The 72,089-nt window shown below is 34.7% G+C and overlaps 1 protein-coding gene across 1 annotated transcript; it reads left to right on the plus strand.

The window, feature by feature from the left end:
- Positions 1–20,208: 20,208 nt before the first annotated feature.
- Positions 20,209–50,944, plus strand: LOC124362420. Its single transcript, XM_046816900.1, has 3 exons — positions 20,209–20,361; positions 48,231–48,467; positions 50,363–50,944. Exons 1-3 carry the CDS (start codon positions 20,310–20,312, stop codon positions 50,572–50,574), a joined length of 501 nt encoding a protein of 166 aa, XP_046672856.1. The 5' UTR covers positions 20,209–20,309; the 3' UTR covers positions 50,575–50,944.
- Positions 50,945–72,089: the final 21,145 nt, after the last annotated feature.

The following is a 72,089-nucleotide window of genomic DNA, read 5'->3' on the forward strand; positions in this document are numbered from 1 at the left end:
TATTAGCTGAATTTGAAGCACAAACCCCAGCTTCACCACGTGACGGCTAATGTAGTATAAGATTTAAAGTATCGTTATACTCATTCTATTAGCTGAATTTGAAGCACAAACCCCAGCTTCACCACGTGACGGCTAATGTAGTATAAGATTTAAAGTATCGTTATACTCATTCTATTAGCTGAATTTGAAGCACAAACCCCAGCTTCACCACGTGACTGCTAATGTAGTATAAGATTTAAAGTATCGTTATACTCATTCTATTAGCTGAATTTGAAGCACAACCCCCAGCTTCACCACGTGACGGCTAATGTAGTATAAGATTTAAAGTATCGTTATACTCATTCTATTAGCTGAATTTAAAGCGCAAACCCCAGCTTCACCACGTGACTGCTAATGTAGTATAAGATTTAAAGTATCGTTATACTCATTCTATTAGCTGGTTTTAAGTACAAATCCCAGCTTCACCACTTCATGGTTCCCAGCTTCCCAGCTTATGGTTTGAAATATACATCCCAGTTTCTTCTTATGAATGATAATATAGCATAATATACACCGTTTCATTATAAAATTAACTGATTTGAAGTACTATATAACGCAAGTTTACAATTGATAATGATTATTTTAGGATAATATTCTCCGTTTCGTAATAAAATTAACTAGTTTGAAGAACATATTCCAGATTCATGATATGATTGCCAATATACGAGCACATTATTAAAAGGTTTGTAATAAAAAACTGGTTTAAAGTTGATAACCCATGGTTTTTTTATAGCATTATATTCACAATTCCGTTACAAAAAAACTGGTTTTAACATTTATCCCAGCTTCACTGCTTGATTGCAAATATAGCATAAGATTCTCCGTGTCGTTACAAAAACTCTAGTTTGATGTACATAACCCACCTTCACCACATGGTTGCTAATATTGCATGAATATTGCATAACATTCACAATGTCGTTTTAAAATTAACTTATTTGAAGAATATATTTCACAGTTATCCACATTGTTGCTAATATCGCATACGATTCACCGTATCGGTATACTGTTACAATTAGTTGGTTTGAACTACACATCCCACCTTCACACCTGATTGCTAATATAGCCTAATATTTACCGTGTCGTTATACTCCTACAATCAGTTGGTTTAAAGTACACATCCCACCTTCACACCTGATTGCTAATATAGCCTAATATTTACCGTGTCGTTATACTCCTACAATCAGTTGGTTTAAAGTACACATCCCACCTTCACACCTGATTGCTAATATAGCCTAAGATTAACCGTCTCGTTATACTCCTACAATCAGCTGGTTTAAAGTACACATCCCACCTTCACACCTGATTGCTAATATAGCCTAATATTTACCGTCTCGTTATACTCCTACAATCAGTTGGTTTAAAGTACACATCCCACCTTCACACCTGATTGCTAATATAGCCTAAGATTTACCGTGTCGTTATACTCCTACAATCAGCTGGTTTAAAGTACACATTCCACCTTCACACCTGATTGCTAATATAGCCTAAGATTTACCGTGTCGTTATACTCGTACAATCAGCTAGTTTAAAGTACACATCCCACCTTCACACCTGATTGCTAATATAGCCTAAGATTTACCGTGTCGTTATACTCGTACAATCAGCTAGTTTAAAGTACACATTCCACCTTCACACCTGATTGCTAATATAGCCTAATATTTACCGTGTCGTTATAGTCGTACAATCAGCTAGTTTATACTCCTACAATAGCCTAAGTTACCGTGTCGTTATTACAAGTACACATTCCCACCTTCACACCTGATTGCTAATATATCCTAATATTTACCGTGTCGTTATACTCCTACAATCAGCTGGTTTAAAGTACACATTCCACCTTCACACCTGATTGCTAATATAGCCTAAGATTTACCGTGTCGTTATACTCGTACAATCAGCTGGTTTAAAGTACATATCCCACCTTCACACCTGATTGCTGATATAGCCTAATATTTACCGTCTCGTTATACTCCTACAATCAGTTGGTTTAAAGTACACATCCCACCTTCACACCTGATTGCTAATATAGCCTAAGATTTACCGTGTCGTTATACTCCTACAATCAGCTGGTTTAAAGTACACATTCCACCTTCACACCTGATTGCTAATATAGCCTAAGATTTACCGTGTCGTTATACTCGTACAATCAGCTAGTTTAAAGTACACATTCCACCTTCACACCTGATTGCTAATATAGCCTAATATTTACCGTGTCGTTATACTCGTACAATCAGCTAGTTTAAAGTACACATCCCACCTTCACACCTTATTGCTAATATAGCCTAAGATTTACCGTTTCGTTATACAATGGTTGTATCATACAATTTCCCAGCATTTTTAAATATGTCACAATTATATTAAATCTTAAAGGGTCGTTGTACTCGAGCCCATATTGATGCACTAGCGAATGGTTTTAAATAATGATTTAATTTCCAACATGTATTTCTTCTCTTTTGGCATATTTTAATAGTAGTTTCTTGTACAAAGGTAGTATAGCATATTCGATAGTAGTTTTCCTATTTATTTCTTCTTCAAGGTAAACAAACATATATATTAAGTTCTTCATAATACTGAATTGTTTTTAATGCGGAATACGTGGTGGTATTAAATAGAGTTATTCAATACGATGTTTCAATTACACATTCAGACTAAGTTAACTTCAACTGAAACCCGTACTTATCTTAAATCTATAAACCCCAAATCTCTTATCAAAGCCGAATCTAACACATGCCATCGATATGTGACCGCGTAGTGGCACTGGAACCGTTGTTAAGATAACTTAAATGTAGTTTTGCAATGTTTCAACAAAAAGTTTAAATAGACACGAGAGATGAGTAGTAAAAATCTGATTCCGTAAGCATATCTAAAACATATCCTAACATATAGGTATGTTATAGATATGGTTAACATATAGATATGGTATGTTATGAATCTTTAAAAATTACTCCAAAAGAAAATAAAGCACCATTTTCGAACAATACGCCCACATACATTAATCAACATAGGTCAAAAAATGTTAAGATCTAATTAGCAACTAGATCTAATAGTTTTATTATTTTTGCTTTTTTATCCTTAATGGATGACCAAGATTTCACTTTCTTTTTACATACGTTCTGTGCGCTCGGTCCCTGGTTCTTGTTATTCAATTAAAAATCGGAAATCATCGACATTTTGAGAAGGAAAACTTTGTCGGAATAAATCACAGTAGAATCACGTTCTCGTTCTATCACAGCAAAATTGTTGTCAACGACTCTATTCGCTGTTTTCGGCCAGTGCTTCAGCCAAGGTTTATCGAAATACTCTATAAATTAGGAGAAATTCTCCTACCAGAACCTTCAATACAAAAATGTAATGTATATCTCAAGCAACCCAGTTGATATACAACTTTTTATTCAATGTATTATAGTTATATTGTGGTTGATATGAGAACTTTAGGAATCTGTCATCCTTCCTAAATTAATTGGCCGTTTTAATCCACTTAGTATTTTAAATACGGTGTAATCAAAAATTGTACAACTGTTATAATAATTATATTGGCAAAGCGTTCATTCCATATTCTCTGACTGACAGTTTTTCTAAATGAAAACTGAATGCATTTACATTTGTTAAATGCAAATTTTTTAGTTCTCATTGTGTTCCCATGTGATTGGTCGAACCAGTGTTCAAAATTATCTAGGTCGGTTGTTTTCTTCACCAAACGACTTCACTTAGCTAACTTTGACAGGCATTGACATCATTAAAACACGCCATAGTCTGTTTCCACATTTAGGCCTCAATTTGTATAAAAGAAAGTACACTGACGCTTGCTCATGACCAAACTATTGGCCGGGCAGCACAATTGTTGTGTAGGTGCCAATACTTACTTTTACGCTTCAGTATGCAAGATAAATATATACTGATAAATAGTGACACACCGACATAGTTTATATACACGGCTGCCATTCTGGAGATAACATATATATATATATATATATATATATATATATATATATATATATATATGTTATGTTACGTGTGTGTATATATATATATATATATATATATATATATATATATATATATGTGTGTGTGTGTGTGTGTGTGTGTGTATACACACACACACGTTTTCTAGTGTATATACATGTAAATATTACCAATAATAACCTAGGAGCACCACGAGTCGTGTAACAGGCTTTACTGAAGGGGGGGATTATCCTGTACAGTCAACTCAAAAGTGAGTCCATCCAAGGCAGGGACGTCTACCAACATGCGACTAGATGAAGAGACAACATTCGGACCGATCAACAAAAATCAACAGCATCTGAACACTCACCGTCTCAATTTGACGTAAACATAATTGGCTGAGCGTTAGTGAATGTCCATCTATGGAATTTGGCTGAATGTTGGCGAACCATAACTATCAACTGGGTATCTCAAGAACTGTGTGAGCTATAGAATTGGATTTTGAATTTTTTTGCTATTCAGTATTCTGAAACAACTCTTCTTATGCCTGTCTGTGTTTTTCGTCTTCCGCAGGACATCTCAAGGAGGGATTGATCTGTGCCTTATTTATAAATATTTGTTATTAAAATTTACTTCAAATTGGCAAGAAAAATCTAGTTCAATAACGGTAATGCATTCCCAGTGGATTTGGCTGAGAGTTAGTGAGGTCTATTTATTACTCAAGGGGTTATCCCAATACCGAGTTGTGTTACAGGCCTGAGATTTGAATGAAACTTCAGCCAACAACGGATTGACTTAAATATTCAGCATGAATATTATTATTCCACATTGAAATACATGTAGCTTTGCTACGAGTTTTGAATGGAATGGCGGGGGCTAGTCATATGCACTTCCTGGGTATCGAGAATGGATATGATCGTCTATTCCGTTTAGTAGTTCATTCTGAGCAACATGGACTTATGTGTAAATTACTAGCAAAGGAAAGAAAAATCAAGTTCTTAAATACTATACAAAACCTGCTTCTGATCCTCGTTTAATACCATCGTTATATATTACAAAACTAGAACGCTGCGTTCGATTACTGGAATGTAACCCCATTTCTGGTGTTAAAGCCCCTGACAATATAGCAAGCATTAAAATTGGGTTTAACTCTTGAATACGAGGATCGATCGTGGTGTTCTGATTTTCTAACGATGTAAGTAAAATAATCCTTGAAACAATCTGCATCATCAGTGTGATAGTTTTTAATTACAGTCTTACATGTAATCGTTAGCAAAGCTTGTGACTCCTGGGACTGAAAATATGTCATTTTTGTATATTGGGTGTCGTCCTTGTATCTACTACGTTAATATAAAGTATTTACTAGCCAAGATAACAATGATCGGCAATGATATATCAATTTCCAAATACATAAAAAAATGTGTGGGAGGGGCTTAAACCTGATTATGTTAGTGTGTGTGAGTGTAAATACGTTTAGAGCTAATGTTACAATCCGACAATTAATTGTCTTTTAAAACGTATGCAGTTTCAATTTCCAAAGATATATGTAGGAGGGAGGTTTGAACCTCGCTCACTATGTTAGTGTATGTGTGACTACATACAGTAGTAAAAGATATACAGTAAATTACAAAGGTTTGCTCTGGCCTCATAACACAAAACGTAGGATGTTCAATTCTGCTACATATTAAGTTACTGCATTGTCTATGTAAATTCAAGGTCAAGCAGACAACTGGGCAGCTTGATGGCACAGTCACGGAGCTTCTAGATCATAATTGTATTTCTCACACTTGACTACAAATTAACCGGCTCACGTGGCTTGGAATCTGTACGTGTAAGGTGGGATATGTAATAATCTCGAGCATATCTTTGATTACTTTGGGAAATTAAAGTTTAAGCTTACCTATTCACCCATACGATCTGTATCAGTTGGAGCGAACAGAGTTGAAGAGTGAAGGATTTCTTTACACAGCTGAATTGTTTAGCTTTTAAACCAAATAAGTCACCATAAATGGTGGTGCGTAGGTCTGGCCGTAAGATGGCGCTGTGAACTATGTTTAATCGAGTCTTCTTTTCTTTGTTTAACGTTTGTTATAGGCAATGAGTGGTTTGAAAGAATACTCTTTTGGACATTACAAATTATAGATTACAAAATAAGGACCTATGTTTCGAGGATTGGAATATATCCTCTTCTCCAGGTGTAAAAGGTCTACAGCTAAAAGGTTAAGTATACAAAAAATTCAAGATAAAAATTCATTTATAACTTTTATGCCTAATGATTAAGTACTGCTATAACACTCATTACCAATGTCTGATGGTTTTCTGGAGAGATGTAGTAATTCATACCAGTGAATGAGGACATACATCACTGGGATAATTTCTATCCCAGTTACAAATTTAAAATTAATGTAAGTAAAAAACATGATGGAAGATATGTAATTATCTTACAAATGTTCTAAATGGTTTCGGTTACGTAATAAATTAGGACCTTAGATTAACCTATAGGACTCAATCGACGGTTCTTATTTTATTTGAGATCTGTACTATGTAACGGTACCTGCAATCAGTACAATTTTGAAATCCATTTGTCACAGTTTCGTTTTGGCATATTAATTATTTGTTCATTTAAATAATTTACGACTGCGACTTCTTGTATCAAAAGATTTCAGGAGTCGTCTGTGACAGATTCAATTTCAGACGCTGAACTATGAGGAGGATGAACTGGAGCTAACCTCAACATTCACATCAAAATAAGGTAGTGAATAGTTTTGTTTAGTAAATTAATGTCTCTTTTCCATAACTTTAATAACAAAATCGCCACTAATTCTAATCACAAAAAATATCTTGTAGTTAATAGTTTGAAATATTTTATCGCAAATGTCACAAAAAATATATAAGGTTGCTTCTGCTTGTTCTTTTCTTGGAGACGAGTAAGGATGTTGTGAGTGTATATGATTTATATAAGGCATAGAAAAGGATGTAAAGTAATGGAATTACTGTAAGGAAATATGAAGAGAAACAACATTTTGAGGAATGATACTGTTTATTAAAACGTCTAATTAAATATTTATTGAACTTTATTTATACACGTATCAGTCCGTAACAGTAAGCTTAAACACAAAATCACGAGGCTTTCTTGAATGCTTAACCTATAAGTTAGCTTCGTGATGAAGACAGCAAATGCCATTTCTCTAAACATCAAGTCGTGTTTAGGTTTTTACCGATGCAACAGAGTATCGAAACACGCTTGGCCAAAGATTTATGCACGGGTGGACGGGCGGACTGCACCTTTACGTTTCAACCCCAAAACCAAATAGGGTGTACCAAAAGAAACGTATATACTATGTCTCAAGTCCCTATTATATTTCTATTGATAGTTATCACAAAAACACAGTCAGGAAAATGGATAACGATTAGATTTTAGGAAGACCCTGTTGGGTCTTTGATAAATATATAATAAATACCTGTATATACAATAAATACACAATATTGTAATTTATATATTCAGAAACAGAACCAATGCACTATACACAGACAACCTAGCTTCTGTGAAATCTATAAAGGAATTTCCCCTATGAAGAAAGCAAACTACCAGTCTTCAGTCACGAAAGTTTTGTTGGAGATTAAAAATGGGAAAGGATACTGTTCATAATCAAAACATTTCTATTTTAATTCACTAAGAACAATGTTATAATTCAATTTGTGCACTTCGTTTTTGGTTATAGAAGTATCTCATTTCAAATAATGATTATCACGCATCCATTTTGATGTTAGTAAGTCAGAAACAATCTCAAACCTGTTTTATTTTATCGTTTGAATACTAAAGGAATATGTACACTGTGCGTATTATTCATCTTATAATGAGACTCCTCCTATATCCTATGATATAGAGCGTTTGGAATTTAACGTTGCTCTAATAATCTAATATAAACAAATGGTTGGTTCTTTGTGTAAAACTTAATGTAGTTAATTATAGTCAACTCTCTTTAAGTTCTACCTGGATATGAATAAACCAGCCAAATCTAAAACCTTATGGGTTTGACCGGGTTGGCAGCATAAAAGTAATATCGTACTGACGAATGTTCTAGAAAATTTCGTTTTCTCTCTATCTGTATTGAATTATTTTAATATAAAACATGTAATTTACATACCTGCTCTAAAATTTATTTTTACTAAATATTACCATCTATAAGTAAATAATGTACTCCAATAATCTTAATAAACAAAATTAGTACCCTAGGTGATTTTCCTCCTCTAATCTTGAGTCTATTTTATTTTTATTTTATTATAAAATTTGATATTTTAATTTGTTAGCACAGCTCAAAAAGGACTAAATGTAAAGGAACGTAATGGAAGAATATCTAATGATAAACACCAACCAGTACAAATCTTCATTTTCGTATCGCAAAATACAAGACTGAATGTCAATATTTTTTATCTATGTTTAGCGCCTACAAAAAAATGTTGCAATATACACTAACTATTGAAACTGGTAGCGGTAAAGATAATATTGAAGGCACTATCCAAAAGTGACTACAATGTGTTGTTTGTTGATATATTATGTAGAGTGTATAATGAAGTTATCATGTATATACTCGTGAATATACAAGTATATATAAAACTAGCAGTTGCCCGTGGTTTCGCATACATTGTACTTGTTGAAAAACAGTACAATATATTCAAGTATTCTTTTTCTATCACATTCTAAACATTCTTGATATAACTGATAGTTTTTCCTTCGTGAGCCTCTTGAGCGCATTATTAAGTTATGTACCATATTTCCTGACTCTATCTTTCGTGGTTTTTACTTGGTGTTGATAAGTTATTCAGTACAATTAATTAAATGGATGAATCTCGATAAACTAATTAGGTTATAAAGAATCAAATTCGTTCTGTTAAAAGTAATTTTCTGTCTAACATATTTTCATTATTATTGTGAAGTTTACCTTGTACTCCCATCAAGAAAATGTATAAACGAAAACCTATTTCGATCATAAAGCGTCTTCTTTCAGGAAACGACTTCAAATGGATCGATTTTTACAATTTTCATTTTCAATATAGATGGAGTTTCAAACCACATTTCAGCCCTCTAAATTAATTAATTCAATGGTTTTACAGATGGACATACATAAACACAGAATTCTGTTTCGTCATTAACTGGTGAGAGAGGTTGCTCTAATGTAAAGTAGTAAATTACATATTATCGCTCTGTTATCTAGGTCAGAGCTATGATCCAAATTTTAAGGCTCTAGGTCTTTGCAAAGTGTCATAAAAGTCGATAAAACGTTGTACTAACAGAAAAACAAGAAATTGGGTTAATAGATAAATTTTAAATGCCCTACATACGACCATTACATGCTCCAACCCATCCCGTTTTTTTTAACTCCATAGTAAACAATATTATACCATTTAGCTTGTTGTGAAAATTATATTTCAAGTTAAGCTAATTAATTCAAGCTTTGAATGAAACCAACCAATCAAAAAAGTAACTTCATCACAGCTGTTCATTGATGAAACGTTACTGAATTGTGTCACATGAGTTAATCTTCACAATGTACTATGTTTACTAATTTGTTTATCCATGGTGTCAACATCGTTGTTGTGCTGCGTTGCTAAGATTGAATAATTGAGTGTTATTCAAGAATATCATCATTTGAGTTAAAAATACGTCGAATTGTGTGTTTGTAGATAAAATCTTGAGATTTTAGATTTTATAACTGTGATTGCCTTTTTAAAACTTACCTAAATATCATTTTCCATTTGACTAACCTCAAACAATTATGGTTTAACTGAGGTGTGTGTTGTGTCTGTGCCACTATTGGCAAAGTTAGACGTTTATTAGGCATCAAATTTCTATCCTTTGAAATTTTGTGAAATTATACGTCACATTTACGCACATTTTATTTATTCCGGTAGGTTGGTCCTGACAAAATGTCAGGTTCAGCAAACTCTCCTCCAGGAGATATTGAATCACAGAAATTGGAAATGGAAACTCAACTGGCGGTTGCTTCGATTATAGGTCTAGAAATAGAAAATACAAACTTCAATCATGATTTTGCAGAAAATGTTACAGTGCAATCAGACCATAACACTACTAATGTAGGCCAACAGAAAAGAAAGTTCAGTGAAGGTGATAATTGTATTAATCCAACAGAACAAAATCCTAGACCCAATGCCTCCAGTTTGGACACAAATCATGTGGCAAAAAGAACTAACATTAGACGGTTAAGATTATACAACGAATCAAACAAAGGACCGTATGAAGTAATCATACAAAGTAGGGACGGGAAAAAAATCAACCCATTTTTGGTAGGCAAAATATTTAAAAATGGAGACTGTAAAATTGACCATATTAAACGAGTAGGCAGAAATCTAATTGTGATTTGTGAAGATGCTTTTTCGGCAAATGAGTTAGTAAATTGTGTTCATTTAAAGAATTTTAATGTTTTTATACCAGCCAGTAAGGTGGAAATCACTGGGGTTGCGTATATCGAACCTGAAATTACTGAACAAGAAGTGATAAGTGAGAGTAAGTCCCCCTATCCCATAGTTCATGCCAAAAGAATTACAAAGTATGTAAACCGACAAGTAACAGACACACATTTCATGACTTTAACATTTGAATCAGACCAGCTTCCAGATTTTGTGTATCTAAATTATGTGCGAATACCCATTGAACGGTACATGTTGCCTATCAAGCAATGCTATAACTGTTTTCAATATGGCCATGTAGCTAAATCCCCTTGCAAATTTGAAAAGATATGCAGAGACTGCGGACTGAAGTTTCACAATGGTGAATGTACACAGTCAAAAAAATGTGTCAACTGCCATGGTAACCACAGTAGCAACAGTAAGTCGTGCAAAGAATATGAGAGACAAAAAAACATTATGCAAAGGATGTCTATCCATAGAGAAGATTTTTTGACGGCAAGTAAACACTTCCCAACAAATAACCTAAAACATAATCCATACAGCATCCAGAGGAAATCATATGCAACTATAACAAAGCAGACTGCATTCTACAGTCAACCTCCATCAATTACCGGCAGTGATCATTCCCTTCTGCTCTCAAGTAATAGATTTCTAGGACTCAGTGATATAATAGAACCCAGCAATACAACACTTGACAAACCTATCAATACCAAACCAAGATTTGTCAAACCAAAAGAAAACTTATCTGAAAAATCATATAGTAGGACCTCCAGTTCAAGTATCGACAATATATCTTACCAACCTGCTAACAAAAATCCGAAAATCGAACGCTCAACGCCTGCGAATAGCGGACATTAAAAAAAATTATTAAATGACAAAATTAAAGAATTGAGAACCAAAATACAAGGCGAAGGGGTCATTAATAAACAAATGGTAGATGACTTACTGGCACAACTTCTTAAAGATTTATTAGAGTCTCAAAAACCTCGAAATACAATCCAGACATATAATAAAAACACATCAAATAAATCAGGAAACAAACAAATATACCCCAAAGACAGTGTTGTTTGGTCCTAATCCACGAAACTTCTGCAATGAACAGAAAAGAAAATAATCAATTAAATTTGATTCAATGGAACTTAAGGTCTATCAAACAAAAATGGGCAGAACTTATTCAATATATGACAAAAAACAAGATTCATATTGCAATCCTACAAGAAACATGGCTTTGTTCACATGATACGATCAGAGATAACAATTTCAGAATATTACGACTTGATAGAGAAGATGGTTATGGAGGTGTAGCTTTCGTTATTCATAACTCTCTGACCGCCAAAATAATCAAAGAACATAATAAGAATAATATCCAAATCCTAGGCATAACAATAACAAACTCTTTTATATCATTAAATATATACAACATATATTGTACCAATAAACCAATAAATTGCTCCTTCTGGCAAGAGTATATATTTTTAGCTTAGATCAAGGTAATACAATGGTTTGTGGAGATTTTAATGCTCACCATCAGTTCTGGAACTGCAAAAAACCTGACAAAAGAGGTAATGACATCTTTAGGAATTTCAGTAACTCAAATTTTATACTGGCTAACGACCATTCCTTCACTACCATTCCGAGCTTATTTCATAATCAGTCAACCATAGACCTAACATTCTTAACCCCTGAACTTTACACACATCTTGATAACTGGGAAGTCCTATCTGATGCGATGGGGAGCAACCACTTTCCAATAGTAATGACTCTAAATTCGGTTGAACATTCAACATCCAAGGTAGAAACACCAAGAAGGAACTTTCAGAAAGCAAATTGGCAAAAATATTCAAAATTAGTGGAAGAAAATATGAAAAAAATTGTCGATGAGTCCCTAAACATCCAAATAGAAATGTTGGAAAAAATTATGAACAATGCAGCAGATAAATCAATACCCGAATGGAACAGACCTAGTTTAAGTAACCAAAAAGGATTTACACCAAAATCATGGTGGACTGCTGAATGTTCTCATGCAATTGCTCAACGAAGGCTTAGTTTTAAGAAATTCAAGATGGATATGGACCCTGTTAGTTACCAAAAATATCAAGAAGCTCAGTTAAAAGCTAAAGAAACAATCGAAAAGGCAAAAAAGAATGAATGGCATAAATTATGTGCAAACATAGGTGAGAAAAAAAATAGCAAATTTGCGTGGAAGGTCATAAGAAAACTGAAAACAAACAAAAGCAATAATGAAATATCACTTATCAAAGAAGACCAGCACCTAGCAGAGAATTTTATGAAACACATTGTCCCAGATCACGTTCCACAAGCTGAAGAAATCTCCACACCAAAAATAAAGGATACAGATCACATACTTGAAGAAAACTTCACAATGACAGAGTTAATTGCAATTCTTAAAACAAAGAAAAAAGACACTGCTCCAGGAAATGACCTCATTTCCTATAGTATGATAACTCACCTACCTGAGGAGGCCTTAAACGTACTACTGAATATATATAATAATATTTGGAATGACAACCTAAACTTACCACAAAAATGGAAAGATATAAAAGTCATAGCTCTACTTAAACCAGGTAAAGAGAAAGATCATGAGGAATCGTACCGCCCGATTTCTTTGATTTCTGTTTTTATTAAGGTGATGAATGGTATGATAAAGAAAAGACTAGAATGGTATGTAGAGAAACACAATCTGATTCCCTCAACTCAGTATGGATTTAGAAGAAACAAAGGATGCGCCGACTATCTACTAAACCTAATACTGGATATGGAAACTGCTCGAACTTTTAACGAAACATTAATATTAACAAGTCTAGACATATCATGTGCATATGATAGTGTAAATTTACCCTATCTGTTTAGAAAAATGTACATTTATGGTGTTCCCAAAAAGTTTATCATTCATTGTCAAAAGTGGCTTGTGGGTAGATCACTTAATTTGGTTTCAAACCAAGGTATCATATCTAGAGTGACCTGTAAAGGTCTGCCTCAGGGAAGTACCTTGAGCCCATTGCTATTCTCATTATATTTGGCAGAAATAAATAATTGTTTGCCTGAAGGAGTCTTATCTCTACAATATGCTGATGATGTGGCTTTGTACTCAAGTAATAAGAAAATTGATCAAGTAATGGTTAAAATGCAGACCGCACTCACAAATATTGATAACCTTTTCAATAATATGAGCTTTAGTTTAAGTGTGAGTAAATGCAAAGCTATGGTTGTATCTAGAAAGAAGAGGATAAACAATGTTATAAATCTTAAAGTTGAAGGTCAACAACTCCCAATTGAGTCAAGAGTTAAAATCCTCGGTATAACGATCGATAATCAATTAAAATTTGATGAACACATAAACAACTTAATAAATCAATGCAGTAAAGATCTGAATATCATCAAAATGATTACCTGTGGAAGAAACGGTGTTAATCCTCATTTCGCACTTACAGTTTATAAAAGCTTAATTAGATCTAAACTTGATTACTGCTCGTTTCTGTTTGGGAACTGTTCAGAACACAGATTGTTAGAAATAGAAAAAATTCAAAACCAAGCTCTAAGGATAGCTTTAGGAGCCCTCAAATCATCTCCTATAATCGCCTTACAATCTGAATCAGCTGTAGAGTCTTTAAACCTGCGAAGAAAAGTTTTAACGGAAAGACTTGTGTATAAAACTATCACAGATATTGATAACCAAAATCGATACAGATGCCTATACCTACAACTACTGATCAACATCAACCCTTACTGGAAATGTAAAAAGACTCCACTATATATTGAGGCCATAGATTCCATGGTTAACTTCATCCCAGACTTTCCTGAAATGAATAAGAAAAAATTCAGATCTACTGATTGGGAATTTCCCCCTCAACTAGCAAACATTTCTGTACAGATTAATGATACAATAGATGATAAAATTTTAACTAAGAAAGATAATTCTCCGGAAGTTTTCCAACAGATAGTAAACCAAATGATCAACTTAACCTATAGAGACAGGATCAAAATATTTACAGACGGTTCTAAAACAGGCGAAGGTACAGGAGCAGCAATTTTGATACCACAAATGAATGTGGAAAAGAAATATAAACTTTCACCAAACGCATCGATTTTTACAGCTGAGCTTTTTGCTCTATACATGTGTTCTCAGCTTATGAATAACCTCCCTAACTGTGACATATTAATCTGCACTGATTCTCTTTCTGCCATCAAATCACTTCAAAGTATATGTGATGGCATAATAGAAGATAACATGTCTCTTGAAATAATAAAAAACTGTGTAGACTCCAAGAATAGAATAACCTTTCAGTGGATACCTAGCCACGTGGGTTTGAAATATAATGAAATGGTTGACAAGCTCGCAAAAGAGGCAGTGGTGAATGGAATATCTGTTCAAGACATCGCCCTTCCATTAACTGACCTCAAATCTTTTCAAAAGAGGAAGATACTTGAAGAAAAAAACAACTTGTTGCTATATACAACAAAGGCCAGGTGGTATAGGAGTGTACAACCTATCAGTCCTTTACTACCATGGTACCAAGATATGAGACTTAGCAGAAGGGAAATAGTAAATATAATCAGACTAAGAATAGGACATGTCACAGTTAACAAAGACTCTTCATCTAATGAAACTTTATTTCACTCCTCTGTGCTTAAATTGCACTGCAGGAGTAAATGAGACAGCGGATCATCTTCTAATGAAATGTCCACAATTTGAATATGCAAGAAACTCATGTTTCCAACAAATTAGAAGAATACCTGACGATGATACCTCAGAAAAACTCAAAAAAATTTTATCTAGTTTTGATGAAAGATTATATAAGGAAATAAATCGATTTCTGACAACCATAAAAAGAAACATCTAGCATAATAGTGAAATAATTATCGAAAGCAATCGCAGATGAAACCAGTGCAAAACATTATTTTAAGTGAAAATTGACTTCATGGCTTAATGCCAAGTCAGCCGTAAGGCATTTAGATAATAAAAAAAAAATAATTTGTTTATCTTATACATAACGCATAGCAATGGTGGAAAGGGTTGATTCAATAAGAATCAGCTCCAGTTCACCTTCCACTTATTGCAGCGAAGTCTGAAGTCTCTAACGCTGTGACAGATTTGACTCCTGGAATCTAGAATCAACATCCATCCGAAGTGATCCAAAACAGTCGGCGGCGAAAAAGCTCAAAACGAACTCTCTACATCGTTTTGACATCAGAGACACCTGGAGAACAAACAAATGTAATCAAGATGAAGTGATGTTCTCATTGTCTCATCAGGTACACAACTGAGTGCACTATGATGTTTCTGAGACGATCACATATACATATCACGATGGAGCAACCGAGTGTTCTACACATAACGTAGAGCAATGGTGGGAAGGATTGATTAAATAGGAATGTTTAAGTTCAGCTCCAGTTCACCTTCCACTTATTGCAGCTTCTGAAGGCTGACGCTGTAACAGATTTGACTATTTGAATCTGGAATCAACATCTATCTGGAATATTTAATTTCATCGTGTTGGACGGAAATTTTCCTGACTAAATTCTTTTATCAATGCCGGATTTTCCGTTTGTTCCTGATAAAAGTTATATATATCTTATAACCTCGGAGTTTTTACATTAGTCGTATTCACGAAATTGTTGGCCATATTTTCTTTTTAATGAAACCCAAAGGTATGTCCAATTCCGTCCAGCTGTACACTCATTATACAGATGCGTACCTACTACTATCCTGGCTGTCCTAAACTCGGTACACGTCTGTCTCGTGTTGGATTGAAGGTGTTAATACCTTTGTGTAAAATACCAACTAATCACCGCAGCGTGTTAAAGGAAGAGCCATTACTCGGAATTTGAGTTTCCAGCGGAAGAAAATACAACAGCTCAAATTTATTTTTGTGGGTTGGTGAATATTGATAGCGTCTAGGCTACTAGTATTTTAATTTTATGTGATTATTTATGCCGTATGATTGGATAGTGGTTAAAATAGAATTTATTGAATTCGTTATGTACTTGAAACTCCGTCCCTCTCTACCAAGTTATGCACGATAACATCAACTAAGGAATATATTTATCTTCTTCTATAATCTTATATGAATAATGCTTCTATCTGTGTACTCTCTAAACCAGATTCACGACAAAAGTCTCTAAATTGCAATTATGCATGGTAATTAATATTGATCAAGTTCAAGATTTAATTAAATTTATGTCTAATAGTACATCTTCAGCGTCCTATGATATCCATACAAACTTTAATAGCAAAAGGGTGTTGCAATAAATAAATATACGAGTCTATATTACGATTATCCTTATCATTATGCAGCTTCCAAGTATGATAATTACTAGCTCACCATTCACACCGTGCGCGTATCATTGCTCAGCTATTCTGTACCAGGGTTCCCAAGAACTGTGACAAACATAAAAAATTCCAAGTTTAAGGATATTTTATTTTTAGGTGAAGTTAAGGTGAAAAGAAGCCCTCTCTAACACAACGGCTTGAAGGAGAAGCTTCCGGATCATGTTCTTACCACTGGCTCGGCCATGTTGGAATTTAATTATACCACGATGTAACTGTGTAATTATTTTTACAGCATTATCACCATTTGTATCTAACACAGTAAAATGTTATAAACAAAACCGTAGTGGCAGGGCCAGAGACATGTCCGCCCGGTCGTCATGGAAATTCATGCCACGGAGGGATTTTCTGAAAACAGGTATGCCACGCTTTAGTACTAGTTTTTTCTAGCTTGTGCACTAGTCTCAGAATTTGTACACAACGCAGTATAAAGTTATAAAGGAACAGGTAGTGGCTGGCCCAGTGACATGACAACCCGTTCATCGTGGAGTTTCTTCAAAAAGATTACAACCTCGTATACTTGCCATTTGGTTATATTTTGTACAGCACTGTCAGAATTTATACCAAACGCAGAATTACCTTTATGAAGAAGGGGGAAACAGGTCAAACTTTCATATCAACCACAAGGAGTTCTGGGCCCTTAAAATATAAGGCTGTTTTTCTACAAGTATTTACATCAACCATTTCTGGATGGAATTGCATCTTCTTATTTATTTTTAAAATTCTTGAATAAGATTTAATGGAAAACATCATTTTCTTAAATTATAATTCACTAAAATACATGTCACTCCTTAAACTTATCTTCCGATTTTCTTATTTGTCCTTTGTTAGAAAATTGCCCGAATTCCCTACTTTAAATTTCTTAAACGTCTTCGTGAAGAGATATTGTTTCTTTTTGTCTTCTGAGAAACATATTAGAACTGTATGTAGAATTGGAAATCAAATTATCCTAACCAAAAGCGATTGAACCATCTTAAATTATTTTTAAATGTTATTTTGGGGTGCCAACCCCCACCCAACATTATCCGTGGATACGGCCCTGCAGCCGGGAATGCAGTTCCGTGGTCTGTTTACCGGAATGTTGATGTATACTCGTACATGTGCCATCATGAGCGATCGTTCATGCTGTGCGGCCCACCGTTCAATATGATAAGCCGTTATCTTTTTGCAAACTTATAAAAAAATTATTAAATTTAAGTCAGCTAAAAAATGTGGGGAGCTACAGGTGTGCAACTCTTGCTGATGTGAACGGTTTTAAAATATGTGTACATGTGTAACTGTGACATTTATTGAATAAATTGTATATTTTTGTACTTTTATCATTAATTTATTACTTAATTCTTTTTAATTATAAATGTTTTATACATCACGAAGCTTATTGGCATAAAGACAGGATCAGTGGCTCATGCTACACAATTTTGTTTAATTGTTAAATTAATGACAATTAAGAATTATTTAACTAAATCGACAACGTTTTTAAATTCTATAACAATGTTTTTAAACATGCAGTGCATTATACTGAATCAATATTTAAATTTTTACCCGTGTACCAAATTGGTAAAAGGCATAAGTCTGAATTCTCTGAAAGAAATCTGGATCGAAACTCTATTTTTCTAATCAATTTTGAAATGTCTGGCCCATCGATGTTCGATACGTCGATGGTCTGGCCTTGAGTTTGTTCCTATTGTTATGCAGACTTTATAACGTTCATTACCAAATCACAATACAGCTGTTTTGGTTTATGACAAGTAAAACATGATTGGTTTAACTTGAATTAGTTTTAATTGGAAATCTAGCATATATGCCTAACCTACATTTGATTTGCAAAGTAGGTTATTTACATATGTTATAATTTATTTTATATTAATTTATATTATTCAAAATTTGAGTTACTTTAATATTCCTACTTAACTTTAACAAATAGATTTTCAAAAAATGTATTTATTTCGGGTTGGTCATTGTGATATGATTGTCATGAGGGGGAGGATGGCGGTGAAGGTGCCTGAGACTCGAGAAACCTAGATACGGCACTGGTTTACCTTCTCGAAGAGTGTGTTCGCTCGTATGCGTTTGTACATACATGTACGCCAAGATGGACATGTCAAGATGTGTTTATTTGTTGGCATATGTACGTCAAGATACGTTTTTAGACGCCAAGATGTAACATACCAGAAAACATATAACAATAAGAACGTGTTACTGGTATCCTTGTAATAACAGCTAAGTTACGAGTGCAGGCATTAGTGACCAACGCGTGCACACCTTTAAAATAAAGTACAACCTACAAAAATTACAGCAGAACCTCATGTAACCTCTGTTCGCTGAGTTTAATTAAAAACGTTTCCTGGACTGGTGAGGTACGAGTGTTACGTGTTTGTCAGATCACATCCTGAACTATTTCTGAAGAATGGAGTTTTTCATTTTTACTCTAAAAGAGGGAAAGGATATCTTGCAGTGCCGTTTAACTACTCACGTATTGAATTAAATGTTTCCTATGACATACACATTTAATGCTATACACATCTTCCTAGATTATTTAGTTTTACGTTTTATTATTTCTGTTTACTGACTTTTATTTAAAGTTATGTGAATTTTATTTTACAAAATGACAGTTCACATGTTCATACTGTACGTACTGTTCACATGTTCTGTCTGATTGTGGAATGTTTTACCTGTAAACATCAGAACCTTCGATAAGCGCGCTCGCTTCAGGGCGGAGGTCAGAGCCTTGTTGCTAGGGCCTCAGAGGGTATAGCGGTTTGCGGCTTTGGAGTGTGGTACTTGGGGCAATGAAATGCAAGTTGAATGAACGCGAATGTGTCTTGTAATAGTAGTGTAAATATGTATAAAGTTACATAATTATGGATGCTTGTTTGTTTAAACTAAGGTTCATTTAATATTATAATTTTAATAAATGTATTTATTTTTAGTTATAAATGTATATATGTTAGTTTAATTTTTTATGAAGTTAAGTGGTACAGAAGACTTTATAGTCCCAACTTCACTTCTAATAAAGACATTTTTAATTTCATTTTACTTACATTTGCAATGAACGAATACGAGATTATTAATTATTATTATTACTTACTTGTAAAATAACATTTGACACTATGCAATTTTTTTCTTTGTAATAATTCATAATGTATCATAAGTTCAAAAACAAACAGAACAATTACCGTATCAGTGGATTTGTTTGTGTGTTCATCCTCTTATTCTTAAAACTTCAAAATGAAACCGATTCCAACTGTGAGGATTTTCGCAGGTGTACTCTTGTTCACAAATTACACGGATTGAGGAAGCAGTTGTATCATCATTCGTCTTCCTAATACAAATGTTATTTCCGGAGGTGATTCACGATAATAGGGGGTTACTCTCACACCACCCCCGGGTCGAGTGGGAGTGAGGGGGGGAGGTAAGTCGACCCACAATTTACTCGGCTTTCTCCCGCTCTCACAACACCGCCTCACCGCCACTGTCAGTCGAGTGTTGTCAGTGCAGAGGGACAGTAGTGTTTCTAGTCGCTTCGCTTCCCTTCACTCTACCTTATACCAACATGTTGTGTAAAGTTGTCGTACTGGCTGTTGTCGCCTCGTGCTTCCAGCAAGGTTAGTGAGCTAATTACTAGATGATAATCGAACCGAGTAATGTAACAATTGTTCAATGCCCGGATGTGTTACAGAGCCGCGCTGAGTGCCAGTACTTGTATCCATTCCGCTCTACAATAGAATAATTAATTATATTACATGGCGTGTACAGTACGTAATTCGGCTAGTCTTCTAATGCGTTACATTCAAGTATACCTTTTGAATTTCAAAATCTTATATGCAAAAACTATAATATCAATATGCACATTAAAAAGTCCTTATTTTAATGTAAGAAAGTACGTGTAATAGAAGATCTCTGAAGAGATGGAATGTCAGTAATAAGGCCAAACTATTACTGGAAATAATGAAGAATAATCTTAAATGTTAGATTGGAAATAGATAAACAGATTTGAATGTTAATTTCATTCATCAAGTAACCGTGGTGTCTGAAACTTAGGCGTTTCTAAATCCATCTTTAAACTAAAAACATATTGAAATATAGGAAAGCACAAAAGTGTTATTGAAACAATTTAGAAAAGTTGTTATCTGTGGCCCGCGTGAGTTTGCTCTCATATTATCTCTAGGAAGGTTTGACGTGCAGTGGCGAGATTTAGTACCAGTTTTTCTATTGCACATTGTTCTAAGCGAAAAGTGGGATATTTCATCCCATTCTCTACTTGGATGAGATTAACTTACATGGGTCAGAAGTAGACGCGTTTCGACCAAAGTAGGTTTTTCAGACTGTCTACCTATGTATATATATTATTATCTTCATCGGTGAACAAGGCAAAACTCAACTGCGGCATCAAACATGGCAAGAGTCGACTTAAGTGAAAAGACCCTAAGTTTCACCCCCAGAACAAAGTTCAAATAATGTTGCGTTTTTATTTGTTTTGTTTTTTATTTTTATAGTAGAATTGTTGGAGATGACTCATTTTAAATATATGGTTAATATGCACCCAAAGGCGTTTTTCTTGTAAAGCTTTTTCTTTCACAATATTTAAACGATGAAGTACAAAACGTTTCTGATTTTTTTCTGTATTACAATTTAAAATGTTGACAAAAATAAGGTCGTAAAAATGTATTCAGTTTGGAATTTTTCCGATGGTGCTAAACCCAAGATGGCCGCCTGTACAGCCGACTGGCTCACAATCGAGCCAGAAGTGCACCGCAAAACCGGTTGAACTCGCCATGTGCGGACCTCCGCGGAAGTCTGTTACGACAAGAATGAACGTAATATCCAAGTAACCTAATTGAAATTGTGCCGTTGTCCATTCGTCTACGCGAAACTCTACATAACGTGGTCTAGGTATATGGTCTAAGAAATAACGCGTCCGTTCATCTATCCGTTTACCCTTACTTGCGATAGATCTTGATATAAACTTCTGAGCGACGTCAAATTTGGTAGAGAGGTTTCTTTTGTTTCAAGCAATAGCCCTATTCAATTTTGGGTTAAAATTTCAATAGGTAGTCGCATTTTAGGTCAAAATGTTAAAGTACAGTCCGTCTGTGTGATAAATCTTGATAGAAAGGTCTTTAAAACTTAAAAGTTACTACAGAAATTCAACTTGGCATAAGGAAGAGCTCTATTGCATTTTAGGTCAAAATCTAAAATGACAGTCCGTCTGTGTGATAAATCTTGATAGAAAGGTCTTAAAAACTTAAAAGTTGCTACAGAAATTCAACTTGGCATAAGGAAGAGCTCTATTGCATTGTAGGTCAAAATCTAAAATGACAGCCTGTCTGTGTGATAAATATTGATAGAAAGGTCCTAAAGACTTAAAACTTTATACAAAAATTCATTTTGGTCTAAGGAAGAGCTCTATTGCATGGGTATTGACTTTGGGTTCAAACGGTATATGGGCAGTTAATCTTAAGCAAGATGAGTGCACGGCTGAATTATATGTGGAACATTTCGTGTACAATCTCACACGTATACTCTGAAGACAATAGAGCAACAACTTTACAGTAATCTGCCCATGTCTCTTGCAACTCGAACTTTGTAGAATTACACCAGAGTTCCGGGAACATTGTGTAGGTCCGGGTCATGGTGACTTAGGATCAGGGACAGTTGGAATGTGCATATTGCCTATGACAACAATGCTTGGATCCCCCTCACTACATTGAAGTTAGTACGATCTGTCAGTGGCGGATTTCACTTTCTTGAGGCCCTAGTGTCGAAAATATTTGCACCCTTCTCCGAACATTTTATGTGAGTTTTGTGACGAAGATAATAAATTCATAATTCTGATGAAACAGGCTTATTTCAACTAAATTTAAACCACTTGAAAAAGGATATTTGTAACTGTTTTGAATGTTCAAACGATGAGAAAATCATTAGTACGTATTTGTGACAATAGTAATAACAAGGCTCTAGGACTCCCATACTTTCAACGACTCTTTCTATTCATGAAAGGCACCTGGAATGGCTACACCCCTAACCACTCACCGCACCTCAAGGGACCCCCACCGCAGCATATGTTGTATGTTCCGGTACAAGGCACAACACGATGTGGCGGAAGAGCACCGCGAGTCGAGGTATAATTATGGCTTTGTCTATGTAAACCAAGGTCGCCTGACTGCTGCAGTGCCTGATGGCTCCTATCACGAAATACCAGTTTATAACTGGAACATCCACACAAGAGTACATGCTGTTATACTACATGTTACAGAATAACACGTACTAATTGTTACTGACGTATCAAATTTTATCCATAGTGAAAAGTTTTCATCATCATCTTCTAGGAATATCGTAATAATAATCATTATTTTTTAAGATTTTATTTTTATGTACAACGTTGTATTACGGGTTTATATGAAATTGTAATTTTTCATGTATATATATATATATATATATATATATATATATATATATATATATATATAAATATAAATAAAACAAATTGAGGAATAAATATTATAATTATTATTACTATTATGTGATTTACATTTCTTAATAAATTTATAAATACAAATTTCTAATATAAATTTAAACTCTGAATATTGTTCATTTTAATTAATCGTCCCATAAAATCACATTCTTATTCAAACCTTACCAAGCTGAAATTTATCACTGTTTGACAGTGTTTTAAATATCCCAAAAACTGTTGGGAACCAAATTAATTAATTTCCAGTTAGATTTTTTTAATAATTTCACAAAAAGCAAAGTAGATTGTAACAGTGGTCGATGCACGTTTTCCGGTCGATTGGTTTGTTTTTACAGGTTTGCTGGGCAAACTTAAATGTTCCCTACTGACGTCATGGCCCAATAAACACTCGGTCAGTCTAAACAATCAAGGTGTAACAGTGTTTAGACTGCCCTGAAATGGCGGAAATGGGAATCGCACACTATCAACTCGAGGAGAAAGCTGATTTTCTGGCCATCCTCAATATCCTAGATTAGAGTGTTACTGTACATAATCTTATACAGTTACAAATTAATAACAAGGTGAGGTAAATTTTTGCGTTCGAGTTAGTGGATGATTCTTTCGATTTCTAACAGCTAGGTATAAATAACAGGTATAACATTTTTGATATATACTGTTTTTTGACTTGTTTGATATGCCATTATTTTCAGCATAGAACGTAGAAAACACAGATCTCTGTTCCCAACACGATCCGACGGATAGACATAGTGTTACAAGCACATAACAGTGCATTCTGTTGACTCGTCCTAGTTACCGTCCTTTGTGAGACGTCTAGGTTTATCTTGAGCTTCGAACGCCAAGTAACGTTAGTGTAATATAACTGGGGATATGCACACGATTCATGGAAGCATTTGTGTGGAGAACTAAGTACTAGTTCTGAGGTGCAGCCTAGTGCATTTTTCCGCGAACTGACTGGCTAGTTACGGACGGATAGTCACGGCTTCCAGTCACGTGTTCGAGACCGTGTTCATTTTGCAACACATGCACAAACTCAGCTAGTTGTATAAAAACTGACATCACCCTTTCCGCATTTACTACCTTCTTAAGAAATTCTGTACTAGATGTTTATTCTACTTTAATCTAAGTATCGTTGTAGGGACCCAACGATCGGATATAATATAACTGTAAAGATTAAAATAATGTTTCTAAATCCCATTATTTGATCTTCACGTAAGATCTATAGCGCACCCTGTATCGTGCAACTTTAAAAACTGTATTTCGGGTTGTAAGTAACTAGCAGTTAGGAATCTCAATTAGGTACTAAAAGTAACTAAAAAGATGCAGCACTTGTGTGTGTGTGTGTGTGTGTGTGTGTGTGTGTGTGTGTGTGTGTGTGTGTGTGTGTGTGTGTGTGTGTGTGTGTGTGTGTGTGTGTGTGTGTGTGTGTGTGTGTGTGTGTGTGTGTGTGTGTGTGTGTGTGTGTGTGTGTGTGTGTGTGTGTGTGTGTGTCATCGTTTGCAACGATACAACGGCGAGACCTAAAATATATTTATGCGTTGTAAGGTGGAGAGGTCTAGGGCATTATTTGCGAATTCTTTTAGGAATGTGGAATCTCTCCACTGATTTTAGTTCTCGACCCAAGTTAGAATCCTCGGTTTTGATTGTCTTTGTCAACTACTGGACAGTAACAAAAGGAAAGTGTACCTCTTCCTTCGAATCTACGGTGATGATAGATCGTCATAGAAAATATTGTTGGAAACATGTCCTAAGAGCCGGTTGCAGTAAAATGACCTTGAGTTATTTCCTTTAAGAACAATGTTATACCTCATGCAGCTTTACGGCCTTATTTATCATCGTAGTCATAGGGGATGTCTCATACTAAAGAAATAATAGGCATCAGTTTTCTTTTTTTTTTGTAAATTGAATACTTTTGAATATTAAAACGATTAAATTAAAAAAAAGCTTAAGAGGTTTTCTGGATAACTCCATAAAAATACCGGAAAATATAAAAAGCGTTTGGATGCGTATTAATTGTATGTGTAAAATGATACATCTTCCATAATTCTGTGACTAAACGTAAGGGCGTAAATATGCAAGATGTTTAACATTGCTCTTGTGGGAAAAGTTTGAGGTAATTTTACCACAGCCGGTCTACCCAGTCAGAGAAAGCGGGTTATACAGTGCCCGGTAGACTCCTTACAATGTCATGTTGTGTTTATGTCGATTCTATTTACAGCATTTCACAACAGCTGTTCGTGACTCTATTTTATAAATAGTTTTCAATCATCTGGTCGGTTTCATTTTCGAGTAGGCGAGGCGTCTAGTTCAAGCAGGTCTGTTATTTGGCTGTTTTAGGACAATGCTGCGGTACAGGTCAATAACTTCAACTTTACATTAATGGTCGTTTATAATATAATTGATTTCATATTAATACATATATTATTATTTGTTTTTTTTATAACAAGTTTTTCTCAAACACGTTTTCGAGTAAATTTTCTTTGTTTATTAGTAAAACTTTTCCAACGGTTAGAACAAACTGCTTTCTTATAAAAATTGTTGTGGAAACTTTGTAAAATATTATAGGTTATTTCGTAAGCATATTATAAATACAACCGCGACATAGAGGAATTAATGATTTTTTTAATAAATACTATTTGTAAAAGATATGTTTATATAAATAAATAATACTTAGAGCGTTAGAGACTATTGTCACTATAATCAACTTTCTAATTCTCTTAATTGATTACTGTGCAGTGGATAAATGATAAAAATAAGTCCGTCCAAGGTTTTGGATTATTTATTAAACACGTCATTGTTCCAAATGTAGCTCAAACCATATACATAACAGCGAGATTACTGGCTTTTAAATAAACTTACTGCTGAAGACTAACAGTTGCAACTCGCGATTCTTGGAAATGTGTCAGAAAGAATTTATTAGTTACAAAAGTGCAACTCGTACATTTCCTACATGAGTTTACTCGCCAGTTACTTATTAGTTCTTCACTGCTTGCAGTCACGCGTTGTAACTCGCTACATTCCGTAGTAATTTATGTACAACTTCTAGTTAGCTTTGCGTCACCCCCTCACAGTACTAATAATGTTTAAGAAAAACGGCAGTATAGGTGGATTAACTAGACGTGAAACGAGCCTCGGTTGCGCAGTGGACAAATATCGTTGCGCGCATGCGAGCGGTCCGCTCAGTTGATCAGCGCAGGCTCCACTAGTAAAGTGCGTATTAGCATGGCTAAAAACATAAATATCGGTGCTTAAAATGGACACCACAAGTGCTCTGGTTTCGAAAATTGTACAAAAACTGATGAAATAATATGCAACGTTTATAAATATATGGAAAGTAGTACCCCGGAGTGTTATTTTAACGAAGTTCAATGAAAGCCTAGACGCGCATCAGACCGATATCTGCAATAGTGCTAGTAGTCTACTGGCTGCACCTGCCATCCCTCCCCTCTTAACCCAGCTAGCCCACACTTCCCCTCAAACCCATCATCACTACTGTACGTGCGCGAACCGTTTCATGTCTAAAATAATCGATCTATAGGAATCGTTTGTACTGGCATTGCTCTGACACTTCTACAGTAAATGGCTATCATAAGTTCTCATATAAAACTTATTTGATAACCAATCCGGTTAGGCAATAAAACATTTAGAAATCAGCCAAAACTTATATCGTTTCAATATGAAATAACAAGTGGAAAGTATAATCAACATTGTCATGAAAAACAAAAATGTTGAGCATTATAATATTTAAGTTTAAACACGTTTTTCAATTTGCATAGCTATTTTTATGTCGGTTCAAAGAGCACAATATTTCTTTTATTGTTTTTTTGCCTAGATCCGGGAATCAAACCAGTACATTCTCGCATAGTGAGCTCTTATGTCATACTTATTGCCTCGGAGGGTGTCACACTGATTTTCCTTCTCAACACAATTTGAGAAAATCATAGTAAGAAATCAATATCAAAATAAAAGATTCATTTGTCAAAAGCAATCTTAAGTACGGTCAATTGTGCTTATATTACATATAACAAATATCATAAGTTCAGTTTATCTAATAACTGACGAAATTATCCTTAGATATTTAAACACGAAATAGCTCATTTTGTTTATGAAGAATAGATAAATGATACAATCTGTTAACTAGTTATTATTTAATAACAAACAAACATTATATCTTGTGCGCTCAATTACGATTATAACAAGCAGATCACTGTTTCAGAACGTTTTGTTGCAGACACACTACTCATATATCAAGGTCTACGATAACAGAGTAAGCGAGTATTTAGTGTCCAGCAGAAATCCAACAATTTAGTATTGTGTTGAACTCCAGCAGTTACCCTACAATATAGTGTCGTGTTACAATCCAGCAAAGAAATCTATTATGTAGTGTCATGTTATACTTCAGCAGAAATCCTACGGTGTAGGGTCGTGTTATATTTTGACAGTTATCCTACAATGTAGTGTCACATTTAAAGCCTAAAATGAAGTGCCGTGTGCGTGTGGTAATCAGCAGGTACCCTGTAATATAGTCGTGTTACAATCCAGCAGCTATTGTTCAATGTAATGTCGTGTTATATTCCAGCAGTTATAGTATAATGTAGTGTCGTGTTATACCCCACCATAATGCTTACTAGGTAGGGTCGTATTTCAAAAAAATCTCGTAACATTTTTCAATTTCAATTTGTCGTGTTATATTCCAGCAGTTATCGTATAATGTAGTATCGTGTTATACCCCACCATAATGCTTACTAGGTAGGGTCGTATTTCAAAAAAACCTCGTAACATTTTTCAATTTCAATTTGTCGTGTTATATTCGAGCAGTTACCGTATAATGTAGTATCGTGTTATACCCCACCATAATGCTTACTAGGTAGGGTCGTATTTCAAAAAAACCTCGTAACATTTTTCAATTTCAATTTGTCGTGTTATATTCCAGCATTTATCGTACAATGTAGTGTCATGTTATACCCCACCATAATGCTTACTAGATAGGGTCGTATTTCAAAAAAACTTCGTAACATTTTTCAATTTCAATTTGTCGTGTTATATTCCAGCAGTTATCGTACAATGTAGTGTCATGTTATACCCCACCATAATGCTTACTAGATAGGGTCGTATTTCAAAAAAACTTCGTAACATTTTTCAATTTCAATTTGTCGTGTTATATTCCAGCAGTTATCGTATAATGTAGTATCGTGTTATACCCCACCATAATGCTTACTAGATAGGGTCGTATTTCAAAAAAACTTCGTAACATTTTTCAATTTCAATTTGTCGTGTTATATTCCAGCAGTTATCGTACAATGTAGTGTCATGTAAATCCCCACCATAAATCTTACTAGATAATGTCATATGTACGAAATAAGGTCGTGTATAAGCTGAATCAATTCGGTGCCGTGTTATACAGATGGTCTTGGCTATTTTCGTTCCAGACGCTCTATTCCATCATTCAGCTGTTACTGACGGAATCCGTAAGTTTTCTATCATCCAGATTATTTGGTATTCTGGTAACCTTTCTAATTCAATTATTGCAGATTTTTAAATATCATGTCGGTTGAAGGCAAAGCACATATTTTCCTTGCGTTTTAATTTAAAGGCGATTTGAATTTTTTCCTTGTACGATTTTGTTGCATAATTTCATCGTCTTCCATATATTTTCGTATATTTTGGTGACAAATCGTACATTTGAGAATGGATAATATAGTACATAATATATATATATATATATATATATATATATAATGTACTTATTTTATAATATATATATATATATATATATATATATATATATATATAAAATATATACTTATGGAAGCTATATTACTTTGATGTACCGTCGATAGTAATACGCAGCTGGAAGTACTGACAAGTAGTTACTATTCAAGTACTGGCTGCAAGTGACTAAATAGTACACAGTAGTTTGTACCTATCATTCATTACTAATAAAAGCCAGTCACTAATACCAACTCCAATGTTATTTTTCTTTCTGGGATGAGACCTTCGAAACCAATGCTTGCATCGTCAGATGATTCCAAAAATTAATATTTACATAGTTTTTATTATAATTAATATTTTTTTACAATATGGCGTTAATACACGGATTTTGGAATATATATTTGAGCCGGTATAAAAATTCCAACGACACTATAGTTTTTTAATAAATTGTGTAGAAAATATAATGGAATTTTCAATAGAAATTTTTTCATAATTAATTGAAATATTGAAAAGGAGTTGTTAACTGGTTTTAGCCAATTTAATTTTTAATTGCTCCAAGAGTCTTCAATAGCATTACTAATGTTGATTCAACCAACAACTCAACTTACTTCGCTGGTATTTAACTCTTATAAGGAAATTAATAAAGAAAACATTTTTGTTGACAATTTTGTTATTCCCTTATCTCAGGTCGGCACCGATTAATATTGTTAAACTTAATCTTGTCCTATTTAAAGCTGACTGCAGCTGGCGCCAAGGTGTTTGCAACTGCGCCAAAACACTCAGTGTGCAGCCGCAGTGAAGGTAGACTATATTGAAGCTTGACAGTTATTGTAAATACTTTAAAACTCATTGAACGTTCTGTGGCTTAATATGTCACTATTTCAATAAGCAGTAAAAGGAGTTTTAAGTTCCAAGTTTATGCGACTCCTTTCTGGATTAAGGATGAGTGAACTTTTCAAAAAAATTCAACGTTGAAGGTGTTCTCAAACAAAATAAATGACATTGCATAAACGTTGATGAGTAGTTACCGAATAAACCTTAGCACTTGTGTTTTCTCTGCCACACATAAGAATAGTTTATTCACACAATATAACTCAAAGGTTTTCTGTGCAAGTCAAATCATCACTATCAAAAGTAATTATAAAAAAGCAACTGTTTACAATAGAGCACACAATTTAAAGGTAAAAAACAATAAATTCTTGTAACAATTTTAAGTTATTCCTACTACAAAAAAAAATCGGTCTAATCAAGACATGGGTATCACGAGAGCCTCGCGGAACCTGTAGAAAGCCTTCCCGATCAAGTAAGCCTTTAAATAATTACACTTATATTTGTTTGAATTTTGATTACATTTCCAAGAAAATTGTAGAGTTTGGGACAAAACAATTGAGTTTTTGAAAACGTTGAGTCTGAAACGGTATGAAATCAGGTAATTCGTATGCCGTGTGTCATTATTATGATTTAAATGTAGGGACAGATTTTTATTTTGAATAAAAAACATTGTCGAATGAAAAATGAGAAGGGAGGACAAGGTAAGGATCCCACTAGATCAGAAACGCTCTCTACAGCTCTCATCTGGTCTCATTCCCCGGACGACCCTCAACGCCTCTTTTGAAAAGTGGAATACTCTATTAAAATTGACGACACTAGAAAATCCCCAAAATAAAAAAAAATTAACCCGGTTTAAGAACTTGTTCTGAGGCAAATGTAGAAAGGCGCCTTATTTATTTTATTAAAGGAATTATTTTATTTACCGGTGTGACAACAGTAGATGTGCTTATTTGCTCACGAATTTTCCTTTGATCTTAATACAATCGCAATACTAACTCCTATCAACTTCTGCGAAGACTAACTTCCTACTAGCAAGTCACGGAGTTAACTCCACAAGAATCATGACCGCCACAATAATAGCCGGTTTCAACATCACGCTAAACCGACATTTGTTAGTGTTCAAGTTCTAACCTAATTTACGAAAGAACTTAGAACTACATTATTCTTTCTTACTGATAAATAAAATAACTATAATGCAAATTTTATTGAAGTGTTTAAAACGCTTCGAACTGGCTTTTGATAACTTTGATAATCGTGCAGTTCAAGGCCGAAGGCCAATGGACGGTACTCGTACTGCAATGGACCAGTCAGCTATTTCCGTTACAGTGCGATTTATTTTTAACATGTACATCCATTCGGCCGTCCTATAAAACAGTTTTAGTCCCAGCATGTTTGTGTTTATACCAGATTGAGTTATTGCACACGTCATGGATAAACTTTTGATTTTACGCTCATTTAAAATTAACTATTTAATCTGAAAGAATGACACGATTACTTCAATACGGTTGCTGCTTATATATTTCTAAAATCAAAAAAGTACCGTTTTGCATCTTATTAAATTATTTTCTTCGTATGGAGGAAATAGATTTGAAATTGCTTTATAACAAGGAACGTTCTGGTGGAAAGTGCAAGTTTTAACTGCCAGTAAGCTTACTACTCTTCTTGTGCAGATAAAAGACGATTTCCCGCGAAATATTAAGTCGGAATGTTTACAATCTAAACCCCCTCTTGAAGACTAAGGTTCAAATGAAATTTTGACAAAGATAAATAAATTTAACCCCTATTCACCCATCCGTAATACACCTATAGTAGAAGTAAAAAAACAAGTTTTTTACACAAGTATATGTAATAATAATAGGCGGTTGCCGAAAAAACACCCACAGGTAAGTGTATACACTTTTATTGTACCCGTAAAATATGAACAAAGAAGAAAACGCTTGCACTATTATTGTCTGAGCTCAAGTCAAAAAAAATGATATTTTGCCCAACCCCGATTTTCTGTAAAAAAGGACAAAAATACAAAAAGCGCCGAATCAGAATGCAAGAAAACTGAAGCACGCCGTCCACCTATGGGCTCGGGTAACCCCCACACAACCATCACATGTCTTTGAAGTTGAGTGAATCAGGTCTAAATAATTGTGATAAGCTTCATAAAGATCATCTCCTAATCTAATCTTTTCTCCTTTGTTTATGTTTGTGTACTGTGAAGTACAAAAACCTTTAGCGCAAAACACAAAAGATTATGAAAAAGAAAATTATGAATAGATTTATTTTGCATCTGAACCGGTTAAACTTGTATTTCAAAGCGTGAGAATCATTTTATACAGATCAGAAATCAATACGACCATATCGATGACGTTATGATTAGCCAAGAGGCAGTATGATATGACCGTGCTAGTGCCTTATAGGTTTTTTTATTTACTACTGTCCAGGTGATAACGTTGGGGTTTAATACAACACTTATTTTTTCTGATTTTGGTTAATTTGATTTCACTACTTCTCAGTTCATTTCAATTTGTTACTCAGTTTCATATATCAAAAGAAGCGCAACTAACAGTGACGAACAGTTATTTAATCGTGGTTTGGTGAGGACAGTATATTACTTGTGGAGCTTCCATTTCTTTATGTTTTTCTGAAGGTCCAATAATACTACCGATTACTAACATCTAAATTTTCCTGTTCACGCCACGTCGAAATGTTTGACGCGTTGTGAACGTGACAAGTAGGAAGGTAGTAAGCTACACCGGCCGTGTAGGCCTTCAAGATCAGAATACTGATTACAAATACTATTTCGTTTTAAACAATTATGCAGTCACTTGAGGTTCAAAATATAGGATTCAGCTTAAAAATCCTTAATAAGATTACGAATAAGATAAAAAAACTATTAATATACTAAAAGAACTAAACGTAGGTGTACTATTATCGATAAATCAGCGTTAAGTTTTAAACTACTCTTTATTGTTATACGAAAAAACTAGTCACGTGATGTATAGTGTAATATTACCTATTTTTCAAAGATTGGTGGAATTAAACGTTCAAAAGCCTGTACTATTTTCGTGAAATAAGCAGGTTTGAGGTCTATATGTGGTAACGTTGAAAATGAAAGAAACCTACCATGCGACATTATGTTTTAATATTTTCTTTTTTCGAAAACTATAGGTGCAACAGCAAATAAAATTCCTGTCAACATTTTGATGCACGACTTGACAAAAGTTTATAGATTCGTGTTACTTCAAAATTAACGTCACTACGTGTTTACATATTTTTACGTTTTTTGCAAGCTTAAACTCGTATATTTGTATCTGAAAAAGCGAGAAGATGTCAGTTATCGAAACGTCGTGTTTCAGTTGTCATAACGTAGAATGATGTCAAATGATCGTAATCCTATTAATGTCATCTTCAATAATGAACTTCAGTCATTGATTTTCGTTGTTAGAGAATCGCCAACCATAGGTTATGAAGTATTATTGATTTTTTTTAGTACTTAAAGAATGTTTTCTAATTCAAAGGTTGGTGTAAGATATCGATTAACAAAATAGAGGACTCGACTACTCGATTGTCAAAACTGATTGATCGTTGTCAGAACACAGCTGTCTGCTGACAGTATCGATGTCGGGGGCTTGTCAGTAGCCTAGCTCTCGTGTTCTAATTATTCAGTTATTCATCTCTCATGTCACGTCATCGCTCACCACAGTGTCAATCATCCCTGTGAGTCATACATCACGAGTCATTATCTTGCGTTGCAGCGTGATGTTCAAACCGCAATGTTCTCTGGAAAGTTATTTTTCTACTGAAACACAAACATTATGATGCCTTTTTAATAACATTTAAAAGCCTTGTGTGAAATGATCCTCCACAATATGTCATGCCAACTTTGCAAACTGCGATTTCAACCCACTTTTAAATTGTACATGATTATTTTATACAAAACGTTTTGGTAATTCCATTAACTGTTGAATTTCGAAGGAGAATTGCGTTTTTCGGAATTTAATTTATAAATAATGCAGTTTGGAGTAAAGATTTTTCGTTGTAAGTAATGTTCCTCTAAGAGACAAATATCACTTTCCGTATGGAATAAAATTCATTCCTGGTTTTGTAAGTAGTAACTTACTTGTAGGCTTCAGCAGTTGGGCCATTTTCCCGTGTCCTTAAACTACTTAAAAACAAAACCAGGCGTTGTAGAAGTAGAGAATTAACTCCAAGACATCTTGAATCCACTTCTGTCGCACAGTGCAACACAGAAAAGGATCGCGCTGTAAACAGATATCACTGTGTGAGTTTTTTGTTGTATGATTTCTGTGTTTTGGGAGTCCTCTCCTATCAGTTAGAGTACTAAGAACTGCGAGTCGAATTAGTTACTCCACAATGATAAAGAACTGTCTCTGTCGTAGAGAATATAAAACACAGAAGCGTCACTGAGAGAACATTCACAGCATAATCTATAAACTACAATTTACAGAATGTGGCGCAGCACTAGCCAACTCTGTTGACTGGCCCTAGCTACCAGACGTCTAGGTTTGGGTTGTGTTTGGCCACTTAATTGCACAACATTATTAAGAGCATATTGCATATAATTGTTCATAATTTTCTAAATCTTTAAAGCACATCTGCCTGTGTGTAGGCTATTGTTGCCAAAATGTAAGACGCGAATAATTCTCATACTTAAACGCACCTGAGAGTGGTATAATACTTGATCTTATCGTGACTCACAATTTATTAGTTGATGAAAACGGAATGAGTATAGAAACTGTGATATTTCTTTGTGGTTCATTACTCATAATTATTCTTCTGTTCACAAACGCTAATTTTTCTTTGAAGAAACTTATCCAGTAAATAAAATCTATATAGTTATATGTGGTATGTGGATTTATTATTATTTTTCTACATTTTAATTATTTAAGCATTTACATTGAACGATTTACCTCATTGTACATTTTCTGAACCCTAGTGCTAAAGTAAAATAGCATTATTTTAATAGCCATACTTAAATACTACGGCGTATTTAACCATCATGTGACCATTAAAAACTGCAGTAGGCGCATTTTGTAATTTTAAACTTTTGGCTTTCTAAAAATATTGTACAAAAATACTCACTTAATTCATTTCTAAATGTCATATAAGTGTACTTGTAATTTAAAATTAAATCATTCATTTATAATATAAAATGTTACATTATTTTGTAGTGTACAGTAGATGGGTTTACTTTGACTACAGACGGGTAGTTTAGTGGTTGGCCAGCTCGCCAGCCGCCATCTTGTAATCTTGTTATACCCCATTTGTGAGAGTGCCGGCAGGTAATGACCTGCCTGGCTCAGATGGGGTGTGGTTTTTATAATAACACTCCTACCATTTTTCTGCCGTCGTTAACTTTGATGTGCTCAGTGGTGGCACGAACATTACATATCCTGAATTAATCCAAAAAGAAATCGTAATGTGATTAATTACGGTCCTTTTGGGTATCGACTAATTACACTAACCTACCTAATAAAAATTGATTATTATATAAACATCCGTACCGTATTATTTTATGAGAATTTGGAATATAAATGAGATCCTGAGCCTTTTTTGTAAAAAAGTACATAATAAATACAGCAACTGCAGTTAAGATGTAAATCTGGTTTTAAGTAAGAACTTCTGGTCTTGCCTAGGGTACAATTTTAGACTTAATAATTACTCCAAATATAATCCAACCTTGGACGCTCACTGACGTTAGTAATTAGGACCAGCCAACAGAATGGGCTAGTGTGTAGCTAGATCTCCTCAATGGTAGTACATGTCTGGTCGAGACTTCTTTTGCGTTTTCTGTGTATATAATTCTATAATATAGTTCTATATAATAATTCACATGTTTGCTGAAGGTGGCTTTCTAAAGCGAAACATAAATATCTTGAGAATTAAATTGTGTCACCGGAACACCGGTAAGGAACCGTTTAAACCGGAAACTTATATGACCGCTTATACCTAGAAATTAACAATTAATCTTAAATGTAAACTGTCGAAGGGAAGAGCATATACACAACAAACGATGCAATCAAATAAGAATTGTCTATTAATACAATGCCTTTTATTTATACACCGATTGATTTTCTTTTGTTGTAATTTATTTAGCCATCTAGTAAATCTTATATTTCGACATCTCAGTTTACAGTTACAGTTTACACGTACGCTTTTCTCGTGTGGAATACGTTTTCTCGTTAACTATTACAATTAGAAACATCAATAAAGAACGAAATTCTAAGCCATAAGATTGCAGGAAGGCATAAATGACTCCTTTATATTCTGGCTGAGTAGGTCAAATCGACTTCCGATCGATACCTTCCATCGATTGTTGACATGGTTGTCATTGTTGCGGTTATGTTGCAGTCGGTCGTTTGTTAACTTCATGCCTCAGTGATGGCCTCGACCTGCCAAACTGTCACCACTCACTTGTTCTTGAAGCTGATTTCAACCTCTGCAATAACCGGTCTTTGAACCTCAAGTATGACTCGAGTTTTAGATTTGAAAATTCAAATACAGATCTGCATGTTCTGGCATTTTTATATAACTTGGAGACTGGTGTCGGAAGCCGCAGGGGGAAATGTTTTGATAAGAATTAAGTTGAGCGTTTTAGTTCAGTTATAACAAGAAGAGAGGGTTAGTCGGCACTATTTAGGTCATACTAACTCTATAAAAGTGGATGTGCAAGTTCTGCTCCTGTCTTTTCCAGTCACGGCCTCATATTTAGACTTGAAAACCCCTCAACGCTAGAGGGCCCACCTATTTTATGCTTTTAGCCAAACATCTCGACATTTCGGATGTTGATGTGCCGTTACAGGGCATCCATTTTTGTTTACCAAATATTGATATAAGTGACAACGGGGGTTTCTCTACCCAGCGTTTGGTTTTCTTGAAGATAAAAACCAGCTAAAAGTGTACCCTTCAGTAGTTCTATTCAGCATTATAGCGTGTTTAATTTATCCTTTCTTGAAAACGAAATTGAAAAATGTTATGTTGTGATTAGTAATATTGTACGTTCTTCATTTTGAAACATCCTTTATAAAAATCAAGACGGGAGTCAGTGCCATTCTATAAGAGCATTCTAGAAAGTGTGCCTGAGTTAAACAAAAAAATGTCTTGAAAGTTTTTTCTTACATTGAGTAATAAGCAAAACAGGTTCCTAACTTCAAATTATTAAAATATTTCGATCCTCACTAATTCCCCGCTTTTCTGTCTTTTTCTTAAAGTATTACTTAAGTATAACTTACAGTTTATGGTGCATGTCAGTTAGTGTGATGGTCGTTTGGCTTATTGAGCGTTAAAAGTGAAAAACAACAAAATATTTTACAAATTTCTCAACATCTATCATTTTAACGCCTTTATAACAAATTACACGAACAGTATACAAAATAATTGAGAGTCGTGAAACATTGCTTTCAAAAAGATAACAAGATGAGAGAATTGTTTATCTCTCATTTTTTGATATCAGACAAAAAAGTCTGTGAATATGATTTTTCTGTGTAAAAGAATTTAATATAATCTACTTAACATTTATTTCTGCTTAAACAATAAACTGTAATTGGTTTGTCGTGTTTCATACGTTTTAACAAAACCGACAGGTTTTATCGAACACTTTTTCTATAACGTGCAAGTTTTAATTGTGTTGTTTTTTATATGTATCACTTTTTATACCCTTGGTGTCAGAACTTTAAAATATAGTTTTATAATATAACTATAGTAATTCTGTGTGTTAAATTATGATGCTATACTTAAACGTACTGCTACTGCTGTAGTGTATATGTTATGAATATTCAAAAACACAATAGATATATACAAAAATCAAATTGGGATACGACACGTTTATGGATACCATTTATTTATTTGGATTTAAGGAACTTGCTTACAGAATCTGTTGATTCGGTCCATGGACCTACCTTCTCATAGATAGGGATAAAGCTACTTACGAGTTTAAGATTATTAACAATGTAGTTCCATGTGTTGTACGATGGATATTACGTTTGACTCACCGACATGTATCTCGAAGAACAAGTATTCCCAACAAAAATATTTGAGAGCCCATAAATGCCCGCCATTATAATATTTTTTTCTAAGTTTCTGGTACCTAAATAATTAAGAATATTTAAAAACAATGATGAGTGAACCTTGAAGTTAGTCGTGAATGTTAACAGTAGTGAGGTGTGTTCCTGAAGTGTATTACGTACGACACATGTTTACCGACAATTTCCACCTGCCTTGACGTATCGTGCAAATGTGTCACGGCATTCCCAACGCTTCGTGTGCAAAGAAACCTGGTAAACAAACAGCTGACTCAGTGTGGGCACATTGTCGCTCAAACGCGGTGACGTAACACTAACCACACACACGTAGGCTGTTGTGTGAATAATTTGCATAACCAGCGTTGAGACAAAGGCGTTCATTACTGCCCACTTGCTCATGTTCGCTTTCTTCCGCCAGTAAAACAACTTTTGTACTTCCACTTTCAGAAACGTACGTTGCAAGAGTCTAACTTTAAGATCACAAAGTATGAAAGGAATTACGGATACGGTTTGGAATTGTTTTCACGATTGCAAGTGAAGTGTGATTTCGAATTGTAAATAAGGTCTCTTAAGTACCTTCCAGGACAAATATTTTACCATAGAAGATTTTTTTTATTGTTACCGAATAAAGTATCCTATATTTATTTGTGTTTGACCGGCTTCATTTACTTTACAGTTTTGGTCATTGACACTTGTACAATAAATAAGAACTACGCTAGTCTTGGCAATGCAATTAAAGGTCGTTAGGTTCTGGAAGGTGAATTTTTTTAATTGAAGTGTAAATAATATAATGTATAAAAATTAACAGGTTGTAAAACACCACAAGATTTAAAAGATTTCATTACAAATTTTGTTTTTTTTTTTACTCATAACTAGGTTTTGGGATGTGTATACGCCATCGGTATTATATTATTATAATCGAGTTCGTAATACACTTTAAGGTCGATAGAGCAACTTTTTGAAGTGCCATTAACAGCTGAGAAAAAACAGTCCTATTTTTATAACTGAACCTTATGAATTTGAAGGTACTCCGCAGATAATAAAATCAATTCCAACACTTTGCCAATTTTACGTGTACGGAAAACTACTGAAATACCTCACATCTGTTGTAATAATTACCGTAAACAAAATATGTACGTGCATTTCGTTCGTCTGTTAAGCAGACAAGACGTACATCAAACAGACAGTATGTGAACATAGCTACGTCAGCGGGGACAGCTGGTAGTCAGCAGAGATATGGCAACACTGTCACAACTGTAAACGGGCTTTTTCGTGCAGTATATACAGGCATAATACAGTAAACATGACAGTTAAGTAAGTTTAGGAATGGCATGATCTTCATGCATCAAGCTATTTTTTTGTAATATTAATTACAAATGGCATTCACAGATTTTATACTCCTCGTATAATCCAAAGTTAACCTTTTTACTCATATAGCACGATCACTGATAACTGTTTGTTTTGTGTCCTTAAGAAACTCGTACAGACATGCAAACAGTTTTTTTTATTTCTTAATGTCAATAAATAGTTTTATTTATTAGCCTTACAAAACTGCCTTTTGTTTAAAAATCATCTTTTTGCTCGAATGGAAGTAGACGATCAAGGAAACAAGGGTCATACGCTGAAAATATTTATACACTTCTCTACAAACATGCAAAATGTAATACATTTTGTGTAACTTGTTTTTAAGATGCCATCTGGTAACATGTATTAACAACCTCATCTAGAGTTCAAAGATAAGGTAAGATCGCGATAGAGAGAGACCTTTGTCCTCCTTCGATTCAGCTTTATCTTCAGTATACTATCTTGCTACATACATTGCCATAGTTTACCTTACATCAACAATTTAGTTTATCCAGGTAAAAAAGATAAACCGGACATCAATATTATATACAATATACATTTGTTCAATATTATACATTTCGGCTCCCAGATCAGCTACTACCTTATATTTGAAAGAACTAATCACAATTATGATTTACAGCAAAACAGTATGAAAGTAATTCATATTTTCTACTGTTAAGATTTCAATTAGTGACTATTACCAGACAGTAGCAATATATAGTATTTACGTAAATGCCCATTGGTACGGAAAAGACGATCAGTGACTCATTTCACTTTGGGCTGAACGTAGAACGTAAGTCAAATAATTAGTTTTTACGAATTCCGTCTTAGTAAAGCCTTATCGAAAACATTAACAATTTCTGCGAAACTCTCATGGTATTTGATATGCCCACATAACCAGGCGTATAAAGCGTTGATTTATTGTTATTATAACTGCAGCTGATAAGAAATGTTACTGCTTCATTAAAAGTATCAATCCATCTTATATATGTATACTTTTGCTATCTTGTCCGTTCTTAATGTTTGTAGACGTTATTAAACATAAATATTTTGTCATGCAATTTTAAAGAATTAACTTTTCTTAGTTAGGTTGTAATTAAATGCGATAGTTTTCCAGTGTACAAATAACTGAGTCAGTTGACATATTCTTATAATTCAGTTTATTTTTCGACTTAGACTTTATACTGAACTTTAGTTAATAATTATTTAAATTAAATAATTACCATTTTCATACTGGTAGGCAACGCGTTCTTATTTGGGGATGGTAATTTCCGGTTATATTTGCAGTTTTTGACAAACCATATGGGCAAATTAAAACAATGTACCATATTTTGTTTATGATGGGTTGGATATTATTATAAGATACAATTCATGTTGTTGCCAAGGAATTGACCATGCAGTCACAAAGTTTTCACATTCAAAGACTTGTCTACAAAACAACAATAGCAAGAATAGCAAGCACTCTATTCTATTTTCGCCTCAGACTCAAGTAACGATATTTTGGGATCAGTCAATAAATCAATCAGTGACTCAATTGTGTCAGAAAATTACCTAAACTCTAACCTTGTATTTGCGTATTGATTGGTGTTACAAGACAGTGCAGAGTCACCTGCCAATCACTTAGATGCTTCATTTGTTTGCTTTATTTAATCACTGCTTTTTAATTAGATGTTCTTTTGGAGTTTAATGTCCTTATTATTAAGTATACCTTTGCACAGTTTCGCTCAGTTTCTCCAAAAGAGAAACTTCTTGAATGATAAACACAGCAAAAACACTAGATAATAATGTTTACCGAAAACTGTGTACGTGGTTTGTTAAACTTCCATCAAGATCTAATATATTCCTGAAAAGTTGACTATTGTACTAAATAAAATATCTTCTACTCGGTACAATAAACAATTTATTATTATTATTCAATTTATTCTTCCTTAAACGTGTACATTATAAGTTTAATCTTCTAAATTTTACAAAATCCTAATGTAAAATATTTTAGACGTTATTACTATTGAGAAACCCATGAGAGTTTCGTGAAGTCACTATCCAATCATAAGATGGTAAATAATACATATTGTTATATACAATAATATTATATGTTGCAGTTTAGATCAAATTTAGAAATACTCGTAGTTCAACAGTTACAAAGTGATTTCTTGTTGTTATCAATAATTTTATACAATACAACGGAATATTTGGTTTTAAATCACTACAACAGTATTTAGAAATAAAAAATAATTCGATTATTAACAAAACATTTACTGCCGAAACAAAATATCGTAAAACAGTATTTTGAATGATATTACTCCCAGGCAAGCATGACTGTGGTTAGTTTCTCTCATTTAGAAACGTTGCATAAACTCGTTTTGGAGTTTGGGAACTATTTGACATTGGAAAGGTATGTTTCAGAAACATGATCACTATCCATAATTTAGAGAGGTATTGTGTCACCATAACGCTGCTCTACAGCTGAATCTATTTTCTCACATTTATGTTGGTTTTTTCCAAGGTTTTCGTAAAATCTAGTTCTTTCTATTTGGTGACCTGAAATCATAACGAGAATTTCTCACCAATTGGAACCAATAGAGAAGGTTCCTTCCTCAAAAGAGGCGTCAATTGACTGTAACAATTGAGGTAAGCGTCGGAACATCCGTCGGGCTTGAATACTGTTCCCATATTGCGTCGTAGAATGGCTATTATACATGACATTTTCTATGGACGCTTTTTTAGCTAATATAATAAGTAGGCCTATTTCCATTCGTTAATATTAACATACTGCACATGTTTGGGCATTTTCATTCAATACTACCGTAATACAAATATCAGTTTGTGACTTCACATTAAATTTCGAACGTGGCAAATTAGATTGTTTGGTCTCTGGAATCTGATATAATCAAGTATTCTTGATGAGTGTGTAGACTACACATTGCACTCACGCTCATTTTTGAAAATTTACATTGTTGACAACAATAAATAATGTTGAGTTTGTGTTTAAGTTTGACGTCTTATGAGAAAACAAATTTTAAAAATTGCGAATCTAAAGAGAACCGAATAACAAACAAGAACTGCTGTGCTAGAACATTAATAATAAAATGTACCATGAAAAGCTTATCTGCTATTTTCCTATGTGAATAGACTAAAGCAGCATAGTGTGTTAGACTCGTCACTACGTCAATTGCATTGTTCAGGTTGGCGTGTGTAGGTAATGTGATTTTATTTCTAGAATACTTCTGGAGATCGCTAACCAGGGGTGGTTGCAATGGGTACGAACGAAGAACTTTCTAGATATATTCTACGAGGGCATCCTTGTCTTGTTGAAATCTGTGACGATTTGAAAGTATGATTTTGTTTATTCTTTGTATAGTAGGATTTTCTAGACGTTTGTATCTATTGTATCTACCATCTTAATGTAGTAAAATATTTTTTCACCAGTATCGTAATTGCAGCCATAGGGCCTGACATACTCTGGCAAAAAGCACTAGTCCGGCATGAATAGTAATTCTTTTATCTTTCTTCTATAGGACACAAAGTTCTAATCGACGCGACTTCTATATAAAAGTTACGTCGATCAAATTTTGCAGAAGTCAGGCTTTAAAGATGCCGTTAATTTTTGAGTGCATTAAATATTATAGTTCTTTGTAATAAGTTAACCCGAAAATAAATGTAATGTGGTGCAACATATATGGTTATATTTTACATATTATTTTATATTCCTTGGATAATTGAGGAAATAAATTTAAAAGTTAAAAGAGGAATTTAAATGTTGGGAATGTTGCAACAACAAATATCCTTCTTTCTCTTAATAGCAAACTATAATAGCTAGAAGGAGTAGAGAGATTACTAAAAGAACTTTGGATAAATAAGGAAATCCATTAAAAGCTAAAAGAGGAATTTAAAATGTTGAAAATGTTGCAACAATAAACATCCTTTTTTTCTTAATAGCAAACTATATAGGCTAGAAGGAGTAGAGAGATTACTAGAAGAACCTTGGATAATTGAGGAAATCGATTAAAAAGGTAAAAGAGGAATTTAAAATGTTGAGAATGTTGCAACAACAAATATTCTTTTTTTCTTAATAGCAAACTATATAGGCAATAATGAGTAGAGAGATTATGCAACTAGAAGAAACTTTGATAGTTGAGGAAATACCTTAACAAGCTAAAAGAAGAATTTGAAATGTTGAGAATGTTGCAACAACAAACACCCTTTCTTTTTCTTAATAGCAAACTGTAAAGGCTAGAAGGAGTAGAGAGATTACTAGAAGAACCTTGGATAATTGAGGAAATCAATTAAAAAGCTAAAAAAGAAATTTTAAATGTTGGGAATTTTGCACAACAAATATTCTTCTTTCTCCTGACAGCGAACTGTAAAAGCTAGAAGAGGTGCTGTCTCAAGGTTGATCATACATCTAGACGGCGGGTGCAGATGGCAATATGCTACTCAGTATGGTTTGTCTCGTATTCGAATCACCGAAACCTTGGCTACATGAAAGGATGCCATTGAAATCTGAGTCGTGTCGTGTGAAGCCATGAATGCTCTGGACACAGACGCGAGCTGAGCTGATGGTCGCAGCTGTGGGTCGAGAGTGCCTGTCTGATGACGTCACGACCTGGCCCTGAGGTGACGTCATTTAATGGCCCGGCCACTGCCACCGGCGCAAATGGCTTTGTCTGTGACCTGCACGGAATACTGCGAGCTGCCGCGAGGAACCGCTCTGGCCACATTTGTAAGAGATTACAGTTCGGAAAGTTGAGGATGATTTCATCACTTCACTCGGTCACGTCATTCTAAAATTAGGTTCCCTGGACCTCTTCCTGAAGTGGTTCCAACAGAGTTCTCCGACGCCGCCTAACCTATGTTATTAGTTTTATATAAGTTGTTGAAAACATCTTAAGGCGTTCAACTGGATGATTCATCATTGACTCTGAAAACGTGCCGAAGACGTCTGAATTGTTTTCAGGTCCATTACAGTTTAGCCGAAGTTAAATCAAATCACATTTTCTTTAACTGGCTTTTTAATCGGTTTGAGAAGCAAAGTGGTATTCACAAATCTTGTTTATGTAAAAATACGATACTTTTTTGTGAGCGTTGAAAACTCCTTTTCTATAATCATCTACAATTAATATTGGTAAAACTTCAAAAATTTGTCCCTTTTGTCAAATTCTAAATGCACATAAATTGTTGATTTTTATCAAAATTAGATAGCCTACAACTTGCAATCTGAATAGATAAAATAAGCTTCGAAATTTTAACTCCAGTTAAATTTATAGTGCTGTACAGGACAACTGTATCAAATTAAAAATAAAGAATTTAATACCACGAAAAGAAATAAACTTGGCTAATTACTAAGCGACCTGCATGATCACACTTCAATGCCAACCCACACCAAGACGTCTCCCTGTAGTAAGTAGGAGTACTCGATAGGATTCCCTAGTGTTCATCTACGTTCAGTTATGAGTAGTACTAGGTCTGGCCGTGAAATCGTCCGTGGAAAGTTATTCCATTGTCAATTTGTATTTCACCGACTATTTATAGAAATATCATTTGATTAAGTTTTGATTTCGTTTATTTTAAATGTGATAAAAATAAATATTGATAAATCGCTCATAAAAATATAATCTATTTTTAAATTCGTTAGATGTTACACTTGCAGTGACTGGGGAAATAAATAGGAATAGGGACTTACAAGAATAGACAGGACAATGTGCAATTCCTTAATGTCTTTAAACTTTAAAGATATATATTTAATATTATATCTAAGACAGGATATGGAGAAGAGTTTTGACACACCTCTTCCAGTCGAGTGAATTTTTATTCAAAATTCAAGGTCACAATGCTATCTGCCAAATACAGATTGCTAGCTTAGCAGTTTCGTTCTGGATATAGAAACTGATTTTGTATAGTATGGAATCAGGAAATGTATTAGGATATCATGGAGGCTTTTGCCTATTTTTAAAATAAAATTATTACCTTATGCAATATATTCAACGCCCAAACTTCATGAAATGTTTTAATTTTAAAATATTTTTCGATAAGTATATTGCTGAGTTTGGCAATCCATAAGTTTATGTAGTTACTTGTTTATTTTAATAACTCAAAATTTCGTCACGTTTTGTTATTTATTAACCTTAGTGATTACCGTAAAGTACTAGTTACCGTGGTTATCTTTACGGTAATCGTGTTTCTTCCACCTCGTAATCTATCCTACAAGACGTATACGAAGGCACAGAACTGTAAAACTCAAATAGGCGTTTGTAATCTAATAGGACATTGAGGGACGAAGTGAAAAGATACTGGAGCCACCAGTAATATAATTGTTAGTGGCGGGTAGGCAGAGTATCGATTGAGCGTCGCGGCGCTGTAGGGCGGCGTCCCTGTGACGACTTGTCCCGACACACCCTCCCTATCGACGTCCCGACTTCCTGTCTCTCTTTCTCTCATCCCCCGTGATAGCTCAGTCGATCGCTTACTTAGGGAACGTCAACCTATTTTGAAAACATCAGAATTCTATCGTAATATCGATCAATCAATCGGTATCTATCAATTGGAAATGATAGTAGAAATTAATATGTCTGCATCTGAGGTGAGTTAATTTTTAATATATTCAAACACAATTACTTATTATTTTGAATTTGAGAAGATTGCCTGAGTGATTACACAATACTATGTGGATGTCTTGTTCTGATACAATTTCACATTGTCCCCTCTGATAAATCATGTATATCATCAAGTGACACCAAAAAAGTCCTTTCAGTAATAGCCAATCGCAGAGTAACACATGGTTGCCACATAATATGAAAACAATATTTGGACACAATTAGAATATAAGGTTTAAGTGCTCAACTTAGCTAAGCTCGAGCGGTGTTTTGGCGAACACAGGACAGTGTATTTCATTCGTTTTATTTTAATCTTGCTCGATAGTATAGAACTTTTACAGCTCTAAAGCATTGCTAACTCATTTAAATGTTGATATATTTTACTTTCGTTAGCTATCTTACAATCCCTGGTGGGAACTGGAAAAAATACATCATGATAGTTATGACAACGCCCATGTAAGCCAGAGTCCTTGGGCATCATACTAAAGTTTAGTGAAGGTTGATTACCAGTTTCCTTAGTTACAACTTCATGTACCGGCTGACCAGTTCCAAGTTTGTTATTTTTATAGCGATGAAGCAATTGACAGTTTCTCTGATAAGGGTGCTTTCACAAAGAAAACTGATTACAAGCGCTTGTTGGCAAGTGCTTGCAAGCTCCAACCGGCGCGGCGTGAGAAAAGTCTACATTATATCAAGCGTGTGCGTTCACAGACAAGGCCTGTCTCTTCTAGCAAGCGCTTGCTACAAGTTCTGACAAGCATGCAAGAACGTTTTGTACTTGTTTTCCGGCTCTTGTTGACAAAACCAGTCAGAGACAAACAACTTTGCAGTATGATGTCGATGAACTGATAACTCAAGTCTTTAGAAGAGGGGCTATATGGGACAAACGCCTCAAACTACATCGTAATAGAGTTCAAAAGAGTAAAGAGAGATCAAAAAGAAGTAAACTACACACTGTGGCGAGAGTCAAACGAGTGAGACGTGATGACTATACGGCTTCAATATAGGGTGTTTCAAAACTCCCTTCGACTATTTTTAAGGTATTGTCCCTGGGAACTTTATTATTGCTCAAAAATCTCTTTTTCAATCCTACAGCCACCATTTTGTTTGAGTTTTTAATCCAAATACCACTTCATTTATGAACTTGAGATGTTGCAAATATATGGATTTAGTTAGTCCTAGAGACAATACCTTAAAACACTCTACAGGTAATTTGAAACACTCTGTATACTATTAGATGTGTTATATTGTATAACTACTTGTAAGATATATTCTAGAAATAAATGTTTTGATAAGTATTTATTACAAAAATCAAAGACACTATAAACTCACCTCAAACAAATAACTAGTCGTACTTCGGCATTGATAGTTACCTATGTCAATTTCCCCAAAACTTTACAGAAACGCTTTCAATTTTTTGGAGGATGTAACTAAACGTGGTTAACACCATTCTCATATACCTCACTTTGTCAAATTTTAATTGAGGAAATAGATGGTGGTATTCCACAAACCTACCTCTTCCGCGCTTAATTGCTTGAACACCGACTTTCCTTCTACGAATTTTTAATTCGACATTTTCAAGTAAAAATAACTCTTCATCACTTGATGAAGACAATGTCTCAACGAGAGCTGAGAAAACACTAAGCTTGAAATGCAAGCGTTTGTAGTGTACACACAACATTCTCAAGCGCTTGGAGCAAGCGCTGAAAATAAGTACTTGTAACCAGCTTTCTTTGTGAACGCACCCTTATGGAGCTTTCTGATTTTACTTTAAAAAACACACAAATAACTGTTATTTTCTTTGATATATTGATATATTATGTCGCTTGTTTAGCATTACGACTATCCTTAAGAGTAGTTTATAACATGATTTTATGGATGGTAAATAAAAAGTCTCCAAAGGAATTATTTGTGTATTGACTCTTCATAATGGTTAAAGAGTCTTCAACATCATAGTAAAATGTGACTTGTATGAAATAAGTCATACTCTTTGCTAATGCAAGTTCTATATTTATTCCTTTTTGTCGTACCCAAGTACTTAGACATAATCTGTTGCTCAATGTCAATTCTACATGGTTCTTATATTGTGTGTTTACATTTGTTAGAGATTTTTTCAAAATATTTATGAATGAAATTCTATGACTGTTAAAAGTGAAAACCACGCGTTATTTTCAACGAAGTCTTGTCGAAGTGCCAAATATAAGAATGTTGTTTGGCTACTTTTTTTTTTTTTTCTTTTATACTCTTTGCCTATATTCTACTAAAATCGGACACTCAGGCTTTAAATTCTAGTTGGTATTGGCTATGCCTCCCAGCTAGGAAACAACTTGGCAACACCGCATGATGCTTATTGGCTAGTTGAAGAACACGTTATCGAGAGGCTCCTCCTTTAATGGACTTCTTTACTGCCGCGTTCTGTAATAATACTTGTGTTTATCACATTATGGTATTGTACAGTACATTCCCCACCTTAACCGAGGACCCCGATGTTGCAGGAGATGCCCTCAAGTGCCACTCCTGCACCTCCATGACAGACCCCAAGTGCGGAGACCCCATCGACAGCAGCGTGGGTCTCACCGAGTGTACCCCAGACTTCATGAAGGACGCCACCAAATTGCTACAGGGTGCTGCAGACGCCATCTCCGGGCTCGCTGGCAAATTGGGAATCGACACCAACCTCGATGTGCCCGACGCTAATGCTGCCTTCGCCTGCGTCAAGGCCGTCAGACAAGGTCAGTGTTCCAGTAAAAGAAAATTGTTTAACGAAAATAAAACGATAGTTCAGGAGCTGGGCCCAAACTTGTATTGTATAAGCCCACTCATGAGTATTTCGTGGAATCAGTAGTAGAATCTTTCTTAAGAAAGTAATCGAACATAAAATCAAATCAAAATCAAATTGATTTCTAATCTTACAAAAACGCATAAGTCCTACACTAGCCACAGAGGCTTGCGCGGGGTGGCAGTCTATTCCTTGTCGATGAACACGCATGGAGTTATAGAAATTATTACATTGATCACAATAACAAAATGTTATAAATATTATAACCGTACCTTAAAACTAAAATAAAAATAAACTACAGTGATTATTGGCTACAGATCTCTTGAATTCATTCCACAAATAATTTATAATCTAATGATATTTTATCAACCCCTATCAAACAAACAAAATAAGGCATAACGTTATTTTATTTGAGAATTAAGTATAATTCTATTCATAATTTGGGTTATTTTAGAGATACTAAGTATAATTGCGAGACGGCCATAGCAAAGCAGTAGAGCAGTTTGGTTATGTGTAGTATAATAAGTAACTGGTAGAAATATTAGTTTATAAAATAAATGGGATCATAAATATTCAGCGCCGACCTCCAGCAGCCAGACAGACAAGAAGTTTGTATGCGACCAGCGGGACTTGTAATTCTATTATTTGTTGCAAAATACCTCTGAGGAAGAAATATGCAATACAATAGGGAATGCAATAGTTATACGATTTTACTACTTTGGGAGCCTGCATGCCTACGCTGACTACATTCCTTGGTCTTTCATATCAAACTTCCACCATGTTCAACAAAATGTCTGTACATATTTTTTTTCTGTTTTTATTTCTTTAAGATATTTTACTTGAGACTCTTAATTGTTTTACTAAGAAGTTGTTCCCAAGTCTCGTAAATAATCGTTTTTCACAAATTCAAGTCACGCCGCTAGAGCAATTTCAAATACTCTCTTTTCTAATGAATGACCCATCCTAGTATGCTGTGGTTGATACAAATATACGACAAAATATTAACAATCAAATATTTGATTTGGCTTCTTCTTGGTGCGTTGGTGAATAAATAACGATGGGTTTTTTGTGAAAATATGAAGTTAATTAACCGTGAAAGTACAATCGTTAGAATAGAATAGAATAGCTTTATTTCTCTCAAAACATCACTAATTACATTTTATGAATATGTAAAATAAATGAACTTAAAATATAACACAAATATTTTCTAAGTTATGTGAAGAGAGAGCCCTCACATGGGCTAAGCCTGTGTGTGAGGGCTGAGTTGAAATCAATAAATATATAAAATACAAATAAACAAAAGTTACTGAACTTGAATACAAAATAAATTAAAATTAATAATTCATTACTATAGATTAGAGTGTGTCTCAACCGAATATAGTATTTAATACAATCAAGGAAAGAAATATTGAAATTGATCAATATAGACTAATTGTACATACTCTAAGCAATATTGGATTGACTCACACACTCATTTATTCTCCTAATACCCCTCCCCCTTGCAAACACTCATTCAAATACACACGCACGCACGCACACACACACACACACACACGCACACACACACACACACACACACACACACACACACACACACACACACCACTCGTGCAATACTAACTAAATTCCTTTTTTTTATTTATCCTTTGTATAGAACCCCACACATGCTAGCACACTCACGCATAGTATCATCATATTCGTTATCATCATCGTTATCATCATACAGCATGTTCAGACATCACAGCTATCACTAACACAGGTTCTACCATATGAGTGTACGACGGAGATCTTGTGATTCTCTAAGAGCTCGAAAGTTCTTGAGCTTAATGAAGTCTTTGATTTTTTCAGAGGGTGACAAAAAGGCCGTTATCAGAGGTTGCAGCGTGCCCAGTAACAGCAACTTCGACATGTGCGCCAAGTTGAAGGCTCAAGGTGGAGGCGTCGTCACCTTCTGTGAGACCTGCACCTCCGACGGCTGTAACGGAGCCTCCGGAGTCTCGCCCAACTCCCTGCTGGCACTCCTGGTCGTGGCAGTGACTGCTCTGCTGGTGCGGCTGTAAACCTTCACTTGGTGTTATCGTAGGTTGTAGAAGCTATCTGCTGAAATTTGGTTCCGTGACATTCCGGAAATCGTGCTTGCAAAACACAATTACAGTACAAACGTGGCGAGATTATTTTCTACTCCAGGTTTACAGTTCCATTATCGTCGCACCTCGAAGCTATGATCACCAGATATATTTTGTATATATTTGCATTACTATGAGAAGTTTAATATTTTTGTTCAGGATTTCAATAAACACATTATTGGTGTATTTTTATGGAGACTGTGTAAGAATGTTCTATGACATTTTGTCTGTTTATTAGTATTTTAGGATAGTTATGACATCATAATTGTATTTTGTTTTGCAATAAATGATAGTTTGTAAATAAGTTGGAAAGTTACTTCACCTTTGTCAGTTCTGTTTTTGTTGTTTTTACATGCATGTGTTCATGTATGGTTAATTCTACATATGGTTAATTCATTAATAACATTGAATGAATTTGTGACTCTGAAGTGAATATTAAATTATGAAATTTACTTAGACGAGAAGACACTATCAAACAACTCGTCTAACTGTCGAAAAGAAACTTGCCTTTTCCTCGTGGAAAAGTTCCGTTCCATCTCACTTTATCAGGCTTCAAAAATCGTCACCTGCAAAAGAACCACCTGTGTCGCCTAGAAATGAAGAACCCTAAAACACAACTACACGTTTTCAACTTTTTTTCGTAATCGAATAATCGTTAACGAAATTTTCACCTTCGCATCTCAGTCTGTAGTGACGGATAATTTTATTAAACTATTGGGACAAGGCCAGAATAACTTGGAACAAGTTGGAAAATTAAATACGCCCATCACCTTGGTAAGCGGTAGGAGATTATTCGCATTCCTATTCGTCTCTCTGCACCAAGCTCTCATTATTGCTGTAGCCAATTTTGGGATAGTAAACTTTACGGTCGTCTACAATATTTTTAGGTTAGGTGAAACATTTATACCACTGACCCAAAATGAAAGAAATACCATAATTGTACTATGGATGTAAAACAGATTCATGAGCGAGCTTCGATATGATTTTGTCTAGTCCAAGATGAAAGTGCTTTCAAAGTAAATTTGAGAATTGTGAACAACCAAAAACTGTTCGTTATTACTTCTTAAACACTTCAAGGAATCTACATTTGGTTTGATAATGATAATGGTTATTCGTGAATCATTACCTTATCTGACGATATTTTAACGATATTCTAATTTACAAGCAGTGTATCTATATATTTTACGATACCTAGTTTTTCGTCTAAACACCAAATCTACAAGGTTTGGAATACCGTTAAATAATAAATCGTACGTACGCTGGCTCTCAGACGCATTTACTCGTATAAACTCATCAAACGAAGCTCCACAGACTAAACACTTCGAAGACGACACTTAACGTCTAAGGCTAAATATTTATTTCAGAGCACCGACGTGCGCGTACCATGCTGAAGTGGGCTGTATCAATAGCTATCATGGTTAATGGTTTGAACTTTTATGAGCTGAAATTCTAGACCTTCCCTTAAAAGCTGCCTTTCCAACCATTTACTGGGGAAGTCTAAGAGAATAAAGCTTTTCGTATTATAAATATTACAGATATGGGCTTGAAGGAAAACACGCTAAAATCATCCGCCTTCAAGACATTGGATTTCCTATCATCTCCAATAACCCTACAGTAAAATTCATTTTCCATAAATATTGAAACATATCGTTCCTCCTTAGATGGTACATACGCCATACATTCAGAAGCATACACAAAGAGCATCTTTTAATTTTATTTGTTCCACAATAATTTAACGTCACATTTTTATTTCTCGTCTAACAGTTTATAAACACAGAGTGTCTAAACAAGTATCCTTTTTTAATTTTTAAAAATCAAGATCAGTGCCTATGAAGATTTTGATTCAATAACGTTTCTATTTAAAGTTTTAACCTGTAGTTGCTATCCATTGTAAAGTTTCGGAGTAATAAGATTACACAGAAACATTAATCGAGCACCAACTGTAGTTTAAAGTTTGTTATTGGCGAAAGGTCTGAAAGGATAACATTATTTCGGACATTTACCATCGTTATATTGTTACAAAAGGTAAAAGACAACGTTGGCAGGATTGGAATTTCGCTTGTGCTGGTGTGATGTGTGATAGTGTTCTTGAATTATAGTACTTTTGACTTGTGCTCGATATTTGCATTCTTTGCAGTGACAACGCCTGGACTGGACTCCAAAACTTCAAGCAGCTTGCGGGTACATTTGGATCCTTTTCTTTTCCTTATACTCTTCTTTCTGTTCTTTATTTTTATTTGTACCCTCCCCCCATCTGCCGAAGATGGTAGATTGCAATCCTCTAAACTTTGTGTTATATCTTATTTATATGTTACTACAATGGCAAATGTCCAAAATCCTGTTGTCTTTGCCAAATTTAGATTACAAGGTAGGTTACCAGGTTGATTTAATGTGTGGAGAAACTCGACAGTGTATTGAACTGTGTCCTCCAACTCCTACACTGAGTCCACAACATTTTCTTTTCACTATCTCAGTATGAAGAGCATAATAAAGGATAATTAATACTTGCCACCGAACACCTACTTTGTCTTTTATCTCAAATATTCAGGTTTAAAGCTATACTGGGCTCCAACCATATTTAGGACTAGACTAATGAGCCAAAATTTAGAGAAACGTATTGAACTCGCAATATTTTTAAATGTCGCAGAGCATTTTTAATCAAAGTATTTTTCACTTATAAATTCATACGTACAAATATACGACTATAAAGAAAAGCTTATATCCTGAAATTACAGAATGTATAAGTTCTAGTTAAAAGAAAGATGAACGATGTGTCTTGTAGTTCTTAAGATATTGCGATTTTCCTGAGCGTCTGTTATTCTCTTATATATCGTCGTTTTCTTGAAATTCTTTTGTGTTATCGGAAAATCTCCATAAGGTAACATTTTCGCCTAAGTTATAAGTTATAGCTGTTTATGTATAGCATAAAATAATAATTAGATGCTATGAGACGACTGTCAAACTTGCCATTTTTAATTTATTAGCATTTAACATATTCCGGAGGAGTGCTTCCGAACCCTGACTTGACTGGGAGGTACAGAAAATGTTTAGTGGTAACCATCCCCTACTCCTTTGATCATTTTAGATACGCCTATGTTTGTATTCCTTAGTAAAATGAGATGCCTTAAAGTCCACCACCAAACTAAAGAGAATAATCATTAATCTTTACGCACAAAACTAAATTAGTTATGTCGAATAAGGATGGGTGTGAATCATTTCCAAACAGTGAAACTTTTAGGATAATTTCTTGTGATCGATCTCAAAACCATAAATAGGTCAGAATGTAATACTACTGTAGTACAATTTTTCTTTGAGGCATTGTTATAATTATACGTGTGGCATTGGCAATGGAGAGTGGAATGTTATGAACAAACATTTATTCTACGCTGTTCTAAGCTCACAGCTACAACATGTACAGGCTTTGTCCTCTGGTATCAGGGCTCACGGACACACCAGGACAAGACTGCCATTGTTCGGCTCTCCAGACCGATGATGTCATGATGACGCACTCACTCAAGGTCTTCCCGGAAATTAGCACTCAGGTAACAACATCAAAACACTTCCTTGTGAACTTCTCACGGAAAATGGAGACTTTAATGACTAAGTGAAACTCTAATGGTCAATCTGTTGGGTTCATAATGACATAGCTTTGTTTTGTATTCGAAATGATGAAATAATTAAGTTTATTCCACAAATAATACAACTGAAAAACATGGCAACGATGGAATATACTAACCACTATTTGCAGTACTTGTGGTCAGTTGATAAATTAACAATTGATATTAATTACTATAGATTAGTTGATTTTAGTTCGTATGATCATATAATTTGACGTACAGCTTTACAGTGTTTGTGACTCGCATTGTTGTGGGGGAGACGAACATTAGATAAGATCATATTGACAGATAACAATATCTACAGTGAACCTAAGCTAAGATTATTCGAAATAGATATATCGTTTATACAACTTCAAATACGATATTGTTTGAGTTCACATATAAAGTAACACAGTTTAATATTCCACTGGAGGGTTCATTTCTGGCTGGTTTATACCTTCCAGCTGAACTCACAGTGTGTACATCAAAAACCGATGTAGCACTTAAATTTGGGCAACCATGTCCAGGAGCGGCACATCATTACCTGCAAATGTCGAGATTCTGAGGCGCAAGTGTAATTCGAAAGGTCTACTGCGGGAGATGACTGTTGGAGTTGGTGGGGTTTCTTTCCCTAAGAGTCAAAGTTCTTGCAAGCCTATACATAAGAGTGTGCCACTCCCTGCTTGCTTTGACTGGAGAGGCTGGTTCAGAGCTGACTTCTCCTTCTTCTTAGTGGACATCACTTGAGATTAGTGCCCTAAACGTTTCCTCATAAATATCGACAGGAGGCGGCCCCTACTCCCAACCTTACCAATCCAAAATATCCTTTCGCTCTGGAAGCAGTGCAAAGGTCCTTATAGGGCTAGGAGCAATTTTCTAAGCTTTTTGTCTTAAGAGAACAAAAATACAAAGTTTCCTATGTAAGTCATCAGCGAGATGGTAATTTCAATCACACATACGAGTTAGCAAATATTTTCTTGTAAACAAGTGAGTTATTTTTAGCCTAAAAGCCATATTTTCAGTCTCTTACAATAGAGATTTGTATTTTGCATTTCTTTAATTTCAGCAGGTAAATTGTTAAAATACCTCGATTCCAGATATAGGAATGATTGTTTTACTATAAATTTGTTTACTTTTGGTTACATGAATAATCTGAGTTTATTACTACGCATATTATAGTGACTACGTGAGAACCCTCTGTGAACTTCTGCAATAAAACAGTTGTAAAGTTTTATAAGTAAACAAATGGACTATAAGGATGTTCAAGTATTGGTAAAGCTATCTAATTTTTATTTTTTTAGAACCATGTGTAGAAACGTGTTTTGCATTCTTCTTAGGTTGTCAATAACTGACTTTGGCCCACCTGCCCAACAAACAATGCCATACTGCAGTCTAAATTGTCTTAGAAATTGAATTTTATGACAATTTATTGTTGCTGGTTGACGAGGTATCCTTGTTACATACACAAGTCACACATTACTATTCTTTCTTTGCATCCGTTCTCGTTTCCACGCCTTCATTTTTAACACTACATCTAACAGACAATTTATCTTTTTTGCATACCAAGCCACAAACACCACAATTTATAAAATATATAAATTTCCAGGAAAAGATACGCACGATAACACAAGCAGCCACACGCACGGTATCTTATCAGTAGTGCCAGTGGAACAACGGCCGCAACTAAACTGATTTTTTTTGTTATTCACGCAATGAGTTGATGTTATACAATTAATGTGTTAATTGTTTGCTTTTATAGTATACTAATGTTTCTGCTCTACTAAGGTTAGTAAATTTCTAGAAGTGCACAAAAATAAAAAATGGAATTAATGATAATTTTAAAGATCATTTTTTAAACAAAGCTAGGGTTCAGTGGCGTCAATAAGAAATGGCGATCAAATTTCGTAAGTTGTTCCCAAAACTTTAGAACCTTTTCTTTGTTACTTTAACTACTGAAATAGTAATTGAAACCATAGACATCTGTCATGTTTGTTTGAACAAGTTTAAAAAGTATTTTTTGTTTCCGAACGGTGTTACATTAATGTCTCCAACAACGAACGAAAATATCTCTCGAAATAGCCTGTCAGGTACCATAATAAGTCTAGGAATCCGATGAAAAATATCTAAGAAAGCTGTCAAATATTATTAAATCAAGCACATAGATGTAGAATATAGAAAAAAGGTGCAAGGGCTTTTTGCAAGTCCGTTATATTTATAACGATAAGATGTTTGGCTGAGCTAGTTTTACTGATAAGAATGTAAAACTAAATGTTAGTGGTCTTTGAACATAAAAACACAGTGTTCATATCAAACGAAACATATTACAACGTCAGATCAGCACACATGCGATATGTTAATTTAACACGAGGTTAACAGGAACAAACCGTTTTGTCAATTTACCATTTGAGCACGAAACTGTGTTTTAGCACATAAATCACCGATTCTCGTGTGACTAGCGGACTTAAGATAGTAATCACCCTGTAAGCACATAACAGTCTGGTTGTGATTTAGATTTGAAGCTTTATCACATGTCTCAACAGTTCAGTGTGAATGGCTGATTAAACACACGCCATACATCATCGCTTCAACGACTTTACCACCCGATGTATACAAAAAAGGTATCTTTTCAGTTCATATATTATCGACTCAAAATTTCGCTTAGCTAAACAATTACCTTGGTTTAAATTTCCCAGCTTCATCACATGAGTTGGGTACACAGAGCTTCTTAAAAATCCCACCTCTGTTACATTTTTATAGATGGAGGTTTTCCAGGGAAATACCGACCAAAGCATATGAAAGCTTTTTTCACGGAAATGCGATAGTTTAGAGCAAGTAAAAAATGTAATAGGAACCACTATCAAAAGCAACCTCTTCCGAACGGATTAAAAGGTAAGTGAGTGGCGCAGACTAAAAGTATCCAGGATGTTGATTGATTGAGGTTTTAATATTCCACTAGATATCCTCTAAGTTAAATCAGTTACATTTAAAGTTGTTTTAAGGCAGATAACAATTTCATCACTCATTGTTTCCTTTATGGTTTTTTCAGAAGTTAAAAAGTATTAATTTACAACATTTATTACTTGTTTTGTGTTGTAATTGAATAATAGTTTTCCTGCACAAAGCACACAGGTTGTTTATTTCTTCTTCTAGCTAACCAAATACGTACTAAGTCCTTTATAATACTGAATTCTTTGCAATACTGAATATTTTATGTTATTAGAGTTATTCAATATGATTTCTCAATTTCACAATCAGCCTACGTTAAGTTGAACAGAAATTAACACTTATCTTAAATCTTTAAAACACAAATCTCTTATCAAGGCCGAATCTAATCCATTCCATCAATAGATCCCCGTGTAGAGGACAGTGACATAAGAAAATAAACCCAAGATCAAAACTATGCAAAACAGTTTTAGACCGTTTTCAAACTTTTGTCTCGTGTTTAGGTAATTTGCCGTCATACATTATTTTCAGTTGGCAACACTGGAGCAAATGTTGAGTTTCGAATACCGGCGTATTGTTTGTTTTACGATCACGTACGGATTTGTAGTTTGTTTGTTTACGTAACTTTTAAAACACTGGAAGGCGTTTTGTTACACTGTAACCTACATTGGTGTCAAGATAACTTTCATGTATTTTAGCAATGTCTCAGCAAAAAGTTTAAACAGACATAAAAATTGAGTAGTAAAAATCTGATTCCGTAAACTCTAATTAGGTATTTTATGAAACATTAAAAATTACTCAAAATTAAAATAATTAAGCACCATTTCCAAAGAATATGCTCACAGACATTAATCAACATTGGCCAAAAAATATTACATCTATTTGTTTCGTTAATTTTGCTTTTCTTTATACTAAATAGATAATCAAAACCTTAATTTATCTGTATATCACAAAGAAATTACAAAACTTTCGCTCTCTGTTTCGAACGTTCTGTGCGTTTGGGCCCTGGTTCTTGGTATTACATAAAAATCAGAAATCAAGGTCAGTTTGAGCAGGAAACTTCATCGGACTAAATCACATTAGAATCTCGTTCTATTAAAGTCAATTGTCAACGACTCTATTCTCTGTTATCAATCAGTGTTTCAGTCAAGGTTTATCGATTGCAATCAAACCTCTGTACATTTTCAAATTCTCTAACCCTGACACATCTTTCCATTGCGTTGCATCCTTAAAATGTTTTATCGAAGGTAGTAAATAAGGATAGTGTTGTCCCTTAAAACATTCTTGCAGTGCACGTGACGCAGTTGACTCAAAACAAAAAAAAACACGAACTGTTTTCAGTTGATCAAAGTCGAACATTTATATTAAATAATTTAAAAACTTAATATAGTCTAAAATTATTTTACATATGTGTCAAATCTATACACTATAACAAATCATTCAATAAAATAGGAAAAATCCTCTTACCAGAACCTTCAATACCAAAATGTAATGTATGTCTGCAAAATGTGTCAATCAACCTAGGTATTGATGACTCTTTATTCAATGTATTATAGTTGTTTTGTGGTTGAGAATTGTAGGAATCAGTATCCCTTCCTAAATTAATAGGCAATTTTAATCCGCTTAGTATTTTAAATACGGTGTGATAAAAAATTGTGCAGCTCTTATAATAATTATATTGACAAAGCGTTGATAATTGTTCAATCACACATTCTAACTTCTATGATTGGCGGCTTTTCCAGAGCCAATGTTTTAAAGTATGTAGGTCGGCAGCATTCTTCACCAAATTGACTTAATTTATCTAACTTTGGCAGGCGTGAGGCACTTGCATCATTACAACGTGCTACTGCCAGCTCCCATATTTAGGCCTCAACTTGTATAATACAAATTATACTGATGACTGTTCATGACCAAGCTATTGTCAGAGCGCTTAATTGTTGTGTAGGTGCCAATACTTACTCTTCAATATACAAGAGAAATGTATACACAAGTTACGTTATTTCATCCTTCCCCAACTATTGTCAGAGCGCTTAATTGTTGTGTAGGTGCCAATACTTACTCTTCAATATACAAGAGAAATGTATACACAAGTTACGTTATTTCATCCTTCCCCAACTATTGTCAGAACGCTTCAATACTTACTCTTCAATATACAAGTATACACAAGTTACGTTATTTTATCCTTCCCCAACTATTGTCAGAACGCTTAATTGTTGTGTAGGTGCCAATACTTACTCTTCAATATACAAGAGAAAATGTACAAGTTACGTTATTTCATCCTTCCCCAACTATTGTCAGAGCGCTTAATTGTTGTGTAGGTGACAATACTTACTCTTCAATATACAAGAGAAATGTATACACAAGTTACGTTATTTCATCCTTCCCCAACATTTATCTTTATTTCTCTAGATCAATAGTAATAGACAACCAATAAGCTTTAGGGTAGTACTTACTTTATTTTGACATATTTGAAATTCTCTACTGCCATTTCGGTTACACAATTCTGTTGATAACATATACATATACGTTTTCAAGTGTACATAGAACCAATAACAAGGAGTACATCAGACCACATGTCGTGTAGTAGGTTGTACTGAGGTGAGGGAGTATCATGTACAGTCAACATAAAAACTGAGTTCTTCAAAGGCACGTCTAACAACTAGATAAGGGTATAACATCCAGACCAATCAACACAGAACAACAGCATCTGAACACTCACTGTCCATAATTGAGTAAAAATAATTGGCTGAGCGTCCATCACTAGACGGTTCATGTCACCCAGCCAATGGGATGTGGCTGAGTGTTGGTGAACCTTAACGTTTCTGCTGGATATCTCAAGAACTGTATGAGCTATTGGCTTGGAATTTTGAATGTTTTCTTACCAATCAGTAGCTTGAAACAATAATGCTTATATCTCATATAAAAATACCTTAACAGGACCCAACAAGCTCAATTAAACTCTGTCTCTCAAAAATGACTCCAACCTCATTGTTAATACCGCACGTTTCATTGCTCTCAGTCGATCTTAGAAGAAGTCAACTCCACCACACACTTCATTGCCCAGCCGAAGAATTATCGGGCTGAACTGTAGATAGCTACGGCCTAAGTGGCCCAGGTCGGACAGGCGGTGCGACCTTGTAGTAGAAGGAAGACGGAACGTAATTTGCCCCAAGAGAAGGGGGAAAACTACAACAGAGTGTAGAACCTTGTAGAGAAATATGACATCAGCAACCTCTCTTCTGACCACCAGTGGATACAGCTGGTGCATGAACGCACTGCAGTCTGCCAATGAAGCCCAATTGATAAAGAGACAAACAACTGATCGGTACTCGAGCAGCTGGAGAACGAGGAACTTGAGCATTACAAGAACATTTGAACTAAAGCCATGTCTAGAAGTTCTCATAATCAGATCAATCATATGAGAAGCTCGGCAGCATATTTGGTCTATGTGGAGACTGTAGCCAAAGGAGAGTAAAAAACTATTCCAAAGTCTTTGATAAATGTGCAATGATCAAGAGGCGTGTCATCAAGGTAGTTAAAGCGAATTGTTGAGATGGTTCTTTTCAATATCATCATCTTGGTCTCGCTGGCATTAATGGTCATACACCATTGCACCGACACCATCTCAATACACAGTTAAGAGCTTTCTGAATATGTTCGCAGTCTGGTATGGAAGATATTTCAAGAAAAAGTGTTATATCATCAGAAAACACCAAAAAAAGGAACTTTAGTGACCTCTTGATATCATTAATAAAGATAGAAAACAAAAGTGAGCCAAGGTGTGAGCCCTGAGGCACTCCGGTCGCTGGGACAAAGGCATCAGAAGTCCGATTAAGTTAAACGAACCAACAGCTTCGTATCGGAAAGATAACATCGTGTCCAACACACCATAACCCTCCAGTTTATTAAGTAGGTGATTGTGGCTGATCCAGTCAACCGCGTTGCTAAGATCTATGTAGAGTGCATCAACTTGGCGCCTTCGGCTAAAAGCCTCAAGAAAGTGACCATTGAATACGAGAAGATCTGTTATAGTAAATCTCCCTGCCATGAAGCCATGCTGTTCATCAATAATAATGTTCTTGAAAAAAGGCTGGGAGAGGTCCAGCACCAAACCCTCCAATATCTTGCTCAGCACTGAGAGGATCACAATCGGCTGATAATTACCCACGTCCTTTCTGTTACCAAGCTTGAAAATGGGTACGACTTAACCCTCCTTCAGGATATCACAGGAAATTCTCCCTTGACCAAGCTTAAATTGAACATATGGAGCAGTGAAGGGGCTAGTTCGACACGGCAATGCTTCAGAACTCCAGGAGTAGTGTTATCAGGGTTGCATCCCTTAGAAGCGTCGAGAGCTTTCAGCCTTTTGAGGATTACTTCAGCACTAATGAGGTCTCGGAGAAAGTAAAGGGCATGCTATACGCATTGTTGGCGATGACCTGTTAAAAGCAAGCACATACACAGAAGAGAAGAATTTGCCGACCATATTACAAAGAGCAAGCACATACACGGAAGAGAAGAATTTGCCGAACATATTACACATCTCCCTTGAGTGGGAAGACACTGAGTCACTCAATTTTATCTCACTCGGGGATTGATTGATTATTAAGTCAAAAGGTCATAGGACATGTACGTAAGGTGCGTAAGTACGCAAAAGGTCGGGAAATAGTTGCAGTCACTTCAATAAAGACTACGGTTGCGTTTTGTCCTTTGATACTACGTTGTATTAGTTTTGTCTTTAATAAACTGGGCAAAGTTGATTTTTATATATGTTTTATTCTTAGTATCTTTAGGAGGAAACAGGATGAATCAGAATTATTTGTGGCAACAAATTTGGTATACAATTCTACTGCAAAACACGAGATTAGAGAATGGCACAATTTCTATGTACAACACAGATCTGCTTAATTCAGTTTTCCTGCCGAGGTTGATGTTTATCTCATTCACGGCGGTTATAATAAGCTTCATGATGAAATCAAATATCAAATCCTTTATTATTATATAGAAATTCTACTCTGTTAAGGAGTTTATGACGAATAACAAGGACTAAATCTAAAATTAATTAGGTCAATCCTCTAGTTCCAGTGAAAGTATGAAAATAATAACTGGGAGAATGAGTTAAAGAATGAATGAGAGTGTGAAAGTAAGACAATTTCTTTAGAGCATATCACCTTGTGCAATTGACCATTTATGCAGTTTTAAAACTGCTAACACAATAAAGAATTACTATTATGACAAAACACGATGTTACATTATTTTAAAACAAGTGAGTTCCAGTTTGGTGATGTGGTGTGTCTGAAGTAGTGTACCTAATACATTAATATAAAGTATTTACTAGCCAATATGACGATGATCGGCAGTAATTTATTATCAATTTCCAAAGATATATGTAGGAGGGAGGTTTGAACCTCGCTCACTATGTTAGTGTATGTGTGACTACATACAGTAGTAAAAGGTATACAGTAAATTACAAAGGTTTGCTCTGGCAACATAACACAAAACGTAGGATGTTCAATTCTGCTACTTAGTTTAGTTACTGCAATGTCTATGTAAAGTCAAGGTCAAGCAGACAACTGGGCAGCGTAATGGCACAGTCACGAAGCTTCTAGATCATACAATTGTCCAACCTGACTACAAATTAATTCTCACGTGGCTTGGAATCTGAAAGTCTTACATATGTTGCATATGTAATGAGCTTGGACATAACTGTGTCTACTTGGATAAATTAGAATTTAAGTTACCTATTCACCCATATGATCTGTAACAGTTGGAGCGAACAGAGTTGAAAGATGTAGATTTTATTTACACAGTTGAGTTGTCTAGTTATAAAACCAAAAACAAGTTACCATAAATGGTAGTGCCTAGGCCTGTCCATAGGATGGCGCTGTGAACTATGTTTAACTGAGCCCTCTGTTCTCTGTTCAACGTTTGTACTATTACAAACAATGGATGGTTTGAAAGGATACTCTTTTGGACATTTGCAAATGTTATGTTACAAAATAAGGGCCTACGTTTCGAGGATTAGAATCTATCATATTCTCCAGGTGTAAAAAGTCTGCAGACATAAGGCCAAGTATACAAAAACATTTAACTAAGGTTAATGTTCGAAATAATTTTATCTTTCTAGTTAAACTCAGAATATTTTATATAATAACCATAGTTAAATCCGTGTAATGTAACCTTTTAACTTCAACTCATAATGTGTGTAATGTGGACATCACTTCTACACATTTTGTAACTTCTAGGCCTAATCGTTAAGTACTGATGTAACACTCATTAACAAATTCTGTGGTTTTTCTGGAGAGATATCGTAATTCATACCTGAGAAAATAAATCACCGGGTTAATTGTTATTTCAATACCAAATTTAAAATTAATTTAACTCAAATCGATGGAACAAACCGTTGGATAAACCACGGTTTTGTAATAGATTAGGATCTTACAGTAACTTGTACGACTGAATCGGAGGCTCTTATTATATTTGAAATTTATACTATGTTATGGTACCTGCAATCAGTACAATTATGAAATCTGTCACAGTTTCGTTTTGACATATCAATTAAGTTTCTTAAATTTAATAATTAATAATTAAATTATTTAATTTTCTTCATTTAAATTAATTTGAGACGGTGACGTCTTGAAACAAATGAAATCAAAGTCTGCAAGAAAATGTGCATTTAAGACTGCACAAAGGTCTTATAGACTCCATTATTGTTTATCTCAGCCAAACACTGTATATTATGCTGTTGCTATCAGGGCAATGAGGTCGCTGATTCATTACTCAATGAGTCATCCGACATTATATCCACCGAATGGACCGTGTAATCTCACTTGCTAAAGCTATAATAAGATATTACACTTTCTGAAACTATGATAGCTTTCGCCGTATTGAATATGAGTAAACCACGTCAACAAGTTTCCTCAGAGATAATCCAAGCACTGCATATCCATGAGTTGACAGTATTAGTTTAAGCGTAGGCATCTTTAGTTTAATATTTTTGAGGATGAATGATTTTAATTAATTCAAATTTAATCAAATTAGCCGCACAAATAATTAACCAACAAAATATTATGATACACATAATATATTTATTTATTTATTTATTTCAACGGGGAGAAAAAACCCAAATACATCAAAAAAATATACAATGAAAAATTTACAATGTGGTGGCTAACATGCATAAACTGATGAATGACTAGGAGCTACGTATTACTTACAACAAGCACATAATTAATTTATATCAAAACAAACATCCGTAAGTTACCAGTCAACAACAAATGAAAAATAAAAATATTTAGAAGAAAAAAAAAAGATAACAGAATTAATATGTATGAAAAGATAACAATTTATATAAAAAATCTGAAGTTATAGAAAACGAATAATAAATACATTTCCAAAGAATCAAAGCAGCGCATCTACATTATACATACACACACACACATACGTACACACACACACACACACACACACACACACACACACACACACACACACACACACACACACACACACACACATAGATAATAAATAATAATAACAATAATAATATCTATAAACAAATGTCGCTAAATAATATATAATTCAACAAAAATCAATAAACCATAAATGGCGCTTGCAATTTCTATAATACCAAGGCACTTACAGTTTTCTTCTTGACCACAGTGACACTATCAGCGAAGAAGTCCACGTGAGGAGATACTATGTTTCCAAGACGTTGGATACGTATGAGGGTACTATTGGCTTCATAGTTCTAACCAACGTGACGTCTGCCGAATAGTTCTGAAGATCTCGTACCCATTGGACAGCGAAAAAGAAAACTCCTCTCAAGATCTCTGGACAAACAATGCCGCCAGTGATAAGTTTGTGCAGAAACATAACCCCCTGGATTACTCCTTCTGGTTTCCAGGGAACAAAGTCCCAATTCTTCCTCGATAAGCCGCAGCGGTACGTCTCTGTAGGCGAATCCCAGCCTACAACCAAATAGACGGGATGAATTTGTCTTGTATAGATTGAATCTGGCGCACCAAAGTTACTTGATGAGGAGACCACATGACACAACTATACTCAAGCAGAGGTCGAAACTAGTGTGCAGTATAGCGTCGCGAGTACAGTAGGATCATGAAAGTCTCTGGAAGAGCGAGTTATGAAACCAAGTGCCTTAGCAGCTCTGGCACAAATGTTGTTAATATGTTCGTGGGGGGTTAAGTCTTCACTCAGAACTATGCCAAGATCTCGGACAATGTTGCTTCTTGATAATAGGGCACCGTCAAGCGTATAATTGAAAATATGGGAGACTTGGTTCGGATGAAATGTGATACAAGAGCTTTTATTTATATTAAGCGTCATATCATTTTGACGACACCAACTCTTGACTGCATCCAGGCCACACTGAAGATTCAAGCAATCGACTTCACTTTCTACGGAACTGTATAGTTTAATGTCGTCGGCGAAAAGAAGAGAGTCCACCTTAATGATGTCAACAATGTCATTGATGAAGATGTTAAATAAAAGGGGGTCCCAAATGCGAGCCTTGAGTGGTACTCCTGATGTAACGACGAAACTCAGAAGAAAGGGATCCAAAAGATTTTACCACAAGTCTTCGATTAGACAGATAACTGCCAATCCATTCAAGAAGATACCCGGACAAACACCGTAAGCTTCCAATTTGGCCAGAAGATGGGAATGATTAACTCTGTCAAAGGCCTTCGAAAAAGTCAAGATAGATGGGCATCGAGTTGTTTTGCGGTTGCTAAAGGCCTCAACAATTTTCGTTTCCAATACAATCAGATTAGTAGTTGTAGATTTTCCTCTGCAGAAACCATGTTGTTTTGGTGAGATGACATTAAGAAAGAGAGGGTTGAGTTTCTTCACAACGAGCTTTTCGAAAATCTTGACAACAGCTGACTGGATTACTATCGGACGATAGTTTGTAGCATCTTCCTTAGATCCACATTTATGTATTGGTACGACATAGCTCAGCTTGAGGACGTCTGGAAAGATCCCATCATGGAGTGACTTATTGAAGAGAGCTTGCAGAGGGTTACAAAGCAGTACCCTACAGTATCGAAGGACACTCGATGGAATAAGATCAGGGCCGCATCCCTTGGTAACATCAAGTTCACCCAGGGCATCAAAAACCTCCGAGGTAGTGAAGGACAACTCACTAAGGCAGAAGGGAGTGTTGAATCTGTAACTGTTGCTAACGAGTGAAGGTGGCGAGAAAACAGAAAGAAACAGTAGCTTGCGAATAAATCACACATCTGCTTGGCCTTAGTTTCCGATTGATCTCCATACTTAAGAGTAGAGGGGCACATATCATGACGTTTGATGTTCCTAGCAAAGTTCCAAAAAGCCTTCGGAATCAGAGGTAATGCAACCTTGAACATACGTAATGTAGTCGTAGTAGCACACTCTTGACAAGTTACGACATTGAGTTCGGATTCTTGAAAACTCAGCGTATGATTGTTCATCGAGAGAATCCTTGTATTTCCGATGTAGTCTCTTCTTTTCAATTGTAAGGTTTGTAAGTTCGGTGGAGAACCAACATGGAAACCTGGAAGCACCAATTTTCTTGAGTGGAGTGTGTTTTGCAACGATTTCTCTCAGTACATCACAAAAATGTTCAAAAAGCATATTAACATCAAGAGTTTCATCTGGGTAGAATAAGTTCCTCAGCTATCAGACTATTATATACTTCATGAAGACGGACATTTGCCAAAGCTGGGCACATATAAGTACACCTAGGTTTAGGATTAATATTTATCAGTCTGAAGGACAATATTCAGGGGCGGGATGCTGCACATCAACTGGGGAGCAATGGAGATGACTCTTTTCTTACATGTAAATTCAGTGGAGGCAAATATACAAGATCAAGGAGAAACTCCCCTAGAGTTCAATACATGGTTATTTTGCAATAGCCCAAAACATGCCTGCCAAATCCTTGATAGCCCTGGCAGAGGCAAGTAAGACCAGCAGAATCATCAAGATGCCAATCAATGCGAGGCATATTGAAGTCCCCAATGAGGACTGGACTTCCATGAAATTCACAGACTCAGTAGGACATGGACATCCTCAACTGCAAGACAATAACCATTATACACACCGAGGGGTTTTACTTGGCGGTATATATACACAGTTTTCAACAGATGCTTCATGTTACCATTAAACGTAATAGACAAAAAATAGTGTTTCAAAAGGGCCATATGTTGGAGTAAACAATTTGACGAGAGGAGAGGTCCTTGTCCACTGCCACTAGGACACCTCCACCACTGGATTTGTCACTGGACTCTGGAGATCTGTCACATCTGAATAAGTTATAAATTAACAAAGCCAAGTTCGCAATCTTGAAAGTCTGGAGTTAGGTTAGTACTCAGTAAGCATTACTATATTTATAAGTACATGTGCTAACAATAATCTTAGATCATTTAACTTAGTCCTCAGTCCGTTCACATTTTCATAATAAATAGATATATTGGATTTCCCGTTGAAGTTTAATCGGTTTTTTCGTTTGAACAATCTTAGGTGTGCCGTTAAAAAAAACTTGATGGTAAGCCCAGTTTCACCCTTTCCAATACGATCGTTTAACTCTGATCGCAAATCCGCCAGAAAAACTACGCTCTGCAGGAGTCTTGTCAGAAGAAATGGACATTTCAGATAGTGAGGCATTAACTTTAACAATAACATCTCGCTTTAAAATTTCTAAGGAGCTTGATTGCCTTTTCTTTGCTCACCAGGACAACTTTCAGGGGACGATGATTAGTGACTGTAGTTTTTCCCAGGCGGTGAAAAGTTACCAAATCTTTCTTCTTCAAGATTACTGGCTGCCAAGATACTTTCAATCAGCGTCTTGTCATGGGTTTTCTTTGCCTGAACATCGCGACTGGGTGACTCTGGGACCTTAAAGAAAATTACATTTCTTGCTCTGAAACTGCGATCATTAATTTCCGCTATGACGTTCTCATAATTAGCCGGATTGGAGTTTGAGTTTGAACCAACTTTTTCGGTTTTTTTGTTCGAGAGCAGAGATTTTTAGCTTCAACTGTGCTTAAACGAGGTTCAAAATCAGCAATCTGAGTAGACAGAGACGCAATATTCCTTTTTACCTCTTCAAATTCAGTTTTGGAATTCGTCCTTGGTGGCCAGAGTCGAAAACTTCGCAGCAGAGCGGCGACGTTTGCCGAAATCTCTAGTAAGGGATCTTGATTAAGAGGGGTAGCAGTCCACTCTGTCGCAATTCCATTTTTTATTAACATCGTTGGCATATGCGGAATAATTCTGTTTTTATTCAACCCAACACATTCGGGATGAAAACACCGAGAACAATCACCGTCACATTGAATACCCCGATTGATAACCAACCTCTTACAGTGAGGGCAAACATCCTTATTAGTTGGTGCCATAAATGTGATGCAAGTGTTGTCACAAATATATCAGACAATGTAGGATAGAAGTTTCTTCCATATAGCACCAATCACACAATATAGATGAGATCGAGAAGGCCGTGGCTTTGATGCAAACGTGCGTGATCACTCACAAGCGAAATAATAAATCAAAGTCAAGCATGCAGAATAGATCAGTGAAATGTCCAACTTTGATGTTTACGTTAGAAAGAGTGTAGGCCAATTAATCTATTTGTAGATAATGGTTAAGAAAGTCTTATACATGCAATTGCTCATGCTCAATAATTCTCTCAAAAAAATGAACTCACTGTAAAATATCTGATTATTACATACGACAACTCACCAAGTTTGTTAAAGAGTCATAACTGAGTAGAATGTTTACACAATCAGCTGTTGTTCAATATAGCTAAGATGGGAAGGATTAATTCAATGTGAATGTTGAGTTTAGACATATTGTGTACCTGATGAGAACTCTTCACCTAGATTACATATATTTTGTAGTCTGGATTTTTCTTATGATTAAATTATGTAAATAATTGAGTTTATTTTGTGACTTTTCCTCGCCACCTTCTCTTCAGACGAACATAACTCCAGATTCCAGGAGTCAGGTCTGTGACAGCTTCAGATTTCAGGCACTGCACTAAAAGGAGGTGAATTGGAGCTAAACTCAAAATTCAAATCAAAATTTGGTCGTGCGTAATTTTTTCTAGTAAATTAATAACTATTTTCCATTTAGAATCACAAAATCATCACTAATTCATCTAGAAGTTGACATTTTGAAATATTTTATCCAATTTAATCTCACTCATATAGGTAATAAATGCCACAGGAAAATTGCTAGATTGCTTCCACTCGTGCTTTTCTGGCAGACGACTAAGGATGGTGAAAGTGTCTATTTCTAAGGCATATAAAAGGGTGTAAAGTAATGGAATTACTTTAAGGAAACTTGAAGAGGAACAACATTTTGAGGAATAATACTGTTTATTAAAACGTCTAATTAAATATTTATTGAACTTTATTTATACCTGTATCAGTCCGTAACAGTTAGCTTAAACACACAATCACGAGACATTCTTGAATGTTTAACCTATACGTTAGTGGTTGCTTCGTAATGAAGACAATAAATATCATTTCTCTAAACATGAAGTCGTGTTTAGATTTTTGTAGCAAACCTACCTATTTTTGTAAAAAATCTGTAATCCTTTTTTCCTTTTAAATGAACCGATGCTACAAAGTATCAAACGACTATTGCAACAAAAGATGTACAAATGGACGGACGGACTGCACCTTTACGTTTTAACCCCAAAACCAAATAGGGTCCTTCCTTGTACCAAAAGAAACGAATAAACCATGTTTCAAGTACCTATTATATTTCTATCGATAGCTATCATAGAGACAGACTGACAGATGAACAACGATAAATACACTACACACATGTACACTACCCAACGTTGGGTCTTTAATAAGCATACACTACATACTCGTATATACAATAAATACACAATATTAAACTTTTAGTCCTGGAGCTCTATATCTCAATTAGCATTATAAGCAGACGACCTAGTTTCTGTGAAACACATAGAGCCCCTTATAAAGAAGGCAAACAGTCTAAAAACGTCCAAATTTTGTTGGAAATTTGAAATGGGATAGGATCTTACTCATAATCCAAACATTCCAATTTTAACTCAATACAATATTATAGTTCTATTTGTGGCCTTAATTTTGGTTATAAAAGTGTCTCATTTGAACTAAAACTGTTTTTCACCCATACATTTTGCTATTAGATATTCTGAAACTACCTCAAACAGGTTTTTTTATCGTTTTAATATTACAAGGAATAATATAACAAGGTTTTAATATGTACACTCCTCCTGTATTCTATAATATAGGGTCATTAAAGAGTTTAGGATTTAATATTGCTCTTATAGTATAAAACAAACAAATGGTTGGCTCGTTGTGTAAAACTGAAGGTCGTTTCATCATAGTCAACTCTTTTTAAATTTTGTTGGACTTGAATAAACCAACTAAATTTGAAATCTTATGGGGTTGACCGGGTTGGCAACATAAAATTAATATCACACTGACGAGTATTCTATAAAATTAATATCACACTGACGAGTATTCTATAAAATTTCGCTGTCGGTCTATCTGTGGTAGATTATTTTAACAGAAAAATCATGCAATTTCAGACCTGCATTTTTCTACAAGTTACTTTCACTAAAGATGATCGATAAGTAAATAATATACTATGATTATCTTATTAAAAAGAATTAGTACTCTGTATAATTTTCCTGCTCTAGTATTGAAGTATATTTCTTTAATTTGTATTATAAGTAAAATCGGATTTTTTAATTTGTTTTCCTCTAAAAATACATGAAGTAATGTTTAAAAGTTATAAATAATTATATAAGGTAAATAACTATTTTTTAAACACACGACAAAGACCTAAAATGTAAAGAAATTTATTGGAAGAATATCGAAATATAAACACCGACCAGTACATATCTTCATTTTTGTATCGGAAAGTAAAAGACTGAATTTCAGAATTTATTAATCTATGTTTGGCGCCTACAATATATATGCTGCAATATACATTTACAGCTGAACCGGTAATGGTATTGATAATACTGAAGGCGCTTTCAAAAAATGACTACAATATGTTGCTTTCCGATTTATTATTTATCATATATTTTATATGTGTATGTATTATGTATAATTTACATATTTTTTATTAATATATTGATTAATGCAAAATATGACCCAAATCCCTTTGCTCTTAATGTTTATAAAAATATACCAGATAAATTATGGCTCGTGTAAATTTTTCAAATTTTATATTAATATATTCGATGACTTTATATGGATTTAAGAGGACCTTGTAGTCCCTATAATGCCCATAGTAAAAACGCAGTATTCAGTTACACTTTGAGAAAACCCAGGAGATTTACAGATGTAAAACTTTGTACACTGTTTATTTATACCTATTGGAGCAATGATTATTTATTTATAAATACTCGTAAATACAATAACTACATTTTTATACAAATTTCAATATTATACATGTATATACTTATAAATATAAAAATCATACAATTTTTTTGTTATTAATGTCCAAATAAAGTAGGTTGACATTGTAGGGTATACTTCTATACACAACAAGAAAAGGTTTTAGACTAATAGTGTGAGAGGTTAGTAAAACACGTACCCAAGTGTTAGGAAAAGTGGTTTCAGCAGCTGTTTCCTTTGATTTTTCATCTCTTTTTCTTTAGCATTTTTTAAAGCTTTCTTTTAAGTTATTTGAACATTCCAAAGCTGTTCTGTTGACAACTAAAACCCTTTAAGCAAACTACACAATTACCTCCAGCAGGGCAAGAAACTCTCGAGGTAAAATGTTTGCCGAATTTTAACTAATATTAGTAGCCACTTGTACAGTAGCAAGTAAGGTTCTTTAAAACTTGTTCTTGCGGATTGTTTCAATTCTAGACGTTATTTTACAGCTTTAAAAGCCACG

Source organism: Homalodisca vitripennis, chromosome 5, assembly GCF_021130785.1.
Source record: "Homalodisca vitripennis isolate AUS2020 chromosome 5, UT_GWSS_2.1, whole genome shotgun sequence".
In the NCBI taxonomy this organism is placed as follows: domain Eukaryota; kingdom Metazoa; phylum Arthropoda; class Insecta; order Hemiptera; family Cicadellidae; genus Homalodisca; species Homalodisca vitripennis.

What these genes read in the sequence shown, in the direction of transcription:
- LOC124362420 (XM_046816900.1), top strand. Translation starts at nt 20,310, where the DNA reads ATGTTGTGTAAAGTTGTCGTACTGGCTGTTGTCGCCTCGTGCTTCCAG. An exon ending in CGCCTCGTGCTTCCAGCAAG is followed by an intron (nt 20,362 to 48,230) that starts GTTAGTGAGCTA and finishes CCGATGTTGCAG; the next exon opens with GAGATGCCCTCAAGTGCCAC. An exon ending in CGTCAAGGCCGTCAGACAAG is followed by an intron (nt 48,468 to 50,362) that starts GTCAGTGTTCCA and finishes TGATTTTTTCAG; the next exon opens with AGGGTGACAAAAAGGCCGTT.